This window comes from Bufo gargarizans, chromosome 1 (genome assembly GCF_014858855.1).
Source record: "Bufo gargarizans isolate SCDJY-AF-19 chromosome 1, ASM1485885v1, whole genome shotgun sequence".
NCBI lineage: Eukaryota > Metazoa > Chordata > Amphibia > Anura > Bufonidae > Bufo > Bufo gargarizans.
This window is the reverse complement of record NC_058080.1, coordinates 556,954,199-557,026,287: the sequence shown is the minus strand read 5'-3', so window position 1 is coordinate 557,026,287 and position 72,089 is coordinate 556,954,199.

The following is a 72,089-nucleotide window of genomic DNA, read 5'->3' as shown; positions in this document are numbered from 1 at the left end:
CCCCTGTAGTTAACTCGTTGGTGGCCAGTGTGCCCTCCCCCTCCCTCCCCCTCCTAATTAAAATCTCCCCCCTATCATTGGTGGCAGCGAAGAGTATCGATCGGAGTCCCAGTTTAATCGCTGGGGCTCGGATCGGTAACCATGGCAACCAGGACGCTACTGCAGTCCCGGTTGCCATGGTTACTTAGCAATTTGTAGAAGCATTATACTTACCTGCGAGCTGCGATGTCTGTGTCCGGCCTGGAGCTCCTCCTACTGGTAAGTGACAGATCAGTAAGCAATGCGCCGCACATACCTGTCACTTACCAGTAGGAGGAGCTCCAGGCCGGAAACAGACATCGCAGCTCGCAGGTAAGTATAATACTTTTACAAATTGCTAAGTAACCATGGCAACAGGGACTGCAGTAGAGTCCTGGTTGCCATGGTTACCGATCGGAGCCCCAGCGATTAAACTGGGACTCTGATTGGTACTCTCTGCTGCCACCAATGATAGGGGGGGGGGATTTTAATTAGGAGGGGGAGGGAGGGGGGAGGGCCCACTGGCCACCAACGAGTTAACTACAGGGGAGGGAGGGGGGCTGGTCACCAGCGAGTTAACTACAGGGGAGGGAGGGGGAGCCCACTGGCCACCAATGAGTTAACTACAGGAGAGGGAGGGGGGCCCACTGGCCACCAATGAGTTAACAACAGGGGAGGGAGGGGGGGGGCACTGGCCACCGAAGAGTTAACTACAGGGGAGGGAGGGGGGGCCCACTGGCCACCAATGAGATAACTACAGGAGAGGGAGGGGGGCCCACTGGCCACCAATGAGATAACAACAGGGGAGGGAGGGGGGCCCACTGGCCACCAACAAGTTAATTACAGGGGAGGGAGGGAGTGCTGGTCACCAACAAGTTAACTACAGGGGAGGGAGGGGGGCTGGCCACCAACGAGTTAACTACAGGGGAGGGAGGGGGGCCCACTGGCCACCAATGAGTTAGCTACAGGGGGAGGGGGGGGCAGCCGCACTGGCCACCAATGAGTTAAAAACAGGGGGAGGTCTGACCCCTGCTGCCTGGCAGCACCTGCCAGGTGTAACTCTTTTTCTTACACCATCTGCGACACCTCCAGCTTTCGCACTCAGTCGGTCACCAGCTCCTCCAGGCATTAACTCTATGTGGACTCTAAGGGACGACACTCAGGTCTTCTGTGGGTTAAATCCTTATTGAGGTGGAGTGCACTTGGATGGGGCCTGTAATACAACAGGGAAACACTGCCACTATCTGGTATACAGCCAGGTCACCAGCCCACCTCCTTCACAGCTAATGTCTGCACTCCAAATATATTATAAAACAGTGATCGTATAGTGGATTTTACATTGAACAAGTATATGAAGATAACAGCAACATACCTGTAATACAACAGGGAAACACTGCCACTATCTGGTATACAGCCAGGACACCAGCCCACCTATATCATAACAGGCAGTCATTATATTACATTCCCACATACGTGTTACAGGATATAACAAAACATACAGAGAAATGAACAAGAGAAAATCATTTACAAAGATATTGCAGCAGGGTGACCTGGAATACAGCATGTCTTACAGCCATCTTAGGAAGAGCACATGGCTCTCTAATAGGGATGAGCGAACCCAAACTGTATAGTTCAGGTTCATACCGAATTTTGGGGTGTCCGTGACACGGACCCGAACCCGAACATTTTCATAAAAGTCTGGGTTCGGTGTTCGTCGCTTTCTTGGCGCTTTTTGAAAGGCTGCAAAGCAGCCAGTCAACAAGCGTCATACTACTTGCCCCAAGAGGCCGTCACAGCCATGCCTACTATTGGCATGGCTGTGATTGGCCAGTGCAGCATGTGACCCAGCCTCTATTTAAGCTGGAGTCACGTAGCGCCGCACGTCACTCTGCTCTGATCAGTGTAGGGAGAGGTTGCAGCTGCGACGTTAAGGCGAGATTAGGCAGTGATTAACTCCTCCAAAAGACTTAATTCAGTGATCGATCTACAGCTGTGGATCATTGAACTGCTGCTATTCAATTGCTCACTGTTTTTAGGCTGCCCAGAGCGTTTTTTCAGTCACTTTTTTCTGGGGTGATCGGCAGCCATTTTGTGTCTTGTGGTGCGCCAGCACAAGCTGCCACCAAGTACATTTAACCCTCAATAGTGTGGTTATTTTTTGGCTATATCCTACATCAGGGGCAAGCTGTCACCAAGTGCATTTACCCATCAATAGTGTGGTAATTTTTTGGCTACATCAGGGGCTTGGCTGTGCTTGCTATTTTATTGAGGGGTGAAATACAATTGCCAAAATAGCAGTACCCTAAATCTGGTGTTTCAGCTGTGGCCAGCAAATTGTAATACTGTCTGCTGTCTGGCAAAGGATATATTTTTGTTCAGGGTTGAAATACAATTCCCAACTTGGCAATTTCCTAAATTAGTGGTTTCTGCTGTATCAGGGCTACTTTAAATCTATTCATTAAAAGGGTATATAAGATTCAAGGTGCAGATAGGGTCATTCTCAATAACTTCACACACACGCTACTGTGCAATTCCAAGTCTAATTCTGTGTGTAAACGTATACCTGTCACCCAGCGCCTAAATAATAGGCCTCAAATTTATATTCATCTAAATCTGTGGTTATTGCTGTGGCTGGTCAAGTTATTTAGTGTCCGTCAAAGCACAGTTTTTGTTCTGGGTTGAAATACAATTCCCAATTTAGCAATTCTCTAAATTAGTGGTTTCTGCTGTATCAGACCTACTTTAAATCTATCCCTAAAAGGGTATATTAGATTCAAGGTGCAGATAGGGTCATTCTCAATAACTTCACACACACGCTACTGTGCAATTCCAAGTCTAATTCTGTGTGTAAACGTATACCTGTCACCCAGCGCCTAAATAATAGTCCTCAAATTTATATTCATCTAAATCTGTGGTTATTCCCGTGGCTGGTCAAGTTATTTAGTGTCCGTCAAAGCACAGTTTTTGTTCTGGGTTAAAATACAATTCCCAATTTAGCAATTCTCTAAATTAGTGGTTTCTGCTGTGTCAGGCCTACTTTAAATCTATCCCTAAAAGGGTATATTAGATTCAAGGTGCAGATAGGGTCATTCTCAATAACTTCACACACACGCTACTGTGCAATTCCAATTCTAAGTCTGTAAACGTATACCTGTCACCCAGCGCCTAAATACTAGGCCTCAAATTTATATTCAGCTAAATCTGTCGTTACTGCTGTGCCTTTATTAGTGTAATACGGTACCTAAATAGATAGCCAGATAGTGTTAGGTGTCTGTAAAAAAAGGCCTGAATTTGAATTCAATACATTGGGCCAAATAATATTTTTCTTATTGTGGTGAACGGTAACAATGAGGAAAACATCTAATAAGGGACGCGGACGCGAACATGGTCGTGGTGGTGTAAGCAATATGAAGGGGCACACTCAGAATGGAAACACAAGATAGTAACGAATAATGGACTTTATTAGTCTAAAAGCAAACCCCTAAAAAAAAATATATATATATAAAAACATACATGTAGACACACATATACCTATGCAAATGATATGAAACTACAATAGGGAGGAATTCTCATGGGTGTATTGAAGTCCCAAAATTCTGTGTATACAACAGCGTGCCAGCAATGTCCTATAAATATACGTGGATAAACGTTGATGCTGCTCTTATACCGAAACCACAGTGCACAATGTTTATGCTGCGCTGGATTCCGTAGCGTGTAAGAGACACAACTGGTACCAAGTGTCAGCTAAATCCAAAGTGTTCACTCCACAGTGCAACTGATTAGATATAACTTATGCTTGCTTCATAGATTCTGTAATGCTCGCAAACGAGCGCGGTCTTACCCCTTTTCACTGCTCTCCGCAGCGTTGTATCCAGGCGGCCGTGCACTCACAGCGTGCTACGTGATGTGCTGGCCGTACGTGGCGTCCCACGTAACCTGGTTGTCCGGGGGACCGAGTAGACGCTTTAATGACGTCACTGTTTGGCAACTGCTCTTCCAGCTTTTGAATTCAAACAGGTTTTCTTACTTTATTTCTTATTTCTTTTGGTTCCAGGTTTCCTTTTTCTTTGTCCACGCTCACTCTGTATGCCAGACGCGTTTCAGGGTATAACACCCCTTCCTCAGTGGCCAACTGAGGGAGCGGATCCTCACTCCTTATAAATGGGATATCATTACCCACAATCCCACATTATTTTGTGCATTGGATAATCTCTGGACTGGGTTTCAGTAGTCATACATGTGTCTTATAGGATAAAACCATAAATAGCCCCATACATTTGAATACTCATGTTAAGAACACTTAAAAGTTGTAAAAACTAGATAACCCACAATTATTTTTCATTTGAGCGGGAGTTCTATATGCAGCGCACTGGCACCGCCATGGGTACCAGATTCGCCCCCAGCTATGCCAATTTGTTTTTAGCCAAAGGCTGGGGGTGGATCTGGTCCTATGGCGGCGCTACATAGACGATATCCTGTTTATTTGGCAAGATACTACTGAATCCCTGGATTTATTTTTGAACAGCATTAACATCAATAACAAGAACCTGATTTTCAGCCCGAATGTCAGCAGAGAGAGGGTTGAGTTTTTAGACCTAGAAATACAGGTGAAAGGGAACCAATTGTATTGTAGTAAGTTTTTCAAGCCAGTGGCTAAAAATAGCTTCTTCAGGTTTGCGAGTTGCCATCTTCCACGGTGGCTGCTAAATTTTCCAACGAGTCAGTTCCGTAGATTAAGGCAAAACTGTACAGACGAGGGCAAATTTGATGAGCAAGCCACTGGCCTGAAACAACAGCTATTGGAAAGGGACTACCCAGCCCATGTAATTGACAAATCATTGGAGAATGTAAAGGAAATGGAGAAGGGAGACTTTTTCTTGGCGAGTCATCCCCAACCACGAGATGAGGCGTTGAGGATCATCCTTCCCTTTAATTCCCAATACAGGATGATGGAAAAGAGTATTCGGAAGCACTGGGGACTCCTATTGAATGATAAAGTGATAGGTCCACTGTTAAGTGAAGCCCCTATGATCACGTACACACGGGCAAATAATTTAGCTGGAAAAATAGCCCCAACAGTTAAAGTGAGAAAAGAGAGCCAAAAGAAAGATAATTGGTTGACAGTGAATGGATTTGTCAAATGTGGCAGATGTGCCAACTGTAGAATTACAAATTTTCCGGAAAAAAAAACTACAAAAGTAGTGTCTACAGTGAATTCCTTTACTGTAGAGATACAAGAGTGCTTGACCTGCGACTATACAGATGTCATATTTGCTACAGTGCGACTGCAAAAAACAATATATAGGCAGGACGAAAAGAACGCTGAAAAAGAGAGAGTAGCGGAACATGTGGCAAACATTAAGAAAGGTCTAGAGACCCATTCATTATCTAAACACTTTAAAATCAAACAAAATTGTGACCCAACTGGTCTGAAATTTGTAGCCATTGAGAGGGTAAAAAAGGTGTGGAGAGGGGGAAACCACATCGCACATATGTCAAGGCAGGAGTCCCGTAGAATTTTTGAATACGACACAATTATCCCTTGAGGCCTGAACGCTGAGATGGAGGTCTTTGGGTTCCTGTAAGGGGGCGCTGTCCGTTGGAGATGGGACATCGCCGTGTGGCCGATTATCGGCACCGTGATCTCCCCTCCCTGATGGACGGCTCCCCTAGGCTGCAATACTACATTTCACCTCTTCTTTGAAACATTATATTACACTTCACCTCTGCTTTGAAAAACAAAAATATAGCCTTTTGAGTGAAACAACATACAAACAGAAGGCAGGCATCTACTTCTGAGGACAAATTGGACATTTTTAGGCAGAAAAAAAAATAATAAAAAAAATTGTATGACCTAATTCACATTTATGCTTTTTTGATGCGTTTTTTTCTGAAAACGATTGCTAGACCTTGCAGTCTTCTCCTATATCTAGTTTTTACAACTTTTAAGTGTTCTTAACATGAGTATTCAAATGTATGGGGTTATTTATGGTTTTATCCTATAACACACATGTATGACTACTTAAATCCAGTCCAGAGATTATCCAATGCACAAAATAATGTGGGATTGTGGGTAATGATATCCCATTTATAAGGAGTGAGGATCCGCTCACTCAGTTGGCCACTGAGGAAGGGGTGTTAGACCCTGAAACGCGTCTGGCATACAGAGTGAGCGTGGACAAAGAAAAAGGAAGCCTGGAACCAAAAGAAATAAGAAATAAAGTAAGAAAACCTGCTTGAATCCAAAAGCTGGAAGAGTAATTCAAAAGCTGGAAGAGCAGTTGCCAAACAGTGACGTCATTAAAGCGTCTACTCGGTCCCTGGACAACCAGGTTACGTGGGACGCCACGTACGGGCAGCACATCACGTAGCACGCTGTGAGTGCACGGCCGCCTGGATACAACGCTGCGAAGAGCAGTGAAAAGGGGTAAGACCGCACTCGTTTGCGAGCATTACAGAATCTATGAAGCAAGCATAAGTTATATCTAATCAGTTGCACTGTGGAGTGAACACTTTGGATTTAGCTGACACTTGGTACCAGTTGTGTCTCTTACACGCTACGGAATCCAGCGCAGCATAAACATTGTGCACTGTGGTTTCGGTATACGAGCAGCATCCACGTTTATCCACGTATATTTATAGGACATTGCTGGCACGCTGTTGTATACACAGAATTTTGGGACTTCAATACACCCATGAGAATTCCTCCCTATTGTAGTTTCACATCATTTGCATATGTATATGTGTGTCTACATGTATGTTTTTATATATTTTTTAGGGGTTTGCTTTTAGACTAATAAAGTCCATTATTCGTTACTATCTTGTGTTTCCCTTCTGAGTGTGCCACTTCATATTGCTTACACCTCCTCTTGTTTTCTGAGGTCCTGAGGGTGGGACCTGAGGGTGAGCACCTTATCCATACGGTGAGGGGGTGAGCCGCTGTATTCTTGCATGGTCGTGGTGGTGTTAGTGGACCCTCTGGTGCTGTGAGAGGACGTGGCCGTTCTGCCACAGCCACATGTCCTAGTGTACCAATCACCTCAGGTCCCAGTAGCCGCCAGAATTTACAGCGATATTTGGTGGGGCCCAATGCCGTTCTAAGGATGGTAAGGCCTGAGCAGGTACAGGCATTAGTCAATTGGGTGTCCGACAGTGGATCCAGCACGTTCACATTATCTCCCACCCAGTCTTCTGCAGAAAGCGCACAGATGGCGCCTGCAAACCAAGCCCATCAGTCTGTCACATCACCCCCATGCATACCAGGGAAACTGTCTGAGCCTCAAGTTATGCAGCAGTCTCTTATGCTGTTTGAAGACTCCGCTGGCAGGGTTTCCCAAGGGCATCCACCTAGCCCTTCCCCAGCGGTGGAAGACATAGAATGCACTGAAGCACAACCACTTATGTTTCCTAATGATGAGGACATGGGAATACCACCTCAGCACGTCTCTGATGATGATGAAACACAGGTGCCAACTGCTGCGTCTTTCTGCAGTGTGCAGACTGAACAGGAGGTCAGGGATCAAGACTGGGTGGAAGACGATGCAGGGGACGATGAGGTCCTAGACCCCACATGGAATGAAGGTCGTGCCACTGACTTTTACAATTCGGAGGAAGAGGCAGTGGTGAGACCGAGCCAACAGCGTAGCAAAAGAGGGAGCAGTGGGCAAAAGCAGAACACCCGCCGCCAAGAGACTCCGCCTGCTACTGACCGCCGCCATCTGGGACCGAGCACCCCAAAGGCAGCTTCAAGGAGTTCCCTGGCATGGCACTTCTTCAAACAATGTGCTGACGACAACACCCGAGTGGTTTGCACACTGTGCCTTCAGAGCCTGAAGCGAGGCATTAACGTTCTGAACCTTAGCACAACCTGCATGACCAGGCACCTGCATGCAAAGCATGAACTGCAGTGGAGTAAACACCTTAAAAACAAGGAAGTCACTCAGGCTCCCCCTGCTACCTCTCCTGCTGCTGCCGCCTCGGCCTCTTCTGCTGCTGCCGCATCGGCCTCTTCCTCCGCCTCTGGAGGAACGTTGGCACCTGCCGCCCAGCAAACAGGGGATGTACCACCAACACCACCACCTCCGTCACCAAGCATCTCAACCATGTCACTCGGCAGCGTTCAGCTCTCCATCTCACAAACATTTGAGAGAAAGCATAAATTCCCACCTAGCCACCCTCGATCCCTGGCCCTGAATGCCAGCATTTCTAAACTAATGGCCTATGAAATGCTGTCATTTAGGCTGGTGGACACAGACAGCTTCAAACAGCTCATGTCGCTTGCTGTCCCACAGTATGTTGTTCCCAGCCGGCACTACTTCTCCAAGAGAGCCGTGCCTTCCCTGCACAACCAAGTATCCGATAAAATCAAGTGTGCACTGCGCAATGCCATCTGTGGCAAGGTCCACCTAACCACAGATACGTGGACCAGTAAGCACAGCCAGGGATGCTATATCTCCCTAACTGCACACTGGGTAAATGTAGTGGCGGCTGGGCCCCAGGCGGAGAGCTGTTTGGCGCATGTCCTTCCGCCGCCAAGGATCGCAGGGTAACATTCTTTGCCTCCTGTTGCCTCCTCCTCCTACTTGGCTTCCTCCTCCTCCACCTGCTCATCCAGTCAGCCACACACCTTCACCACCAACTTCAGCACAGCCTGGGGTTCAGAAACTCAAATGTTTGGGGGACAGGCCCCACACCGCACAGGAGTTGTGGCGGGGTATAGAACAACAGACCGACGAGTGGTTGCTGCAGGTGAGCCTCAAGCCCGGCCTGGTGGTGTGTGATAATGGGCGAAATCTCGTTGCAGCTCTGGGACTAGCCAATTTGACGCACATCCCTTGCTTGGCGCATGTGCTGAATTTGGTGGTGCAGAAGTTCATTCACAACTACCCCGACATGTCAGAGCTGCTGCATAAAGTGCGGGCCGTCTGTTCGCGCTTCCGGCGTTCACATCCTGCCGCTGCTCACCTGTCTGCGCTACAGCGTAACTTCGGCCTTCCCGCTCACCGCCTCATATGCGACGTGCCCACCAGGTGGAACTCCACCTTGCACATGCTGGACAGACTGTGCGAGCAGCAGCAGGCCATAGTGGAGTTTCAGCTGCAGCACGCACGGGTCAGTCGCACTGCGGAACAGCACCACTTCACCACCAATGACTGGGCCTCCATGCGAGACCTGTGTGCCCTGTTGCGCTGTTTCGAGTACTCCACCAACATGGCCAGTGGCGATGACGCCGTTATCAGCGTTACAATACCACTTCTGTGTCTCCTTAAGAAAACACTTAGGGCGATGATGAAAGAGGAGGTTGCCCAGGAGGAGGAGGAGGAGGAGGAAGAGGGGTAATTTTTAGCACTTTCAGGCCAGTCTTTTCGAAGTGACTCAGAGGGAGGTTTGTTGCAACAGCAGAGGCCAGGTACAAATGTGGCCAGCCAGGGCCCACTACTGGAGGACGAGGAGGACGAGGATGAGGTGAAGGAGGATGAGGATGAAGCATGGTCACAGCGGGGTGGCACCCAACGCAGCTCGTCATCACTGGTGCGTGGCTGGGGGGAAACGCAGGACGATGACGATACGCCTCCCACAGAGGACAGCTTGTCTTTACCTCTGGGCAACCTGGCACACATAAGCGACTACATGCTGCAGTGCCTGCGCAACGACAGCAGAGTTGCCCACATTTTAACGTGTGCGGACTACTGGGTTGCCACCCTGCTGGATCCACGGTACAAAGACAATGTGCCCACCTTACTTCCTGCACTAGGGCGTGATAGGAAGATGCGCGAGTACAAGCGCACATTGGTAGACGCGCTACTAAGAGCATTCCCAAATGTCACAGGGGAACAAGTGGAAGCCCAAGGCCAAGGCAGAGGAGGAGCAAGAGGTCGCCAAGGCAGCTGTGTCACGGCCAGCTCCACTGAGGGCAGGGTTAGCATGGCAGAGATGTGGAAAAGTTTTGTCAACACGCCACAGCTAACTGCACCACCACCTGATACGCAACGTGTTAGCAGGAGGCAACATTTCACTAACATGGAGGAACAGTACGTGAGCACACCCCTCCACGTACTGACTGATGGTTTGGCCCCATTCAACTTCTGGGTCTCTAAATTGTCCACGTGGCCAGAGCTAGCCTTTTATGCCTTGGAGGTGCTGGCCTGCCCGGCGGCCAGTGTTTTGTCTGAACGTGTATTCAGCACGGCAGGGGGCGTCATTACAGACAAACGCAGCCGCCTGTCTACAGCCAATGTGGACAAGCTGACGTTCATAAAAATGAACCAGGCATGGATCCCACAGGACCTGTCCATCCCTTGTGCAGATTAGACATTAACTACCTCCCCTTAACCATATATTATTGTACTCCAGGGCACTTCCTCATTCAATCCTATTTTTATTTTCATTTTACCATTATATTGCGGGGCAACCCAAAGTTGAATGTACCTCTCCTCTTTCTGGGTGCCGGGGCCTAAATATATGACAATGGACTGTTCCAATGTTGGGTGATGTGAAGCCTGATTCTCTGCTATGACATGAAGACTGATTCTCTGCTGACATGAAGCCAGATTATCTGTTACGGGACCTTTTTCCTCTGCCTGGGTGCCTGGGCCTAAATATCTGACAATGGACTGTTCCAGTGTTGGGTGACGTAAAGCATGATTCTCTGCTATGACATGGACTGATTGTCTGCTGACATGAAGCCAGATTCTCTGTTACGGGACCTTTCTCCTCTGCCTGGGTGCCTGGGCCTAAATATCTGACAATGGACTGTTCCAGTGTTGGGTGACGTAAAGCATGATTCTCTGCTATGACATGGACTGATTCTCTGCTGACATGAAGCCAGATTCTCTGTTACGAGACCTCTCTCCTCTGCCTGGGTGTCTGGGCCTAAATATCTGACAATGGACTGTTCCAGTGTTGGGTGACGTGAAGCATGATTCTCTGCTGACATGAAGCCAGATTCTCTGTTACGGGACCTCTCTCTTCTGCCTGGATGCCGGGGCCTAAATATCTGACAATGGACTGTTCCAGTGGTGGCTGACGTGAAGCCTGATTCTCTGCTATGACATGAAGACTGATTCTCTGCTGACATGAAGCCAGATTCTCTGTTACGGGACCTCTCTCCTCTGCCTGGGTGTCTGGGCCTAAATATCTGACAATGGACTGTTCCAGTGTTGGGTGACGTGAAGCATGATTCTCTGCTATGACATGAAGACTGATTCTCTGCTGACATGAAACCAGATTCTCTGTTACGGGACCTCTCTCCTCTGCCTGGATGCCTGGGCCTAAATATCTGACAATGGACTGTTCTAGTGTTGGGTGACGTAAAGCCTGATTCAGTGCTATGACATGAAGACTGATTCTCTGCTGACATGAAGCCAGATTCTCTGTTACGGGACCTTTCTCCTCTGCCTGGGTGCCTGGGCCTAAATATCTGACAATGGACTGTTCCAGTGTTGGGTGACGTAAAGCATGATTCTCTGCTATGACATGAAGACTGATTCTCTGCTGACCTGAAGCCAGATTATCTGTTACGGGACCTCTCTCCTCTGCCTGGGTGCCTGGGCCTAAATATCTGACAATGGACTGTTTCAGTGTTGGGTGACGTGAAGCCTGATTCTCTTCTATGGGACCTCTCTCCAATTGATATTGGTTAATTTTTATTTATTTTATTTTTATTTCCCTATCCACATTTGTTTGCAGGGGATTTACCTACATGTTGCTGCCTTTTGCAGCCCTCTAGCCCTTTCCTGGGCTGTTTTACAGACTTTTTAGTGCTGAAAAGTTCGGGTCCCCATTGACTTTAATGGGGTTCGGGTTCGGGACGAAGTTCGGGTCGGGTTCGGATACCGAACCTGAACATTTCCGGGAAGTTCGGCCGAATTTCTCAAACCCGAACATCCAGGTGTTCGCTCAACTCTACTCTCTAACTATACATCATCTACTCAGCCCAGCATGTGCTGCAGGGTTTAAAGGCTGCTAAAAAAACATACAGTCACCTCTTTACATTCTACAGAACTATTATGGGTAAATATCATAACTTTTTACAACAGATAAATGAACTTTAGCTTTAGAGAACTTAGACAGAGATCCTACCTCCTTCACAGCTAATGTCTGCACTGAGGAGACTAAACCAAGTAGCAGAATACACAGGGGACTTCCTGGATGAGTCCACTGTAAAGACTCTGTCTGTTAAAACTTTCCTCAGGATATTTGGTGAAACTTTATGTGCTCCATATTGACTGTACTACATTTTACCTCTCCTGAATGTCACCAAATATATGACACTAAACAGTACAATATAACGTGATAGAAAACTCCAATGAGAACAAAATTGTATACTTCAGATTGGACATTCTCGGGTATGTGAGCATATGTCTATACAGGATAACTGTTTCTTGGACTCTCTCTTGAAGGACCACTCAAGGACTACTTGGAGGGTTTGCGCTCCCCTCACGTAGTAAGTATTACAAAGTGCCTCTCTACACAACGCTTAATGCAAGAAATATTACAGAATCCCCTTTGTTAAGACATACAACTTTGTGCTCCTCAACTCAGCACCTACATATCGCAAAACATGTTGTGTTTTGTTTTTCTGTGATATCTACCTTAAATGTCTACATTTATCTATTTAGTTATAAGGAACTACAGTACTACTACTTCTAGTAACTCTCCTTCTTCTAGGCACCTAGATATCCTATTATTCACGGAACAGATCAGTCTGTTTACTGGTCTAACAGTTCTTCCAACTCTTGTTTGAGTTCCCCTGTTTGAATCAGACTGGCTTAGATTGGTCTGCTTCTTCTCATATGATGGTTTAGAATTCCAAGTTCAAGCAGTTTGACCCTCTGACAAAGATAATGTCTTGAATAAGTAACCTTTATGACTGGTTTGTAAGTCTTGCTCATCATGGCAAGGATCAAAGTCTGATGGACCATCTCTTAGAATGTCCTCTGGTAGGGATTTTCCAGTGTCTTTGGCATCTCGCAAAAGCTCTTCATTAGAACCAAATAATACTGAACTACATTCTTCAGTTACTGATATCTGGTCAAGAATTCTCCCTGTATTTCCATTGTGATTATTACTGAAAGAATCTATTTGTTCTTCATCAATCTGTTCTTCTACCTCATAATCCGATAAAGCGGAAGCCACCTCAGAGAATTCTTCTTCTCCCAAATCAATGGGTAAAAAGTTAACTGGTAAGATCAAGTTGCGATGAACTACTCGGACTTCTCCAGTCTTTAAGTTATGTATCTGAAAGATATGCGTCTTTGGGTTGGTGTTAACAACTCTATAGACAGTTGACTCCCAAATATCAGCAAGTTTACGTTTTCCTCTTTCTTTCTTATTCACAAGAAGAACGTGGTCTCCAATACTGATTGGTGAACCCTTGATCCTTTGGTTATATCCTCTGGCCTGTTTGCTTTGCTCTTTGCTCGAATGTTTCTGTGCTATTTCAATTGCTTCCTTCAAGTCTCTTCCTAGAGCAGCAACAAATTCATCATAGTCCTTGACAGTTTCATCTCTTAACACATTCCTGAACATTATGTCAACAGGCAGTCTAGGAGTTCTTCCAAACATAAGGAAAAAAGGTGGATAACCCGTGGTTTCATGTACAGTACAGTTACAGTATATGCAAAGGTTAACGTTTGAATCATCTGTGGTAACTTATTCTTTGATCTTAGCGGTAGAGATCGCAGCATGCTTCCTAGTGTACGGTTGAAACGCTCTACTTGACCGTTTCCCATAGGATGGTATGGTGTTGTGTGCGATTTCTCAATACCGGCAATCTGTAACAGTTCACCAATTAGTTCACTTTCAAAATTAGCTCCTCTATCAGAATGCAATCTTTCTGGAAATCCATAGATGCAGAGGAAATTGTCCCAAAGTTTGCGTGCCACTTGCTTTGCAGTTTGGTTCTGACATTGGAATGCATGAGATAGTTTTGTAAAGTGGTCTGTAACCACTAACACATCAACACTTTCATTTCTGCTGTTCTCTGCGGACCAAAAATCAATGCATACTGTCACGGCTGAGGATGGGGAAAACCCTCAGCCGTGCGGTATCAGCAGATGGAGTCGCTGCAAGGCCAGGACAGAGAATTAGGTAGCTGGTCACCTCTTACACATCCCTAATTCTGACCCTGTCTCCTATCCGTATGAGCCAACCCTGAAGGTAGGAGGGCTCATACTCCGGAACCTGATATTCCTGCTCGCCCTCAGGGTGGCCCTCGACTAGGAGCAGGGTAAGACGACCCGTTCCTCCTAGACACGGAGGAACAGGAGTCTCACTGGCCAAGATACATAGAAAGGGGAAACATAAACAGACATATGGCATTGACAGGTAAGTGAGACTAGTACCACACTTACCTGCCACAGACACACAACCTGGAACCCACGTGCAAGTGCTGTTATCCACAGCAAACACCAGACATCACACGGGAACCCAGTAAACCATATGCTGCAATAACACATAAACCATAAACTAAGATCAGACATAAAGTTTATGACCACCAGGGTGGCCTTCACTGGCAGATGGTAAGTAACCAGGAGGATGTCTCCAGCAAGCATGGCTGAAGCACCCCCTCTGACTACTGCCTTCCACTGAGGCTTTATAGGGCCAAGAAGCCACACCCAACAGTCAGACACACCCAACAGTCAGACACACCCAGTGCACACACACACTAGGAAGGAAGTTAACCCTTCCAACACCAGGGAAGGGAAAACATCAACTAAAAGGGGAAGTGCACACAACACATATAACAGTTATGCCAATCTGTTTATGGCTAATTGGGAGGAGCACGTTGTGGCCCCCAGACTGGGGACGGACCTGGTGCTATGGCACAGATACATCGATGACATCTTTTTTATTTGGAAATCAGGTCAAAATGGATTGGATGCTTTTTTAGAAAATATTAATCGTAATATATTTAATCTTAAATTCACGGGTGTAACTAGCAACGAACCTTTGGAGTTTTTAGATATATTAATTTATGTTAAAAATACGAAATTGAAAAGTTGCACCTTTATTAACCCCTTAAGGACCGAGGACGTACCGGTACGCCCTATTTCCCGAGTCCTTAAGGACCGAGGACGTACCGGTACGTCCTGACTTAAAATCTGAATTCCGGCGCCGCGGGGGTTAATCGAAACGGGATTTCGGCTGAAATCATTCAGCCGGCATCCCGTAACAACGCAGGGGGGGGTCATTGGACCCCCCCGTATCGGCGATCGCAGAAAACCGCAGGTCAATTCAGACCTGCGGTTTTCTGCGTTTCCGGTCCATTCGGGTGTCCTGTGACCCGATGAACCGGAAAAAGACTGCGATCGGTGGCGTAATTTTACACCACCAATCGCAGTCCGAGGATTTGCAGAGGCGGAGCTGGCCCTGGTGCTGAACGCCGCTGTCCAGGGTGCTGATTGGTGCAGGGGAGAGAGGCGCGAGATTCAAACTTCCTGCGCTCCTCTCTCCCCTCCTCTTCCTGTCCAGCACCCTGACCGTGCAGCATCGTCCAGCACCAGCTCCTGTGTCCCCCTAAATCGGCATCCATCACCCTCCTGCACCCATCGCCACCCAGGTAGGTTAGGGTCAGTGAGGGAGAGGCACCTTTAGGCAGGGATAGAAGGGAAAAGTTAGAAAAAAAAAAAAAGCACATTTATTCCAAACTTTTTTTTTTCAACTTTCAGACCCCAGACCCCCCCTGCCACTTGCCCCCCCCGCATCCCCCCCACCACCAGCCCCCCCCACCCACCAACCCCCTCCCCCCACCACCAGACCCTTCCCCCACCACCACTTTTTTTTTTTTTCTGCGTGCGCTGACTGGCCGGCACTTTTTAGCGTCCGTCCACTGTTAGCGTATCGCCCGCCCCACCACCCCACCGACCGCTGATCAGCGTTGAACCGCTGATCAGCAAGTTTGAACTTTTTTTTTTTTTTTCCTAACACTTGCCCATTTTTTTTGCCTGGACTTTTTAGTACGTGAACACCCGTGCCCCCACACACACGCACATAGAATAAAGGTTTACACGCACGCACATACACACGCACACACACACACCCATGGCCCGCCGGGTGTTCTCGGCCGAGGAGGCATATGCCCAGATTGCCTCCGACTCTGAGAGCCCCAGTGAGGATGAGGATGACCCCACGTTCCTTTTGTCATCCGCATCCTCCTCATCATCATCGGATGACGATGAGCCACCAAGGCAGCGGAGACGCCGCCAGGCGGAGCCAGGGGCCACACATGCTAGGGATCCTGTGGCCCACCCTAGTACGAGCCGCCCTGGGGTTCGTACTGGTTTCCCGGCCCACCAAATAAGTTCACCGGAGCCCCCTGCCGATGAACTTAGCTGGTGTCCCCCAGTGGACTTTGAGCCTGAGATTCCGGATTTCGCTGGCAATCCTGGAATCCAGATTCCCACAGTGGGGTTTACTGAAATAGACTTTTTTAGTTTTTTTTTCAGTAACCCACTGGTGAATTTGATGGTGGAGCAGACGAATCTGTACGCCCAACAGTTCGTCGCTCAAAACCCAGGCTCAGTTTTGGCTAGACCCGGTGGCTGGACGCCGGTCAGTGCAGCCGAGATGAGGACATTTTGGGGCCTCGTGCTGCATATGGGTCTAGTCCAAAAACCCAGTGTCAGGCAATACTGGAGTGGGGACGTCCTGTACCAGACCCCACTGTACAGTATGGTCATGACACGTCACCGGTTTGAGGCCATCCGGAAATGTCTGCATTATTCCGATAATGCAGCATGTCCACCCCGAGGTGATCCTGCCTATGACCGGCTGTACAAGATACGGCCGGTCATCGATCACTTTGGGGCCACATTTCAGCAGGCCTACGTACCTGGAAGGGAGGTCGCGGTTGATGAGTCTCTCGTTGCGTTCAAGGGGAGACTCAGTTTCCGCCAATACATTCCCACAAAGCGGGCGAGGTATGGCGTGAAGCTATACAAAATTTGTGAGAGTACCTCAGGGTACACTTACAAATTTCGTGTGTACGAGGGGCGAGATTCCCGGATTCAACCACCAGAATGTCCCCCCACTCTGGGTGTTACCGGGAAACTCGTGTGGGACCTTATGTACCCACTGCTGGATAAGGGTTACCACTTGTACGTGGACAACTTTTATACCAGCATTCCCTTGTTCAGGTCCCTTGCCGCCAGATCCACGTTCGCTTGTGGGACCGTGCGGAAAAATCAACGCGGCCTCCCTGCCTACCCCCTCCAGGTACCTATCCCCAGGGGTGAGACCCGTGCACTTACCAGTGGAAACCTGTTGCTGGTCAGGTATAAGGACAAGAGGGATGTCCTTATGCTGTCCACAATCCACGGTAACAGCACCACCCCAGTCCCTGTGCGAGGTACCGCGGCAACGGTCCTCAAGCCCGATTGTATCGTCGACTACAATCGGTATATGGGAGGAGTTGATCTCTCTGATCAAGTCCTCACGCCATATAACGCCATGCGCAAAACCCGGGCATGGTACAAAAAAGTTGCGGTCTACATGGTGCAGGTTGCCATGTACAACTCTTTTGTACTATCCCGAAGCGCTGGCAGCACAGGGACATTCCTCCAATTCTATGAGGCAGTCCTCAAAGACCTGATCTTTTCGGACCGGGAAAGAGCAGGCCGGAGTACCTCGGGAACTGGAGGCGCCCGGATCGTCCCTGGCCAACACTTTCCAGGTGTGGTCCCCCATACTGGAAAGAAGGGACGAACCCAAAAAAAGTGCAGAGTGTGTCACAAGAGGGGGATACGGAAGGACACCACAACTCAATGTGACACGTGCCCCGATCATCCGGGCCTCTGCATTATCGATTGCTTCAGGGAGTATCACACTTCCATGGAGTACTAAATTTTTATAATCCCCAACAGTTCACTAGAGAACATAAAACACTATGGCTCTCAGACTTTGGAGACACGAAAACAATTTTTCTTTCCCCAAAAAATATTAGTTTTAGTGCAGGCATCCTCAAACTGCGGCCCTCCAGATGTTGTAAAACTATAACTCCCAGCATGCCCAGACAACCTACAGCCATCATCAGGGCATGGTGGGAATTGTAGTTTTACAACATCTGGAGGGCCGCAGTTTTAGGATGCCTGCTTAGTGTCTCCAAAGTCTGAGAGCCATACATATTGGGCATCGTCGCGTGCGTAAAAGTCGTCGCTATAAAAATAACTTTTTACCAAACGCCTCGGATGAACGGTGTTAAAAATATAAAATAAAAACGGTGCCAAAACACCTATTTTTGGGCAAAATTTAAATTTAAATCCATTTTGCCGGTAATAAAGCAAGGGTTAACAGCCAAACAAAACTAAACATTTATTGCCCCAATTCTGTAGTTTGCAGAAACACCCCATATGTGGTCGTAAATGGCTATATAGCCGCACGGCAGGGCATAGAACGAAGGGAACTCCATACGGTTTCTGGAAGGCAGATTTTGATGGACAGTTTTTTTTTTTTACACCATGTCCCATTAGAAGCCCCCCCTGATGTAGCCTAGACTAGAAACTCCAAAAAAGTGACCCCATCTAAGAAACTACACCCCTCAAGGTATTCAAAAATTACTTTACAAACTATGTTAACCCTTTAGGTGTTCCACAAAACTAAATAGCGAATGTAGAAACAATTTTAGAATTAAATTTTTTTGTTACATTGCCTCAAAAAAGAGTAATATAGAGCAACCAAAAATCTAATTTACCCCAAAAATTGTCCCAAAACAACCACCTTATCCCGTAGTTTCCTAGATGGGGTCACTTTTATGGAGTTTCTACTCTAGGGGTGCATCAGGGGGCTTGAAAGGGTACATGGTGTAAATAAACCAGTCCAGCAAAATCTGCCTTCCAAAAACCGTATGGCGTTCCCCTTCTTCTATGTCCTGCCGTTTAGGCCAAACAGTAGTTTACGACCACATTTGGGGTGTTTTTGCAAACTACAGAATCAGGGCAACCCATTTTGAGTTTTGTTTGGCAGTTAACCCTTGTTTTACTCCTGGAAAAAACTGATTATATTGGAAAATTTTCCAAAAAATAGAAATTTCTAAATTGTTTCTCCATCTGCCATTAACTCTTGTGGAACAGCTAAAGGGTTAACAAAGTTTGTAAACCCAGTTTTGAATACCTTGAGGGGTGTACTTTCTTAGATGGAGTCACTTTTTTGAAATTTCTATTCTAGGGGTGCAACAGGGGGCTTCAAATGGGACATGGTATAAACAAAACCAGTCCTGCAAAATCTGCCTTCCAAAACCCATATGGTGTTCCCCTCCTTCTATGTGCTACCGTTCGGCCAAATAGTAGTTTACGACCACATATGGGGTGTTTCTGTAAACTACAGAATCAGGGCAACCCATTTTGAGTGTTGTTTGGCAGTTAACCCTTGTTTTACTCCTGGAAAAAATTGATTATATTGGAAAATTTTCCAAAAAATAGAAATTTCAAAATTGTTTCTCCATCTGCCATTAACTCTTGTGGAACACCTAAAGGGTTAACAAAGTTTGTAAACCCAGTTTTGAATACCTTGAGGGGTGTACTTTCTTAGATGGAGTCACTTTTTTGAAATTTCTATTCTAGGGGTGCAACAGGGGGCTTCAAATGGGACATGGTATAAACAAAACCAGTCCTGCAAAATCTGCCTTCCAAAACCCATATGGTGTTCCCCTCCTTCTATGTGCTACCGTTCGGCCAAACAGTAGTTTACGACCACATATGGGGTGTTTCTGCAAACTACAGAATCAGGGCAACCCATTTTGAGTGTTGTTTGGCAGTTAACCCTTGTTTTACTCCTGGAAAAAATTGATTATATTGGAAAATTTTCCAAAAAATAGAAATTTCAAAATTGTTTCTCCATCTGCCATCAACTCTTGTGGAAGACCTAAAGGGTTAATAAAGTTTGAAAAAACAGTTTTGAATACCTTGAGGGGTGTAGTTTCTAGAATGGGGTCATTTTTGGGAGGTTTCTATTATCTAAGCCTCACAATATGACTGCAAACCTGAACTGGTCCATAAAAAGTGGGATTTTGAAGATTTCTCAAAAATTTCAAAATTTGCTTCTAAACTTCTAAGCCTTGTAACATCCCCAAAAAATAAAATATCATTCCCAAAATGCTACAAACATGAAGTAGACATATGGGGAATGTAAAGTCATCACAATTTTGGGGGGTATTACTATGTATTACAGAAGTAGAGAAACTGAAACTTTGAAATTTGCTAATTTTTCAAAATTTTTGGTAAAAAATGTATTTTTTTATGCAAAAAAATTAACTTTTTTGACCCAATTTTAGCAGTGTCATGAAGTACAATATGTGACGAAAAAACAATCTCAGAACGGCCTGGGTAAGTCGAAGCGTTTTAAAGTTATGAGCACTTAAAGTGACACTGGTCAGGTTTGCAAAAAATGGCCTGGTCCTGAAGGTGAAAATGAGCCTGGTCCTTAAGGGGTTAAGCCATCTACTAGGAATAGCTACATAATTTATAGTAGCTGTCATCTTCCTAGTTGGCTTATCAACCTCCCCCAAGGGCAATTTCGTCAAATAAAACGGAATTGTTCGACAAATGATCAATTTGAATTAGAAGCCACTAAAATGAAGAGTGAGTTTATGAAAAAAAGATTATCCAGTTAAATTATTAGATGGAGCACTCAAAAAAGTGAGGGATATGGAACGAACTAGTTTCTTTGGAGTAAAAAATCGGAAGGAACAAAAAGATGATCTGCCACGAGTAATATTACCTTAGCGTCAAGACCACAAAAAGATCAAAACTATTATACAGAAACATTGGCCTATATTGCAAAAAGATAAAATAATAGTGTCTTCCATTCCTATTACCCCATTGATTACATTTACTAAAGTCGCAAATTTGGGTACTAAAGTAGCACCAACTACTAAACAAGATGTACAAAAGGTTAAAACGATCCAAAGTTGGGCCAACTCATCTGGCTTTTTTAGGTGCGGGCAGTGCAATAATTGCAAAATTACCACCTTTCCTCGAGTTACCAAGGAGGTAATATCTACTACTAATAAATATAAACATATAATTAAACATTTTTTATCCTGTAATTCTGAAAATGTGATATATGTTATTGAATGCCCATGCAAACGGCAATATGTGGGGAGGACCAAAAGGTTATTGAAAAAGCGAATATCAGAGCATATTGCGAATATTTAAAAAGGCCTAGAGACTAGGGATGAGCGAACCCGAACTGTATAGTTCGGGTTCGTAACGAATTTTGGGGTGTCCGTGACACGGACCCGAACCCGGACATTTTCGTAAAAGTCCGGGTTCGGGTTCGGTGTTCGTCGCTTTCTTGGCGCTTTTTGAAAGGCTGCAAAGCAGCCAATCAACAAGCGTCATACTACTTGCCCCAAGAGGCCGTAACAGCCATGCCTACTATTGGCATGGCTGTGATTGGCCAGAGCACCATGTGACCCAGCCTCTATTTAAGCTGGAGTCACATAGCGCCGCCCGTCACTCTGCTCTGATTAGCGTAGGGAGAGGTTGCAGCTGCGACAGTAGGGCAAGATTAGGCTGATTAACTCCTCCAAAAGACTCCATCCAGTGATCGATCTGCATCTGTGGATGATTGAACTGCTGCTATTGAATTGCTCACTGTTTTTAGGCTGCCCAGAGTGTTTTTCAGTCACTTTTTTCTGGGGTGATCGGCGGCCATTTTGTGTCTTGTGTTGCGCCAGCACAAGCTGCCACCAAGTGCATTTAACCCTCAATGGTGTGGTTGTTTTTTGGCTAAAGCCTACATCAGGGTCAAGCTGTCACACCAAGTGCATTTAACCAGCAATAGTCTGTTTATTTTTTGGTCATATACTACATCAGGGGCAAGCTGTCACCAAGTGCATTTAACCCTCAATGGTGTGGTTGTTTTTTGGCTAAATCCTACATCAGGGTGAAGCTGTCACACCAAGTGAATTTAACCAGCAATAGTCTGTTTATTTTTTGGCCATATACTACATCAGGGGCAAGCTGCGCCTGTCACCAAGTGCATTTAACCCTCAGTAGTTTGGTTGGTCAAGCTGTCACACCAAGTGCATTTAACCAGCAATAGTCTGTTTATTTTTTGGCCATATACTACATCAGGGGCAAGCTGCGCCTGTCACCAAGTGCATTTAACCCTCAGTAGTGTGGTTGGTCAAGCTGTCACACCAAGTGCATTTAACCATCAATAGTGTGTTTTTTTTTGGCCATATCCCAGTCTAATTCTGTCAGTAAACGTATACCTGTCACCCAGCGCCTAAATACTAGGCCTCAAGTTTATATCCAGCTAAATCTGTCGTTACTGGTGTGGCTGGTCAAGTTATTTAGTGTCCGTCAAAGCACAGTTTTTGTTCTGGGTTGAAATACAATTCCCAATTTAGCAATCTCCTAATTTACAGCTCTGCTGTATCAGAGCTATTTTAAATCTATCCCTAAAAGGGTATATAATATTCAAGGTGCACATAGGGTCATTCTGAATAACTTCACACACACGCTACTGTGCATTTCCAAGTCTAATTCTGTCAGTAAACCTATACCTGTCACCCAGCGCCTAAATACTAGGCCTCAAATTTATATCCAGCTAAATCTGCTGTACTGTTTTGGCTGGTCAAGTTATTTAGTGTCCGTCAAAGCACAGTTTTTGTTCTGGGTTGAAATACAATTCCCAATTTAGCAATTTCCTAATTTACAGCTCTGCTGTATCAGAGCTATTTTAAATATATCCCTGAAAGAGTATATAATATTCAAGGTGCACATAGGGTCATTCTGAATAACTTCACACACACACGCTACTGTGCATTTCCAAGTCTAATTCTGTCAGTAAACCTATACCTGTCACCCAGCGCCTAAATACTAGGCCTCAAATTTATATTCAGCTAAATCTGTCGTTACTGGTGTGGCTGGTCCAGTTATTTAGTGTCCGTCAAAGCACAGTTTTTGTTCTGGGTTGAAATACAATAACCAATTTAGCAATTTCCTAATTTAGTGGTTTCTGCTGTATCAGAGCTATTTGAAATGAATCACTAAAAGGGTATATAATATTCAAGGTGCACATAGGGTCATTCTGAATAACTTCACACACACGCTACTGTGCATTTCCAAGTCTAATTCTGTCAGTAAATCTATACCTGTCACCCAGCGCCTAAATTCTAGGCCTCAAATTTATATTCAGCTAAATCTGTCGTTACTGTTGTACTGTTGTGGCTGGGCAAGTTATTTAGTGTCCGTTGAAGCACATTTTTTGTTCTGGGTTGAAATACAATTCCCAATTTAGCAATTTCCTAATTTAGTGGTTTCTGCTGTATCAGAGCTATTTGAAATCTATCCCTAAAAGGGTATATCAGATTCAAGGTGCACATAGGGTCATTCTGAATAACTTCACACACACGCTACTGTGCATTTCCAAGTCTAATTCTGTCAGTAAACCTATACCTGTCACCCAGCGCCTAAATACTAGGCCTCAAATTTATATCCAGCTAAATCTGTCGTTACTGCTGTACTGCTGTGGCTGGTCAAGTTATTTTGTGTCCGTCATTGCACATTTTTTGTTCTGGGTTGAAATACAATTCCCAATTTAGCAATTTCCTAATTTAGTGGTTTCTGCTGTATCAGAGCTATTTGAAATCTATCCCTAAAAGGGTATATAATATTCAAGGTGCACATAGGGTCATTCTGAATAACTTCACACACACGCTACTGTGCATTTCCAAGTCTAATTCTGTCAGTAAATCTATACCTGTCACCCAGCGCCTAAATACTAGGCCTCAAATTTATATTCAGCTAAATCTGTCGTTACTGCTGTACTGTTGTGGCTGGGCAAGTTATTTAGTGTCCGTCAAAGCACATTTTTTGTTCTGGGTTGAAATACAATTCCCAATTTAGCAATTTCCTAATTTAGTGGTTTCTGCTGTATCAGGCCTACTTTAACCACTTCAACCCGCTAGCTAAAACCCCCTTCATGACCAGGCCACTTATTACACTTCTGCACTACACTACTTTCACAGTTTATTGCTCGGTCATACAACTTACCACCCAAATGAATTTTACCTCCTTTTCTTCTCACTAATAGAGCTTTCATTTGGTGGTATTTTATTGCTGCTGACATTTTAACTTTTTTGTTATTAATCGAAATTTAAAGATTTTTTTGCAAAAAAATGAAATTTTTCACTTTCAGCTGTAAAATTTTGCAAAAAAAAACGACATCCATATATAAATTTTTCGCTAAATTTATTGTTCTACATGTCTGTGATTAAAAAAAAATGTTTGGGCAAAAAAAAAAAAATGGTTTGGGTAAAAGTTATAGCGTTTACAAACTAAGGTACAAAAATGTGAATTTCCGCTTTTTGAAGCAGCTCTGACTTTCTGAGCACCTGTCATGTTTCCTGAGGTTCTACAATGCCCAAACAGTAGAAAAACCCCACAAATGACCCCATTTCGGAAAGTAGACACTCTAAGGTATTCGCTGATGGGCATAGTGAGCTCATAGAACTTTTTATTTTTTGTCACAAGTTAGCGGAAAATGATGATTTTTATTTTATTTATTTTTTCTTACAAAGTCTCATATTCCACTAACTTGCGACAAAAAATAAAAAATTCTAGGAACTCGCCATGCCCCCCACGGAATACCTTGGGGTGTCTTCTTTCCAAAATGGGGTCACTTGTGGGGTAGTTAGGCTACTTTCACACTAGCGTTCGATCGGATCCGTTGTGAACGGATCCGATCGTAATAATGCAGACGGAGGCTCCGTTCAAAAACGGATCCGTCTGCATTATTTTTAGCATATAACAGCTAAGTGTGAAAATAGCCTCGTACGGATCCGTCCAGACTTTCAATGTAAAGTCAATGGGGGACGGATCCGCCTGAAGATTGAGCCATATTGTGGCATCTTCAAACGGATCCGTCCCCATTGACTTACATTGTAAGTCTGGACGGATCCGCACGGATCCGCACGCCTCCGCACGGCCAGGCGGACACCCGAACGCTGCAAACAGCGTTCAGCTGTCCGCCTGTCCGTGCGGAGGCGAGCGGAGCGGAGGCTGAACGCCGCCAGACTGATGCAGTCTGAGCGGATCCGCTCCATTCAGACTGCATCAGGGCTGGACGGCTGCGTTCGGGTCCGCTCGTGAGCTCCTTCAAACGGAGCTCACGAGCGGACCAGCGAACGCTAGTGTGAAAGGAGCCTTATACTGCCCTGGCAATTTAGGCGCCCAAATGTGTGAGAAGTACCTTGCAATCAAAATGTGTAAAAAATGGCCTGCGAAATACGAAAGGTGCACTTTGGAATGTGTGCCCCTTTGCCCACCTTGGCTGCAAAAAAGTGTCACACATCTGGTATCGCCTTACTCAGGAGAAGTTGGGGAATGTGTTTTGCGGTGTCATTTTACATATACCCATGCTGGGTGAGAGAAATATCTCGGCAAAAGACAACTTTTCCCATTTTTTTATACAAAGTTGGCATTTGACCAAGATATTTTTCTCACCCAGCATGGGTATATGTAAAATGACACCCCAAAACACATTCCCCAACTTCTCCTGAGTACGGCGATACCAGATGTGTGACACTTTTTTGCAGCCTAGATGCGCAAAGGTGCCCAAATTCCTTTTAGGAGGGCATTTTTAGACATTTGGATCCCAGACTTCTTCTCACACTTTCGGGCCCCTAAAAAGCCAGGGCAGTATAAATACCCCACATGTGACCCCACTTTGGAAAGAAGACACCCCAAGGTATTCAATGAGGGGCCTGGCGAGTTCAAAGAATTATTATTTTTTTGCATAAGTTAGCGGAAATTGATTTTTTTTGGTGTTTTTTTCTCACAAAGTCTCACTTTCCGCTAACTTAGGACAAAAATTTCAATCTTTCTTGGACTCAATAGGCCCCTCACGGAATACCTTGGGGTGTCTTCTTTCCGAAATGGGGTCACATGTGGGGTATTTATACTGCCCTGGCTTTTTAGGGGCCCTAAAGCGTGAGAAGAAGTCTGGAATATAAATGTCTAAAAATGTTACGCATTTGGATTCCGTGAGGGGTATGATGAGTTCATGTGAGATTTTATTTTTTGACACAAGTTAGTGGAATATGAGACTTAGTAAGAAAAAACAAACAAAAATATAAAATATATTTCCGCTAACTTGGGCCAAAAAAATGTCTGAATGGAGCCTTACAGTGGGGGTGATCAATGACAGGGGGGTGATCACCCATATAGACTCCCTGATCACCCCCCTGTCATTGCTCACCCCCCTGGTAAGGCTCCATTCAGACGTCCATATGATTTTTACGGATCCATGGATACATGGATCGGATCCGCAAAACACATGCGGACGTCTGAATGGAGCCTTACAGGGGGGTGATCAATGACAGGGGGAGATCAGAGAGTGTATATGGGTGATCACCCCTCTGTCATTGATCACCCCCCTGTAAGGCTCCATTCAGACGTCCGTATGATTTTTACGGATCCATGAATCGGATCCGCAAAACACATGCGGACGTCTGAATGGAGCCTTACAGGGGGGTGATCAATGACAGGGGGGTGATCAATGTCAGGGGGGTGATCAGGGAGTGTATATGGGTGATGACCCCCCTGTAAGGCTCCATTCAGACGTCCGCATGTGTTTTGAGGATCCGATCCATGTATCCATGGATCCGTAAAAATCATACGGACGTCTGAATGGAGCCTTACAGGGGGGTGATCAATGACAGGGGGGTGATCAATGACAGGGGGTGATCAGGGAATCTTTATGGGTGATCACCCGCCTGTCATTGATCACCACACTGTAAGGCTCCATTCAGACGTCCGTATGTGTTTTGCGGATCCGATCCATGTATCCGTGGATCCGTAAAAATCATACGGACGTCTGAATGGAGCCTTACAGGGGGGTGATCAATGACAGGGGGGTGATCAATGACAGGGGGGTGATCAGGGAGTTTATATAGGGTGATCATGGGTGATCAGGGGTTCATAAGGGGTTAATAAGTGACGGGGGGGGGGGGTGTAGTGTAGTGTGGTGTTTGGTGCGACTTTACTGAGCTGCATGTGTCCTCTGGTGGTCGATCCTAACAAAAGGGACCACCAGAGGACCAGGTAGCAGCGTCTAATATACCTGTTAGGGGTTAAAAAAATCACATCTCCAGCCTGCCAGCGAGCGATCGCCGCTGGCAGGCTGGAGATCCACTCGCTTACCTTCTGTTCCTGTGAGCGTGCGCGCCTTTGTGCGCGCGTTCACAGGAAATCTCGGGTATCGCGGGAGGACGCGTATATGCGTCCACCCAGAAGAGCAGGGCCGCCGGCAGGACGCAATTCTGCGTACGGCGGTCCTGTAGCGGTTAAATACATCCCTAAAAGGGTATATCAGAATCAAGGTGCTGATAGGGTCATTCTCAATAACTTCACACACACGCTACTGTGCATATCCCAGTCTAATTCTGTCCGTAAAACGTATACCTGTCACCCAGCGCCTAAATACTAGGCCTCAAATTCATAGTCAGCTAAATCTGTGGTTACTGCGGTGCCTGTATTAGTGTAATACGGTACCTAAATAGATAGCCAGATAGTGTTAGGCGTCTGTAAAAAAAAGGCCTGAATTTGAATTCAATACATTGGGCCAAATAATATTTTTGTTGTTGTGGTGAACAATGAGGAAAACATCTAGTAAGGGACGCGGACGTGGACATGGTCGTGGTGGTGTTAGTGGACCCTCTGGTGCTGGGAGAGGACGTGGCCATTCTGCCATATCCACATGTCCTAGTGTACCAACTACCTCAGGTCCCAGTAGCCGCCAGAATTTACAGCGTTATATGGTGGGGCCCAATGCCGTTCTAAGGATGGTAAGGCCTGAGCAGGTACAGGCATTAGTCAATTGGGTGGCCGACAGTGGATCCAGCACGTTCACATTATCTCCCACCCAGTCTTCTGCAGAAAGCGCACAGATGGCGCCTGAAAACCAACCCCATCAGTCTGTCACATCACCCCCATGAATATCAGGGAAACTGTCTGAGCCTCAAGTTATGCAGCAGTCTCTTATGCTGTTTGAAGACTCTGCTGGCAGGGTTTCCCAAGGGCATCCACCTAGCCCTTCCCCAGCGGTGGAAGACATAGAATGCACTGACGCACAACCACTTATGTTTCCTGATGATGAGGACATGGGAATACCACCTCAGCAAGTCTCTGATGATGACGAAACACAGGTGCCAACTGCTGCGTCTTTCTGCAGTGTGCAGACTGAACAGGAGGTCAGGGATCAAGACTGGGTGGAAGACGATGAGGTCCTAGACCCCACATGGAATGAAGGTCGTGCCACTGAATTTCACAGTTCGGAGAAAGAGGCAGTGGTGAGACCGAGCCAACAGCGTAGCAAAGAGGGAGCAGTGGGCAAAAGCAGAACACCCGCCGCCAAGAGACTCCGCCTGCTACTGACCGCCGCCATCTGGCACCGAGCACCCCAAAGGAAGCTTCAAGGAGTTCCCTGGCATGGCACTTCTTCAAACAATGTGCTGACGACAAGACCCGAGTGGTTTGCACGCTGTGCCATCAGAGCCTGAAGTGAGGCATTAACGTTCTGAACCTTAGCACAACCTGCATGACCAGGCACCTGCATGCAAAGCATGAACTGCAGTGGAGTAAACACCTTAAAAACAAGGAAGTCACTCAGGCTCCCCCTGCTACCTCTTCTGCTGCTGCCACCTCGGCCTCTTCTGCTGCTGCCGCCTCGGCCTCTTCCTCCGCCTCTGGAGGAACGTTGGCACCTGCCGCCCAGCAAACAGGGGATGTACCACCAACACCACCACCTCCCTCACCAAGCATCTCAACCATGTCACACGGCAGCGTTCAGCTCTCCATCTCACAAACATTTGAGAGAAAGCATAAATTCCCACCTAGCCACCCTGGATCCCTGGCCCTGAATGCCAGCATTTCTAAACTACTGGCCTATGAAATGCTGTCATTTAGGCTGGTGGACACAGACAGCTTCAAACAGCTCATGTCGCTTGCTGTCCCACAGTATGTTGTTTCTAGCCGGCACTACTTCTCCAAGAGAGCCGTGCCTTTCCTGCACAACCAAGTATCCGATAAAATCAAGTGTGCACTGCGCAACACCATCTGTGGCAAGGTCCACCTAACCACAGATACGTGGACCAGTAAGCACGGCCAGGGACGCTATATCTCCCTAACTGCACACTGGGTAAATGTAGTGGCAGCTGGGCCCCAGGCGGAGAGCTGCTTGGCTCACGTCATTCCGCCGCCAAGGATCGCAGGGCAACATTCTTTGCCTCCTGTTGCCACCTCCTCCTACTCAGCTTCCTCCTCCTCTTCTTCCACCTGCTCATCCAGTCAGCCACACACCTTCACCACCAACTTCAGCACAGCCCGGGGTAAACGTCAGCAGGCCATTCTGAAACTCATATGTTTGGGGGACAGGCCCCACACCGCACAGGAGTTGTGGCGGGGTATAGAACAACAGACCGACGAGTGGTTGCTGCCGGTGAGCCTCAAGCCCGGCCTGGTGGTGTGCGATAATGGGTGAAATCTCGTTGCAGCTCTGGGACTAGCCGGTTTGATGCACATCCCTTGCTTGGTGCATGTGCTCAATTTGGTGGTGCAGAAGTTCATTCACAACTACCCCGACATGTCAGAGCTGCTGCATAAAGTGCGGGCCGTCTGTTCGCGCTTCCGGCGTTCACATCCTGCCGCTGCTCGCCTGTCTGTGCTACAGCGTAACTTCGGCCTTCCCGCTCACCGCCTCATATGCGACATGCAAACCAGGTGGAACTCCACCTTGCACATGCTGGACAGACTGTGCGAGCAGCAGCAGGCCATAGTGGAGTTTCAGCTGCAGCACGCACGGGTCAGTCGCACTGCGGAACAGCACCACTTCACCACCAATGACTGGGCCTCCATGCGAGACCTGTGTGCCCTGTTGCGCTGTTTCGAGTACTCCACCAACATGGCCAGTGGCGATGACGCCGTTATCAGCGTTACAATACCACTTCTATGTCTCCTTGAGAAAACACTTAGGGCGATGATGGAAGAGGAGGTGGCCCAGGAGGAGGAGGAGGAGGAAGAGGGGTCATTTTTAGCACTTTCAGGCCAGTCTCTTCGAAGTGACTCAGAGGGAGGTTTTTTGCAACAGCAGAGGCCAGGTACAAATGTGGCCAGCCAGGGCCCACTACTGGAGGACGAGGAGGACGAGGATGAGGAGGAGGTGGAGGAGGATGAGGATGAAGCATGGTCACAGCGGGGTGGCACCCAACGCAGCTCGGGCCCATCACTGGTGCGTGGCTGGGGGGAAAGGCAGGACGATGACGATACGCCTCCCACAGAGGACAGCTTGTCCTTACCCCTGGGCAGCCTGGCACACATGAGCGACTAAATGCTGCAGTGCCTGCGCAATGACAGCAGAGTTGCCCACATTTTAACGTGTGCGGACTACTGGGTTGCCACCCTGCTGGATCCACGGTACAAAGACAATGTGCCCACCTTACTTCCTGCACTGGAGCGTGATAGGAAGATGCGCGAGTACAAGCGCACATTGGTAGACACGCTACTGAGAGCATTCCCAAATGTCACAGGGGAACAAGTGGAAGCCCAAGGCCAAGGCAGAGGAGGAGCAAGAGGTCGCCAAGGCAGCTGTGTCACGGCCAGCTCCTCTGAGGGCAGGGTTAGCATGGCAGAGATGTTGAAAACTTTTGTCAACACGCCACAGCTAACTGCACCACCACCTGATACACAACGTGTTAGCAGGAGGCAACATTTCACTAACATGGTGGAACAGTACGTGTGCACACCCCTCCACGTACTGACTGATGGTTCGGCCCCATTCAACTTCTGGGTCTCTAAATTGTCCATGTGGCCAGAGCTAGCCTTTTATGCCTTGGAGGTGCTGGCCTGCCCTGCGTTTTGTCTGAGCGTGTATTCAGCACGGCAGGGGCCGTCATTACAGACAAACGCAGCCGCCTGTCTACAGCCAATGTGGACAAGCTGACGTTCATAAAAATGAACCAGGCATGGATCCCACAGGACCTGTCCATCCCTTGTGCAGATTAGACATTAACTACCTCCCCTTAACCATATATTATTGTACTCCAGGGCACTTCCTCATTTAATCCTATTTTTATTTTCATTTTACCATTATATTGCGAGGCTACCCAAAGTTTAATGAACCTCTCCTCTGTCTGGGTGCCGGGGCCTAAATATATGCCAATGGACTGTTCCAATGTTGGGTGACGTGAAGCCTGATTCTCTGCTATGACATGCAGACTAATTCTCTGCTGACATGAAGCCAGATTCTCTGTTACGGGACCTCTCTCCTCTGCCTGGGTGCCTGGGCTTAAATATATGCCAATGGACTGTTGCAGTGGTGGCTGACGTGAAGCCTGATTCTCTGCTATGACATGCAGACTGATTCTTTGCTGACATGAAGCCAGATCCTCTGTTACGGGACCCCTCTCCTCTGCCTGGGTGCTGGGCCTAAATATATGCCAGTGGACTGTTGCAGTGGTGGCTGACGTGAAGCCTGATTCTCTGCTATGACATGCAGACTGATTCTCTGCTGACATGAAGCCAGATCCTCTGTTACGGGACCTCTCTCCTCTGCCTGGGTGCTGGGCCTAAATATATGCCAATGGACTGTTGCAGTGGTGGCTGACGTGAAGCCTGATTCTCTGCTATGACATGCAGACTGATTCTCTGCTGACATGAAGCCAGATTCTCAGTTACAGGACCTCTCTCCTCTGCCTGGGCGCTGGGCCTAAATATATGACAATGGACTGTTGCAGTGGTGGCTGACGTGAAGCCTGATTCTCTGCTATGACATGCAGACTGATTCTCTGCTGACATGAAGACAGATTCTCTGTTACGGGACATCTCTCCTCTGCTGCCTGTGTGCTGGGCCTAAATATATAACAATGGACTGTTGCAGTGGTGGCTGACGTGAAGCCTGATTCTCTGCTATGACATGCAGACTAATTCTCTGCTGACATGAAGACAGATTCTCTGTTACGGGACCTCTCTCCCTCTGCCTGTGTGCTGGGCCTAAATATATGACAATGGACTGTTGCAGTGGTGGCTGACGTGAAGCCTGATTCTCTGCTATGACATGCTGACTGATTCTCTGCTGACATGAAGCCAGATCCTCTGTTATGGGACCTCTCTCCTCTGCCTGGGTGCTGGGCCTAAATATATGCCAATGGACTGTTGCAGTGGTGGCTGACGTGAAGCCTGATTCTCTGCTATGACATGCAGACTGATTCTCTGCTGACATGAAGCCAGATCCTCTGTTACGGGACCTCTCTCCTCTGCCTGGGTGCTGGGCCTAAATATATGCCAATGGACTGTTGCAGTGGTGGCTGACGTGAAGCCTGATTCTCTGCTATGACATGCAGACTAATTCTCTGCTGACATGAAGACAGATTCTCTGTTACGGGACCTCTCTCCTCTGCGTGGGTGCTGGGCCTAAATATATGCCAATGGACTGTTGCAGTGGTGGCTGACGTGAAGCCTGATTCTCTGCTATGACATGCAGACTGATTCTCTGCTGACATGAAGCCAGATTCTCTGTTACGGGACCTCTCTCCTCTGCCTGGGTGCCGGGGCCTAAATATCTGAGAATGGACTGTTCCAGTGGTGGGTGACGTGAAGCCAGATTCTCTGCTATGGGACCTCTCTCCAATTGATATTGGTTAATTTTTATTTATTTTATTTTTATTTTAATTCATGTCCCTATCCACTTTTGTTTGCATTGGATTTACCTACATGTTGCTGCCTTTTGCAGCCCTCTAGCCCTTTCCTGGGCTGTTTTACAGCTTTTTTAGTGCCGAAAAGTTCGGGTCCCCATTGACTTCAATGGGGTTCGGGACGAAGTTCGGATCGGGTTCGGATCCCTAACCCGAACATTTCCGGGTAGTTCGGCCGAACTTCTCGAACCCGAACATCCAGGTGTCCGCTCAACTCTACTCTGAAGGTTTTCCAGCGAAAATTTGGGGAGTGGGACAATTCCCGTATTCAGCACAGCATTCACATGTTGTCTTAGCAGGACTGTATATGGTCTGGTAACATCTCCTGGTCGCAAATGATTTTCAAACATAGCTTTAACTTTATTGTTCGTAATTGAAACTCCCTGATGGTTCACTGATAGCTTAAATGACTCCTGAATAGAGTCCTTCTCAACAGTTGTACACAACTTCAGTAAATCCTGGTATGGATTGCTTCCTATCTTGCTGTTGATATTTTGTCTGACAAATGGCTCTCGACTTCGAAGATCAGCTGGAATATTCTGTGTTTCTGGCACATATTTTAAATCAAAGTTGTAAGGTGCAAGCTTGGCAACCCATCTTTGTTCACAAGCATCCAACTTTGGCTTGGTCATAATGTAGGTTAGAGGATTGTTGTCTGTCCATGCTGTGAATCTGTGTCCTTTTAAACAGTGGCTAAATTTGTCACAAACTGCCCATTTTAAAGCTAAAAATTCCAATTGATGAGCTGGATATCTTGACTGAGATTTTGTTAAAGTTTTACTGGCAAAAGAAATTGGCTGTACTTTCTTCCCACATTCAGATAGTTGACTGAGTACTTCTCCAAGTCCGCCCATAGAGACATCAGTAGCCAAAATAAAGGGCTTGCTAAAGTCTGGATGCTTAAATGTCACTGTCTTCTGAAAAGCATCCTTCAAATTTTTAAACGCATTCTGACATTCTTCATCCCAACTTTCCGGACTCAGCTTCCCTGTCATCGACTGCTTTCGCTTGAACCGTTTTGACTTCCCTTTTCCTTGGCTCTGATGTTAGGTTGTACAGTGGTTTTGCTATTCTTGAAAATCCTGGTATGAAGTGAGAATAATAATTTGCCAATCCCAGAAATGATCTGATCTTCTTTACCGATGGTGTTTTGCCATCCTCTTCCATCAGGTCTTTTGCAGCAACGCTTGTTATCTCTGAAACCATATCTGGATCTGTGGCAATCCCTTCTGGTCTTATGATATGGCCCAAAAACTTCACAGTGCTTCTTAAAAATGTGCATTTCTTTGGTGCTAACTTTAAATTGTATTTATGTAATCGGCTGAAGACCATCTGGATTCTCTCAAGAGCTTCTTGTTCATTCTTGCCGAACACCAGCAAATCATCTAGATAGCATAACAACCCCAGATAGTTTTGGTCACCAAAAACTGACATCATCATCCGAGCAAAAGTTGCAGGACTGTTGCATAACCCTTGTGCCATACGGTTGTACTCAAATAGCCCAACAGGTGTGATACAAGCTGTGTACGTTTTATCATCCTCATGGATTGGAATGTTGTAAAAACACGATGTTAAGTCCATTGTACTGAACCAACAGTTTCCACTAAGGGATGCCAGAGCATCAGCCTGATTTGGTAAAGGATAGGCATCCTTAATTGTTCTTGCATTCAGCCATCGAAAATCTGTACAGATTCTGGGTTCTCCTGATGGTTTCCATGCCAACACAAGTGGTGATGCCCATTCACTGCTAGATTTACGAATAATTTGCTTTTCTTCCATTTCATTCAAAACTTCACGCATTTTCTGAAAGTGTGCCGGAGGGACTCTTCTATAAGGAAGACGAAAGGGTCTGTCGTCAGTTAGACGTATTCGATGACAAAAGCCCTCGGCTTCTCCACAATCCAGCCTTCCTCTAGAAAAGATCTGTTCATTAGAAACAATCAGCTCACCTAACTTTTGCTTCCAGTACTGCTTCCAGGAGTCTATATTCACTTCCTCTAATCCAAGATTTTTCAGCATTGTTCTTATATTTTTACATTCAGAACCATCTAATGTAGAACGCTCATCTTTCCATTTTGTGCTGTCAAGAGTATCTTCTTGTGCTGAGCATTGCTGGGATAGCAGTTCTTCTTCCTTGCCACCAAGATCAATATCTTCTAAAGCTATACAAGGGTGCACATCAGCTATTTTTGCGTTTCTTCTAATTGTGATTTGCTTGTTGGTTGTATTAATCAATTTTACAGGGATCCATCTGTCGCCCCATAGTGGTGTGACTGTACGCCCTATCAGGACATTTCTTGGACATGTCTTGGATGTAGTGGGCTCCACAATAACTGTACTACCAACTGATAATGTTGCCTTATTTTCAAGCTTTCCCCACACTAAATGCTCTTGAAAAGGTTGCATAGTAATGCAGGAATTAAGCTTTACAGTGCCCACTTTCTCTGGGATCCTATCACTTCTCCATCGGGTCACATTGGCTAGTAAATTCATGAAAGAACTCGGCCTGGCTTCACTGCCCTCCTCAGGAGTAGCTAACATTGCCCAAAAACTCTCATCTTTCTTAAACTGGTGAGTAATATGCCTAATCACATTTGTTCCAATAATTATATCATCTACTTGTCCTGGTACTACTAGCATTGGAACAATCATTTTACAGTCAAACATTTCTAGGTGTATATCATAAATGGACTTTGGCTTTACTTTAATACCACCACAACCCACAAGTACAATATCATTTAGTATGGCAAAGCATGGTTTCAGCAATTTGGACTGTATAAGTTGCTGCTCAGTTTGCTCACTGATGCTACACACCATTGAGCCACTGTCAATCATAGCAGTTAACTTACACTTTTCTTGAACCGTAACCTTAGTATGGAACAAGTTGTCATAGGGAGCAATTTTCTGCAAGTGTTGAAATATCACCTGTGTTCCTTTTGGCCTTTCCTGAACACACTGATTATATAACACTTCCATATCTCCAGATTCATCAGTAGATGGGGTTTGGGAACATGGGCCTACACCATACCCCTCTAAGTGCAGGCTTTTTAGTTTAACTGTTGCGACCTTTCCATTGGACATGCCTGCCTCTGGTGGCCAGATTGCCAGCAGAGGAAGCACAGGTTGTTCATCATACAATGCGCCTTGGTAGAGTGGTTACTGTTTTTGCAGATGTGACAAGCAGCAGGCTTTTTTCCAGAAACTGAAAAACCTGCTGCTGGTGCCCCTGGATGTTGGCAAGTATATTGAACTGGTACAACCTTTTCAAGCAATGCAATCAATTTGTTAATATTTGACTCTTCTTCCCCCTTATTGCATAAGGGGACTGTTAAGATATATGACATTTTCTTTATATGCCCTTATACAGCTTATCTATTGATCTACAGTCAAATGAATATGTTGTCTGTTTGTTAACCAGAAAGTGTTTAAATAAAGTTGCACACACAGAGAAAAAAAAAAAAGAGAAAAGAGGCTGCACAGTAAGAAGCAGTGTGTGTTCCTGAGGAAACAAAAAGCATGGTGCCTGTGTGAGTTTGTCCTCCATCAGAGAGCTGCTGTAATCCACAAGATAAGTTCAGAAGCAACTTAATCCGGTTATCCTGTCTCTTAAGTAAAGAAATGGCAACAGGTTATGGGCCCAGGAGAGAAGGAACAAGCCGATGGAGCAGGCTAATTTTCGATGGAGATGAGAAGAATTATGAGCTGTGGGAGACAAAATTCCTAGGCCATCTACGCTTGATGAACCTTAAAGAAACCATCCTGCGTGAACCAGCAGATGGAGTAGACCCTATGCAAGATAGGAGTAAGAATGAAGAAGCTTATGCTGAACTAATACAATTCCTAGATGATAAAAGTCTATCTCTTATAATGAGAGAAGCAACTGATAATGGAAGAAAAGCGCTGAAAATCCTGAGAGATCATTATGCTGGCCAAGGTAAGCCACGTATCATAAACTTATACACAGAACTAACATCTCTTCAGAAATCTGAATGTGAAAGTGTCACAGACTATATCATACGCACAGAAACAGCTATTACAGCACTGAGAAATGCAGGGGAGACCCTCAGTGATGGACTGTTAGTTGCTATGATTCTTAAAGGCCTGCCTGAATCATTCAAACCATTTGCAATCCATATAACACAAGGTAAAGAAGATATGACTTTTACTGACTTTAAAACCCAGTTAAGGATTTTTGAGGACACTGAAAAATATCGTAGCAGCACAAGCACTGATAATGTTATGAAGGTCGGCACCCCTGTTATACCAATAAAGGGGAAAGACATCATTATCTGCTACAGTTGTAATCAGAAAGGTCACAAAGCCAATGCATGTCCAAGCAGAGTGAATAAAAGGACACAGTGGTGTAATTATTGCAGGAGCTCCACTCACAGCGAGACATTGTGCAGACGAAAAGCACGAGACAATGTAAAGCAAGTGGTGGATGATACAGAACAAACATTTGCTTTTAAAATAAGTGAAGACCAGTTAAGCAATCCCATAACAAAAAGCCTGATGGTAGATACAGGAGCAACATCGCATATTATTACAGACATTAAGAAATTTAAAAGATTTGACACCTCATTTAAGCCAGAGAAACACTACATGGAGTTGGCAGATGGGAAAAGAACTTCCGGTGTAGCACTCAAGAGAGGCGACGCAGAAGTGTACCTAATGGACAGTAGGGGAAAACAAATGAGAACATTGCTACAAAACGCATTATTTATCCCCACATATCCACAAGACATATTCTCAGTTGAAGCAGCAACAAGGAATGGGGCGTCTGTGGAATTCCGACAAGATGACAGTATTCTGGCTCATAAGAATGGTACAAAGTTTATTATAAAGAAATATAACAGGCTTTTCTATTTGGACACCTATAAGGGATGTGAAGACAGTTGTTACGGTTGTTATGATATTCAGATATGGCATAAAATCCTTGGTCATTGTAATTACGATGATATCTTGAAACTACAGAATCTAGTAGATGGAATGAAGATCCAAGGTAAGGTTGATAAGTCCAACCTGAAGTGTGAGATTTGTACCCAAGGGAAATTTGCTCAGAGTAGAAACAGAGAGTCTGACACCCGTGCAAAATACCCACTTGAACTAGTACACACAGATTTAACAGGTCCTATACAGCCAGTTGCAAAGGACGGATTCAAATACATCATAGCGTTCACTGATGATTATTCTGGTGCAGTGTTTGTATACTTTCTGAAGAACAAGAGTGACACAGTTCTAGCCACAGAGAAGTTTATCGCTGACACTGCCCCCTATGGGACCATCAAGAGAATGAGGTCAGACAATGGTACCGAATTCACATCGAATGACTTCCAGTCACTACTCATAAAGAGGAGCATAAGACATGAGACTTCTGCACCTTACTCACCGCATCAAAATGGAACGGCTGAAAGAAACTGGAGAACACTGATAGAGATGGCAAGATGTATGCTAATAGAGAGCAAAGTACCAAAAGAGTTATGGACATATGCAGTGATGACAGCAGCTATGATTCGAAATCGATGCTTTAACAGTCGTTTGAAGCAAACGCCGTACAACATACTGACAGGGAAGAAACCAGACTTTTCAAAAATGAAGATTTTTGGGTCAGAATGTTTTGCATACAAACATGATAAGAAAAAGCTGGATCCAAAATGCACAAAAGGAATTTTTGTAGGATATGACAAAAATAGTCCCTCTTATCTGGTGTATTACCCTGAAACTGGCAAAGTCTTCAGGCACAGACTAGTAAAATTCATTGAAAAGGATGTAATCGAGAAACAAACTCAGACTGAGCTGTTGGACAATAATGATGATGACTATGAGGAAAGGAGTGTAATTCCTGTATCAAGTCCAATAACTAAAGAGACCCCAGATTCTTTAGTGGAGATTGCAGAGGACAAAGATGATGACCAGGGTACAAGATACCCTACAAGAAATAGAAAAACTCCTCAGTATTTAAATGACTATGTACTAGAATCTGTTCGTGATGATCAGGTACTGATGAATATAGATTACTGCTATAGAGCACATGATGTACCCCAGACCTTCAGAGAAGCCATGGAAACACCCCAGTCACAAAGTTGGTTAGATGCAATGAAAGAAGAGATGGAATCACTAAAGGAGAATGATACCTTCACATTGACCACATTACCAGAAGGTAAAAATTCAGTGGGGGTTAGATGGGTATATGTGATAAAAAGCAATGCAAATGGAACTGAAACGTACAAAGCCAGGTTTGTGGCAAAAGGTTATAGTCAAGTAAAGGGAACTGACTACATGGAAACTTTTTCTCCAACTGCAAATTTTACTTCATTACGCATTTTGATGCAAATGGCAGCACAATATGATTTAATTTTACATCAAATGGATGTGAAGACAGCTTACTTGCATGCCCCAATTGATTGTGATATATATATAGACCAACCAGAAGGTTTTGAGATCAAAGATGACACAAATAAAAAGCTAGTTCTCAAACTAAAAAAGTCACTGTATGGTCTTAAGCAATCGGGAAGAAACTGGAACAAGATGCTACATGATTATCTATCTAGGATAAGAAGGTAGCAGGCACACTCATAGATGGGATAAATAAAGTGTTTTTTTATTTTGTTAAAATCTTACATATGTTAAAATTGGGTACTGGTGTTTCAAGAAAAAGGTGGGTGTAATAGTCTGGGCACTTGTTACGGGTGCCAGATGGGAGGTGACTGATATTAGGTGATCTTGGGGTAAATTCGTGGAGAATGGATGGGGGGAAAAATGGACGGTATTTAGTCCGTTGGGGTAGGTGGTGTGTTGTGATAAAAAAGGGGGATGGTCGGGGAGTACAGTCTTTTGAGACTGGCTAGAGTAGGTGGGGTAGCCTTTCCCAGTAGTTTGTGATATATGGTGTAGAATAGAGTGAATTGGGCTAAAAGGGAAAAAAACAATTCATGTAGTAGGTGAAATAAAAATGGATAAAAAATAGAAAAAATATATAAAAATAGAAAAGAGTACAGTCTTATGTATTATAGTTCAGCATCCGGTGGTCCCAAAGATAGCGCTAAAAAGAAAAATTAAAAATAGTAGAGAGATAGTATGTGTTACGTATGTAACATATTGTCCCATAAGTAGCACTTTAAACAAGATTTCAGTAAGTTAAAAAGTGATACTTTTCTGTGTAATAGAAGGCCTTATATTTGTGGGAAGATGTATAGCTCCTGTGGGGGAATTGGTGCTCTGGACCTCGGTGCGGCGTCCCGCACTGTCTTAGGTACAGAGATCGCTTACCCGCCACGTGGAGGTGTCTTCCTTCACTGCTCCGGTCAGTTGTTGCTTGCAGTAGGATTCTCCGGCTGTCGGCGTCCCTCGTGGTCTCCAGGCGCGCGCGCTCGTAGTTAGGTCTGTAATGTTCACGTGACCTAGTGTCGGTCACGTGATCGGGATCTGCCGGGCCGGTTTGCAAGTAGAAATAGAGCTGGGGGAGCGCTTCTACTTCTATATCCACTATCACTGCCCCGTTTGGCAAGATTCCTCCTTTCTCCTTAAACGCGTTTCGGGACTACACTTGGTCCCTTCTTCAGTAAGTGACTGAAGAAGGGACCAAGTGTAGTCCCGAAACGCGACCAAGTGTAGTCCCATTCTACTGACCAGTTGAGCCGCCTTAATCCTATTTTTCATATGATTATCTATCTGCAAATGCATTTATACAAAATTCTGTAGACCATTGTGTATATGTCAAACAGAACGGCAATGAACAAGCAATATTACTAATATGGGTTGATGATCTGATCATTGCTGCAAGCAATGAAAAACTACTCAATGATGTGAAGTTAACACTTGCGACAAAATTCAAAATGAAGGATCTTGGGAAACTGAACTATTTTTTGGGCATTGATTTTAGACAGACTAGTGAAACGGTGAAGATGAATCAGAAGAGATACATTTTGAAAATAATAGAAAGATTTGGTATGTCAGATTGAAAATCGAGATCCACTCCCTGTGAACAAAAATTAGATTTCGACGACAAAAGCGAACTTGCAGATGTAAAAAGCTATCGGGAGATAGTAGGCAGTTTGATTTATGTGGCTACGTGTACAAGACCGGATTTGAGTTGGACTATAAGCAAACTGTCACAACATTTTTCACAACCAAGTGTACAACACATGATCACTGCCAAACATGTACTGAGATACTTGAAAGGAACTGTCAATTTTGAACTATGCTACAGAAAATGTAAAGAGAAATTAAAACTAGAGGCGTATAGTGATGCCAGTTGGGCCTCAGACCAGATTGATAGGAGGAGCACAACAGGATATTGTTTCAGCCTGACTGAAAATGGACCTCTGATTTCTTGGAAGTCAAAGAAACAACCAACAATAGCACTATCTTCCTGTGAAGCTGAATATATGGCATTAGCCGCAACCACACAGGAGAGTCTACAGTATATCTTGCACAATTGCTAAGAGAATTGGACAGTGAATGTCAGTATGAACCAGTAAAGATCTTTGAAGACAATCAGAGTGCGATAGCTCTCGCAAAGAACCCAGTTTACCATCAGAGATGCAAACATATTGACATTAAATTTCATTTCCTTAGATCTGTTCTGAGTGAAGGCAAGATAGATCTTGAGTATTGTTCTACGGATAAAATGGTAGCTGATGTTATGACTAAACCAATAACAAAGTTTAAGCTTGATAGGTTTGTTAGTTATATTTTTGGAATATAGATAGTAAAATGATGTAACTGTACCAAACTATTTCTCATAAGCAGTATAAGAGCAAGTGGGGGTGTTAAGATATATGACATTTTCTTTATATGCCCTTATACAGCTTATCTATTGATCTACAGTCAAATGAATATGTTGTCTGTTTGTTAACCAGAAAGTGTTTAAATAAAGTTGCACACACAGAGAAAAAAAAAAAAGAGAAAAGAGGCTGCACAGTAAGAAGCAGTGTGTGTTCCTGAGGAAACAAAAAGCATGGTGCCTGTGTGAGTTTGTCCTCCATCAGAGAGCTGCTGTAATCCACAAGATAAGTTCAGAAGCAACTTAATCCGGTTATCCTGTCTCTTAAGTAAAGAAATGGCAACAGGGACTATGTTCTTTACCTTAGGTTATGTAGGGGTTAAGTCTTCAGAAATTTCACATTGTTTTGTTACAAGACTCTGGGTCATCTTATTCTCAGCCCTCAACCTTTTGTCTCTGTGGTAACTATCCATCATTTCCTGTACCTCACTGACTGTCCATCTCTCGGCAGGTTTACACCTAAGCATGCTTTGCCATTCTGATTCTGGACAGTAGTGATGAGCGGCAGGGGCAATATTCGAATTCGCGATATTTCGCGAATATTTGGGCGAATATTCGCCATATATTCGCGAATTCGCGAATTCATGATCTCCAGGCATTATTTTCTTGATTGCGAAAATTCGCATAAAATTCGCATTATAATTTTTGCATAAAATTTCGCATGAACTGGTATTTTCCCCAAAATAGAATATTCGCAATTACGAATATATTTTGCGATATTCGAAATATTCGCGAATTCTCGAAGTGCCGATATTCGCGATTAAAATTCGCAATTCGAATATTCGTGAGCAACACTACTGGACAGTGTCGGATAAACATCATTGCTACCTCATGCCCTGGGTCCTCCACACACTTTCCCCGCCCTTTTAGGCATTCATTAGCAAGATCAATGACACGGTTTAAACGAATCCAGTAATCTAGGCTACTCTCACCAGGTTTAGGCAGTGTGGAATAAAAGTCTGCCAAGGGAGTCACGGTGGAGATAACTTCCCCAAAATGTTGTTTCAGTATATTGTAAATAGCACTTGGGTCCTTCTTTATATCAATAGTTGGATTATTCCTCACCCCAATTTTCACTAGTTCTTTTGCACGGCCCATCAATTTATCCATTATCTCTTTACCACACTCAACAGTTTGGTAACCTTTCTTATCAAGAAAAGACTGCATCATCTCCTCCCACTCATACACACTACACTTATCACTCTCATCTCCCCGAAATATTGGCGGTTCTTTTACATTTGCTTTCAGTACAAAATTTAATTGAGCTTAATCCTGAGTTTGCTGGTAACACTCTGGTGGGAAGGAATCCTGTTTGCTATTATGAGCTGACAGACCTTCTATTATAGAGTGGCTAATCTGCTGCCCAACCTCCCTTATTACATCTGACAGAACCTGCGAATTCTGAAATGTGTTCTGCATATCGCTGGATGTACGTCTATTATGGGAGTCAGTGACATGGCTCATGTTTTCTGCATATGTCCTGTTCTGGTCTGACACTTCTGGTACACCAGAATCATTAGATGCAAATAACTTAGACCTTGTGAATAAGCCTCCAGTCTGGTCTACCGTTGTGGAAAAACCTGCATTAACATCATGGCTATCAGATACATTCATATTCTGTGACTGTTTATACCATGGAGAACCCCCTTCATAGTACCAAGGGGGTGGAGTAGTAATGTCCTGGGGGAGGTCTGCAGTGTTCTGATATATTTTTCATTTTAGAAAGTTCCAGAAGAACGCAGTCTCTTAGTCAAACCTTTCAGATGCAGTCCGCTTGTTACACGTGTCCACCTGTCTGGATCGCTGCTGGTGACTTTAGGTATCTTCACTGGTCACTTTGAGCAGAATGATGACATCCAAGTCACGGCACCAAATGTAACCCTCTTTTTCCTACACCATCTGCGACACCTCCAGCTTTCGCACTCACTCGGTCACCAGCTCCTCCAGGCATTAACTCTATGTGGACTCTAAGGGACGACACTCAGGTCTTCTGTGGGTTAAATCTTATTGAGGTGGAGTGCACTTGGCGGGAGCCTGTAATACAACAGGGAAACACTGCCACTATCTGGTATACAGCCAGGTCACCAGCCCACCTCCTTCACAGCTAATGTCTGCACTCCAAATATATTATAAAACAGTGATCGTATAGTGGATTTTACATTGAACAAGTATATGAAGATAACAGCAACATACCTGTAATACAACAGGGAGACACTGCCACTATCTGTTATACAGCCAGGTCACCAGCCCACCTATATCATAACAGGCAGTCATTATATTACATTCCCACATACGTGTTACAGGATATAACAAAGCATACAGAGAAATGAACAAGAGAAAATCATTTACAAAGATATTGCAGCAGGGTGACCTGGAATACAGCATGTCTTACAGCCATCTTAGGAAGAGCACATGGCTCTCTAACCCTACAGCATCTACTCAGCCCAGCATGTGTTGCAGGGTTTAAAGGCTGCTAAAAAAAACATACAGTCACCTCTTTACATTCCACAGAACTATTATGGGTATATATCATAACCTTTTACAACAGATAAATTAACTTTAGCTTTAGAGAACATAGACCGAGATCCTACGCAGGGGCGGATTAAGTGTATGATGGGTCCGGGGCTCTCTACCCAACTTGGGCCCCTCCCTCTATTTTAGTTTAGTTGTTTTTTCTATGTGAAGAGGCTGTGGTGCTTCGTGAGCGCCACAGTCTCTTCCTAGGCCATATGACATCACATTCATTGTTACTTGGCCTAGGTGCAGCTCAGTTCCATCTGAGTGGTTGGGGCTGAGCTGCAATACCAAGCACAGTGCTATCAAATGACATTGCTGAACAGAGGCTGCGGAGCTTACTGGAACATCGCGGTCTCCTCAAACAGCTTATTGGCCAGGGTGCCAGGAGTCGGACCCCCACCAGTCTCATATTGATGACCTATCCTGAGGATAGGCCATCAATATATAAATCCCAGAGAAACCTTTTACCTTATGCTATCTGTAGTGTTACATAGGACTGCAAAAATACCCAGGAGCCATTGGCTCCTAAACTGAAAAATTTAGGAGCAAAATTAATTTTTTTGTTGCCAAATTTAACCTCCTCCCGTCACACTAACGCCGAAAGGCGTCAATGCTGCGGCGCTCCCAGGTCACACTAACGCCAATAGGCGTCATCTCGCGAGACGCGAGATTTCCTGTGAACGCGCGCACACAGGCGCGCGCGCTCACAGGAACGGAAGGTAAGCGAGTGGATCTCCAGCCTGCCAGCGGCGATCGCTCGCTGGCAGGCTGGAGATCCGAATTTTTTAACCCCTAACAGGTATATTAGACGCTGTTTTCATAACAGCGTCTAATATACCTCCTACCTGGTCCTCTGGTGGTCCCTTTTGTTAGGATCGACCACCAGAGGACTCAGGTAGGTCAGTACAGTCGCACCAAACACCACACTACACCCCCCCCCCGTCACTTATTAACCCCTTATAAACCCCTGATCACCCATGATCACCCCATATAAACTCCCTGATCACCCCCCTGTCATTGATCACCCCCCTGTCATTGATCACCCCCCTGTCAGGCTCCGTTCAGACGTCCGTATGATTTTTACGGATCCACGGATACATGGATCGGATCCGCAAAAAGCATACGGACGTCTGAATGGAGCCTTACAGGGGGGTGATCAATGACAGGCGGGTGATCACCCATATACACTCCCTGATCACCCCCTGTCATTGATCACTCCCCTGTAAGGCTCCATTCAGACGTCCGCATGATTTTTACGGATACATGGATCGGATCCGCAAAACACATGCGGACGTCTGAATGGAGCCTTACAGGGGGTGATCAATGACAGGCGGGTGATCACCCATATACACTCTCTGATCACCCCCCTGTCATTGATAACCCCCCTGCAAGGCTCCATTCAGACGTCCGCATGCGTTTTGTGGATCCGATCCATGTATCCATGGATCCGTAAAAAATCATGCGCATGTCTGATTGGAGCCTTACAGGGGGGGTGATCAGTGACAGGGGGGTGATCACCCTGATTACCCTGATCACCCCCTGTCATTGATAACCCCCCTGTAAGGATCCATTCAGACGTCCGCATGCGTTCTGTGGATCCGATCCATGTATCCATGGATCCGTAAAAAATCATGCGGATGTCTCAATGAAGCCTTACAGGGGGGGTGATCAGTGACAGGGGGGTGATTACCCTGATCACCCCCTGTCATTGATAACCCCCCTGTAAGGCTCCATTCAGACGTCCGCATGCGTTTTGTGGATCCGATCCATGTATCCATGGATCCGTAAAAAATCATGCGCATGTCTGATTGGAGCCTTACAGGGGGGGTGATCAGTGACAGGGGGGTGATCACCCTGATTACCCTGATCACCCCCTGTCATTGATAACCCCCCTGTAAGGATCCATTCAGACGTCCGCATGCGTTCTGTGGATCCGATCCATGTATCCATGGATCCGTAAAAAATCATGCGGATGTCTCAATGAAGCCTTACAGGGGGGGTGATCAGTGACAGGGGGGTGATTACCCTGATCACCCCCTGTCATTGATAACCCCCCTGTAAGGCTCCATTCAGACGTCCGCATGCGTTTTGTGGATCCGATACATGTATCCATGGATCCGTAAAAAATCATGCGGATGTCTGAATGGAGCCTTACAGGGGGGGTGATCAGTGACAGGGGGGTGATCACCCTGATTACCCTGATCACCCCCTGTCATTGATAACCCCCCTGTAAGGCTCCATTCAGACGTCCGCATGCGTTCTGTGGATCCGATACATGTATCCATGGATCCGTAAAAAATCATGCGGATGTCTGAATGGAGCCTTACAGGGGGGGTGATCAGTGACAGGGGGGTGATCACCCTGATTACCCTGATCACCCCCTGTCATTGATAACCCCCCTGTAAGGCTCCATTCAGACGTCCGCATGCGTTCTGTGGATCCGATACATGTATCCATGGATCCGTAAAAAATCATGCGGATGTCTGAATGGAGCCTTACAGGGGGGGTGATCAGTGACAGGGGGTGATCACCCTGATTACCCTGATCACCCCCTGTAAGGCTCCATTCAGACGTCCGCATGCGTTTTGTGGATCCGATACATGTATCCATGGATCCGTAAAAAATCATGCGGATGTCTGAATGGAGCCTTACAGGGGGGGTGATCAGTGACAGGGGGGTGATCAGGGAGTCTATATGGGTGATCACCCCCCTGTCATTGATCACCCCCCTGTCATTGATCACCCCCCCCCCCTTGGTAAGGCTCCATTCAGACATTTTTTTTGGCACAAGTTAGCGGAAATTTTTTGTTTGTTTTTGTTTTTGTTTTTCCTTACAAGTCTCATACTCCACTAACTTGTGTCAAAAAATAAAATCTCACATGGACGCACCATACCCCTCACGGAATCCAAATGCGTAAACATTTTTAGACATTTATATTCCAGACTTCTTCTCACGCTTTAGGGCCCCTAAAAAGCCAGGGCAGTATAAATACCCCACATGTGACCCCATTTCGGAAAGAAGACACCCCAAGGTATTCCGTGAGGGGCATATTGAGTCCATGAAAGATTGAAATTTTTGTCCTAAGTTAGCGGAAAGTTAGACTTTGTGAGAAAAAAACAAAAAAAAATCCGCTAACTTATGCAAAAAAAATAAAAAATCTATGAACTCGCCAGGCCCCTCATTGAATACCTTGGGGTGTCTTCTTTCCAAAGTGGGGTCACATGTGGGGTATTTATACTGCCCTGGCTTTTTAGGGGCCCGAAAGTGTGAGAAGAAGTCTGGGATCCAAATGTCTAAAAATGCCCTCCTAAAAGGAATTTGGGCCCCTTTGCGCATCTAGGCTGCAAAAAAGTGTCACACATGTGGTATCGCCGTACTCAGGAGAAGTTGGGCAATGTGTTTTGGGGTGTCATTTTACATATACCCATGCTGGGTGAGAAAAATATCTTGGTCAAATGCCAACTTTGTATAAAAAAATGGGAAAAGTTGTCTTTTGCCAAGATATTTCTCTCACCCAGCATGGGTATATGTAAAATGACACCCCAAAACACATTGCCCAACTTCTCCTGAGTACGGCGATACCAGATGTGTCACACTTTTTTGATGCCAAGGTGGGCAAAGGGGCACATATTCCAAAGTGCACCTTTCGGATTTTACCGGCCATTTTTTACACATTTTGATTGCAAGGTACTTCTTACACATTTGGGCCCCTAAATTGCCAGGGCAGTATAACTACGCCACAAGTGACCCCATTTTGGAAAGAAGACACCCCAAGGTATTCCGTGAGGGGCATGGCGAGTTCCTAGAATTTTTTATTTTTTGTCGCAAGTTAGTGGAATATGAGACTTTGTAAGGAAAAAAGATTAAAAAAAAAAAAATCATCATTTTCCGCTAACTTGTGACAAAAAATAAAAAATTCTAGGAACTCGCCATGCCCCTCACGGAATACCTTGGGGTGTCTTCTTTCCAAAATGGGGTCACTTGTGGGGTAGTTATACTGCCCTGGCAATTTAGGGGCCCAAATGTGTGAGAAGAACTTTGCAATCAAAATGTGTAAAAAATGGCCTGCGAAATCTGAAAGGTGCACTTTGGAATATGTGCCCCTTTGCCCACCTTGGCAGCAAAAAAGTGTCACACATCTGGTATCGCCGTACTCAGGAGAAGTTGGGGAATGTGTTTTGGGGTGTCATTTTACATATACCCATGCTGGGTGAGAGAAATATCTTGGCAAAAGACAACTTTTCCCATTTTTTTATACAAAGTTGGCATTTGACCAAGATATTTTTCTCACCCAGCATGGGTATATGTAAAATGACACCCCAAAACACATTCCCCAACTTCTCCTGAGTACGGCGATACCAGATGTGTCACACTTTTTTGCTGCCAAGGTGGGCAAAGGGGCACATATTCCAAAGTGCACCTTTTGGATTTCACCGGTCATTTTTTACACATTTTGATTGCAAAGTACTTCTCACACATTTGGGCCCCTAAATTGCCAGGGCAGTATAACTACGCCACAAGTGACCCCATTTTGGAAAGAAGACACCCCAAGGTATTCCGTGAGGGGCATGGCAAGTTTTTAGAATTTTTTATTTTTTGTCGCAAGTTAGTGGAATATGAGACTTTGTAAGAAAAAATAAAAAAAATAAAATCATCATCATTTTCCGCTAACTTGTGACAAAAAATAAAAAGTTCTATGAACTCACTAGGCCCATCAGCGAATACCTTAGGGTGTCTACTTTCCGAAATGGGGTCATTTGTGGGGGTTTTCTACTGTTTGGGCATTGTAGAACCTCAGGAATCATGACAGGTGCTCAGAAAGTCAGAGCTGTTTCAAAAAGCGGAAATTCACATTTTTGTACCATAGTTTGCAAATGCTATAACTTTTACCCAAACCATTTTTTTTTTTTGCCCAAACATTTTTTTTTTATCAAAGACATGTAGAACAATAAATTTGGCGAAAAATGTATATATGGATGTCGTTTTTTTTGCAAAATTTTACAGCTGAAAGTGAAAAATGTCATTTTTTTGCAAAAAAAATCGTTAAATTTCGATTAATAACAAAAAAAGTAAAAATGTCAGCGGCAATGAAATACCACCAAATGAAAGCTCTATTAGTGAGAAGAAAAGGAGGTAAAATTCATTTGGGTGGTAAGTTGCATGACCGAGCAATAAACCGCTAAAGTTGTGGAGTGCCGATTTGTAAAAAAGGGCCTGGTCACTAGGGGGGTATAAACCTGTGGTCCTTAAGTGGTTAAAATACATACCATGGGCAATCGAGGGTTACTCACTTTTCTGAGGAGAACCCTGGGCAGGCATGCGACAGTGAAAGAGAGGCAGACACTAGTTCCTCTGGGGCACACTCTGTAGATAGGGACCAGGCCTGATGGTATGTGAGGTGCCCTGGATGTTGTAGGTGTTTTGAGTGCCTTAGGTAAGGTCCCTTTAAGGATCGTGACGCCAGTGCCTGTAACGGTGGCACACCGGTTTGTAGGAGGATTAATAGAGTACGCAGTTGGTAAACCAAACGTTGCTTTACTTTATGGAAACAGTCCAACTTTATACATACAGTTGCAGTAGATGAAAATAATGCAGTCCTTTCTAGTACAAGTGCACAGCAGGTTTACTTCACAATATGGCAGGTATAATCTTGCAAGATACTTGGAGGGCAAACAGTTAATGCTTTGCAGTACAATGCTGCTCTATCCCCTCAGCTATTCTAGCTGGCTGGATCCCAAGGCCCGGATGCCTAAGTGCTGGCTTGAATCCTTGGTATATAATCCTTCCTCCAGTATTGGCACTTGACTAGTTTACAATACCTCCTTTTCCTGGCTGTCTTGTCTGTTGGAAGGGAAAGGTGGCTGCAGGTTTCTCCCAGGAGGTGCTCTCCTACTACTGGGGTATCTCAACTGAGCTATCCTTAGCCTCAGGAGCTTCAGGCTGACTAGGTGACTCCTCTAGTCCCCTGGAATACACTGCCTCTCCCCTGTCTGGGCTGTCCTATATATAACTAGGGCTCTCTAGCTCCCTCTAACGCCTGGGAGGCTAAACTGCACCCTGACAGGCCTGACACCCAGTTAACACAGGGAAATACATGCACATGACATTCAATGCAATAAGACACATTAACCCCTTTTGTGTAGTGCCCACCTTTACCTAGTGGGACACTACACAATTCCTGGACAGTGTTAATATTAAATGTGACTATAAGCCCCTTCATCCATAGAAATTCACTCATGCACTGCTGCACATGGGTGTTTTCCTATGAATGAGGGGGGTTATAGTCACATTTAATGCAAACACTTAGGCCAATAATAGTACAGCTCCTGGACAGTGTTTATATTAAATGTGACTATAGCACCACTCATCCTAAAGGGTGCACCCATGTACCCATGCTGGGCATTTGGGTCGGCGTTGGGCCCCCCAGCGATGTCGGGCCCGGGGCTACAGACCCAAACGCCCCAATTATAATCCGCCACTGATCCTACGTCCTTCACAGTTAATGTCTGCACTGAGGAGACTAAACCAAGTAGCAGAATACACAGGGGACTTCCTGGATGAGTCCACTGTAAAGACTCTGTCTGTTAAAACTTTCCTCAGTTATCTCTGTTAACAGCTTATGAATATATGGAACTACATTTAACAAGTGCTCATTGTTGGAGCTCCTGTGTATTGGTATGACCCTATTGCAAACCTGCAGACTGGATATTTGGTGAAACTTCATATGCTCCATATCGACTGTACTACACAGGCAGCAGGGGGCAGTCATGTACACAGTTCTTTTAGTATATTCTAACCTGAAGCGTCCCCATCACCATGGGAACGCCTCTGTGTTAGAATATACTGTTGGATCTGAGTTTCACGATCTAACTCATATCCGACAGTATATTCTAACATAGAGGCGTTCCCATGGTGATGGGGACGCTTCAAGTTAAAATATACCATCGGATTGGAGAAAACTCGGATCCGATGGTATAAAAGGGACTCCTGACTTTACATTGAAAGTCAATGGGGGACGAATCCGTTTGCAATTGCACCATATTGTGTCAACGTCAAACGGATCCGTCCCCATTGACTTGCATTGTAATTCAGGACGGATCCATTTGGCTCCGCACGGCCAGGCGGACACCAAAACGATTTTTTCTTCATGTCCGTGGATCCTCCAAAAATCAAGGAAGACCCACGGACGAAAAAACGGTCACTGATCACGGACCAATGGAACCCCGTTTTGCGGACAGTGAAAAAATACTGTCGTGTGCATGAGGCCTTACGGTAACGGGGACCACACTGACCACCTCTACACTCTTCTATGGTCATGGTGTCTGCAGGTATATCGGTAATTGTGTCTAACCACTGAAGCACGTTTATATACTATTAGTATATAAATGTGCTTCAGTTTTCAGACATGTGTTCTGTCCTCCTTATGTGTGAAGTTACATAGCTTGACAGACAGCTAAACCTTATCCCGGAAATAAATTGACAATGGAGTAATGTCCAACTTTATCTTTATTGCAAGGATGTAAATGCGCGTGTGCGCATGGTAAAACTGGGGAACAAAGAAAACAATGTGCTTACTAATGGGGTCTGACATATAGTAATGCATGTAAAAACACAGATGCATATCTAAGCAGAGCCTGTTACCTATCTGCATAACAAACATGGTCCCTAGCTGCTAACTATAAGCTGCTATAAACGAAAGGAAAGAGCTATGCAAAATACATATGAAAACAGATGCAAAACAGGCTGTAATGTTGCTATATGACATACTAGTGATGCTACCATGAGCTTAGATGTAGAGAATATCTCAGAGGCTTCCAAGCCATGTGCTATCCTCAGGCAGTGATGACTGTGAATGAAGAAAATGGCTGCTATGTGCAGGGATGATGATGTCACTAAGATAAGGAAGCTGAAGTAGACCAAACTTGTAGTGTGAAATAACTGCAATTGTATGTAAAACAGCCACTAGATGGTGCTGTTACACAATCTACAGAGAATTATACAGAAAACATATTAACTATGTATGAAGGTTATGCATAAATTATCAATAAACTTGCTGAAGGCATGACAATCCCCGCCTGGTATCTGTAGGATACCACATTAAGTCACTTCTGGAGAGAGCAAGTATCCTGAGGGAACTGTCTTTAGGAATATGTCGCGAACATAAAATTTTCCATTCGCGAACGGCGAACGCAAATTTCTACAAATGTTTGTGAACGTGCGAACCGGGCGACCTGCCATTGACTTCTATAGGCAGGTGAATTTTAAAACCCACAGGGACTCTTTCTGGCCACAATAGTGATGGAAAAGTTGTTTCAAGGGGACTAACACCTGGACTGTGGCATGCCGGAGGGGGATCCATGGCAAAACTCCAATGGAAAATTACATAGTTGACGCAGAGTTGGATTTCAATCCATAAAGGGCATAAATCACCTAACAATCCCAATTTTTATTGAACAACGTGGTTAAAAACATCCAGTGTGTGTATACGATCAGGTATGATGTTGCATCGATCAGGTAGTGTAAGGGTTACACCCACTTCAAAGACATTGACAGACCAAACTCCCCTTTTATTGCACCGCAAACAACCGCAAACAGTCCATTTGCCCAACCACAAACTTCCCATTTGCACAAGGTTGTATACCAAGCTAGCCATGTCCCGTTGATGTCATTGAAGGTTTCTTCCTCCACCCAGCCACGTACAACACCAAGGGTCCTGGAAAGGTGAATTGAATTGATTTTTCGAATGGGGAGATGGTTAAAAAAAAACGCTGGCTCCCTCCCCTTTGTTTGAATCCACGGTCACTGCGTCTGCGCCGTGCAATTTACTGTCCCACCCAATATGAGTGCTATTTTCTATAGTTCTCTCTTCTCATCAGTTTAATTCCTGTTACGTCCCCAATCTGGGTCCATTTATTAAATGGATTTTTCGAACGGGGAGATGGTTAAAAAAACGCTAGCTCCCTCGCCTTTGTTTGAATCCATGCCACGGTCACTGCGTCTGCGCCGTGCAATTTACTGTCACACCCGATATGAGTGCTATTTTCTGTAGTACTATTCTCATCAGTTTAATCCCTGTTACGTCCCATATCAGGGTGGGATTGCCTTTTGTGAAAAAAATTTAGGCCGGGTACCTTCGACTGCCTTCACAGTGACAGACCAAACTCTGATACACCAAACTGAATTGATTTTAGGAATCGGGAGATGGAAAAAGCAGCTTGGTCAGTCCTCTTACTCCCAAGTTGGGGCACTGCGCGTGCACGGAGCAATGTGCTGTGACACCCTATATGAGTGGTATCTTAACTAGTACTATACTTATCAGTTTAATCCCGACGTGTGTCGAATTGATTAACCATTGTCGAATTAACGAACCATTACGACATCCTGGAATAATTTTGTTCTGAGCTTTGTACTTGATTTTTTGTATTGGAATTGTTGGGGATTTTTTAAATTGTCTGTATTATTTCTTATAAACTATTAAGAGACTTTATTATGATTTTTTATTTTATTTTATGTATTAAAAACCCACCCATACAACTTAAAAAATAAAAATGTTTTTTTCTATGAAAAAACAACCAGCCGTTCCGTTCGCTTTTTTTTGTTTTGTTTTTGCAGCCACAGTGCAGCACCAGAGGCCAGAAAAATTAGGCATGTACACATGCCTAAAAAACAATGTTATTGTTGCAGCGCTGTTGTAGCAGCGGCCGGAAAAATTGATGTTTTCAAGGCAGAAAGGTGACTAAAACATTGCTGCTTGAACCCTAGTTGGTGGCGGAGAATTCACAAAAGTCATCCGGTATGCAGACATTAAATACAGCAGTGTGGGGACCATATTGAGGCTAAGGCATGTCAGGCCTTTTGTTAGTTAAACGTATCCCCTACTGTCAGTCCCTTCGGGATCCATGCCTCATTCATCTTAATGAAGGTGAGGAAATCAACACTTTTTTGGCGACTTCTTTTGTCAGTGACAATGCCTCCTGCTGCACTGAAGGTCCTTTCTGACAGGACACTTGAAGCGGGGCAGGCCAGAAGTTCTATCGCAAACTGGGATAGCTCAGGCCACAGGTCAAGACTGCACACCCAGTAGTCAAGGGGTTCATCGCTCCTCAGAGTGTCGATATCTGCAGTTATAGCGAGGTAGTCTGCCACCTGTCGGTCGAGTCATTCTCTAAGGCTGGATCCTGAAGGGCTGTGGCGATGTGTAGGACTGAAAAAGCTCTGCATGTCCTCCATCAACAACACATCTGTAAAGCGTCCTGTCCTTGCCGCCGTGGTCATGGTAGGAGGAGGATTACTTTGACCTCTTCCCCAGTTAGATTCCCGTTGTGCTGTGACATCCCCCTTATAAACTGTGTAAAGCATATTTTTTAGTTTGGTTTTGAACTGCTGCATCCTTTCTGACTTCCGGTAATTTGGTAACATTTCAGCCAATTTCTGCTTATACCGGGGGTCTAATAGCGTGGCCACCCAGTACAGGTCGTTCTCCTTCATACTTTTTATACGAGGGTCCGTCCCTCAACAGACATGACAGCATGAAAGACCCCATTTGCACAAGGTTGGATGCCGAGCTACTCATTTCCCGTTCCTCCTCCTCACTGATGTCATTGACGGTCTGTTCTTCCCCCCAGCCACGTACAAGACCACGGGTCCCAGATAGGTGACAACAACGAGCACGCTGGGATGCCTGCTGTGGTTGGTCTTCCTCCTCCTCAAAGCCACATTCTTCCTCTGACTCCTCTTCCTCATACTCCTCTTGCAGCGTTGCCGCAGGTCCGGCAAGCAATGATGACAAGGCTGTTTCTGGTGGGGATGGTGACCACAACTCTTCCTCTTCACGCTCATCTACAGCCTGATCCAGCACTCTTCGCAGGGCATGCTCCAGGAAGAAAACAAATGGAATGAGGTCACTGATGGTGCCTTCGGTGCAACTGACTAGGTTTGTCACCTCCTCAAAAGGACACATGAGCGTCCAGTAACGTGGCAGAGGCTGTCCTAGCACCCCGGTCATACAAATACTCGTTAACGGCCTTTTCTTGTTGGAGCAGGCGGTCGAACATTATGAGTGTTGAATTCCAACGTCTCGGGCTGTCGCAAATCAAACGCCTCACTGGCATGTTGTTTCGGCGCTGAATGTCTGAAAAGTGTGCCATGGCCATGTAGGAACGCCTGAAATGGCCACACACCTTCCTGGCCTGCTTGAGGACGTCCTGTAAGACTGGGTATTTAGACACAAAGCGTTGTACGATGAGATTCAACACATGTGACAGCTTGCCCAAATTCAATGCCGCCAACAAATTGCTTCAATTGTCACACACCACTTTGCCGATCTCCAGTTGTTGCGGGGTCAGCCACTGATCCACCTGTGCGTTCAGGGCGGACAGGAGTGCTGGTCCGGTGTGGCTCTCTGCTTTCAGGCAAGTGAACCCCAAGACAGCGTGATACTGTTGTATCCAGGATGTGGAATAGCCCCTGGGGAGCTGGCGGGGTTCAGTTGATGTGCAGCCAAACGCCGCAGCAGAAGATGACTCAGCCGAGGAGGTTATGGAAGAGGATGGAGTAGGAGGAGTAGAGGAGGTGGCAGTAGGCCTGCCTGCAAGTCGTGGCGGTTAGAGTTGAGCGAACACCTGGATGTTCGGGTTCGAGAAGTTCGGCCGAACATCCCGGAAATGTTCGGGTTCGGGATCCGAACCCGATCCGAACTTCGTCCCGAACCCGAACCCCATTGAAGTCAATGGGGACCCGAACTTTTCGGCACTAAAACGGCTGTAAAACAGCCCAGGAAAGGGCTAGAGGGCTGCAAAAGGCAGCAACATGTAGGTAAATCCCCTGCAAACAAATGTGGATAGGGAAATTAATTAAAATAAAAATTAAATAAATAAAAATTAACCAAAATCAATTGGAGAGAGGTTCCATAGCAGAGAATCTGGCTTCCCGTCACCCACCACTGGAACAGTCCATTCTCAGATATTTAGGCCCCGGCACCCAGGCAGAGGAGAGAGGTCCCGTAACAGACAATCTGGCTTCATGTCAGCAGAGAATCAGTCTTCATGTCATAGCAGAGAATCAGGCTTCACGTCACCCACCACTGTAATAGTCCATTTTCATAAATTTAGGCCCAGCACCCAGGCAGAGGAGAGAGGTCCCGTAACAGACAATCTGGCTTCATGTCAGCAGAGAATCAGTCTTCATATCATAGCAGAGAATCAGGCTTCACGTCAGCCACCACTGCAACAGTCCATTGTCATAAATTCAGGCCCAGCACCCAGGCAGAGGAGAGAGGTCCCGTAACAGACAATCTGGCTTCATGTCAGCAGAGAATCAGTCTGCATGTCATAGCAGAGAATGAGGCTTCACGTCACCCACCACTGCAACAGTCCATTTTCATAAATTTAGGCCCAGCACCCAGGCAGAGGAGAGAGGTCCCGTAACAGAGGATCTGGCTTCATGTCACCAGAGAATCAGTCTGCATGTCATAGCAGAGAATCAGGCTTCACGTCACCCACCACTGCAACAGTCCATTTTCATAAATTTAGGCCCAGCACCCAGGCAGAGGAGAGAGGTCCCGTAACAGAGGATCTGGCTTCATGTCACCAGAGAATCAGTCTGCATGTCATAGCAGAGAATCAGGCTTCACGTCAGCCACCACTGCAACAATCCATTGGCATATATTTAGGCCTAGCACACAGGCAGAGGAGAGAGGTCCCGTAACAGACAATCTGGCTTCATGTCAGCAGAGAATCAGTCTTCATATCATAGCAGAGAATCAGGCTTCACGTCAGCCACCAATGCAACAGTCCATTGTCAGATATTTAGGCCCAGCACCCAGGCAGAGGAGAGAGGTCCCGTAACAGAGGATCTGGCTTCATGTCACCAGAGAATCAGTCTGCATGTCATAGCAGAGAATCAGGCTTCACGTCAGCCACCACTGCAACAATCCATTGGCATATATTTAGGCCTAGCACACAGGCAGAGGAGAGAGGTCCCGTAACAGACAATCTGGCTTCATGTCAGCAGAGAATCAGTCTGCATGTCATAGCAGAGAATGAGGCTTCACGTCACCCACCACTGCAACAGTCCATTTTCATAAATTTAGGCCCAGCACCCAGGCAGAGGAGAGAGGTCCCGTAACAGAGGATCTGGCTTCATGTCACCAGAGAATCAGTCTGCATGTCATAGCAGAGAATCAGGCTTCACGTCACCCACCACTGCAACAGTCCATTTTCATATATTTAGGCCCAGCACCCAGGCAGAGGAGAGAGGTCCCGTAACAGAGGATCTCGCTTCATGTCACCAGAGAATCAGTCTGCATGTCATAGCAGAGAATCAGGCTTCACGTCAGCCACCACTGCAACAATCCATTGGCATATATTTAGGCCTAGCACACAGGCAGAGGAGAGAGGTCCCGTAACAGACAATCTGGCTTCATGTCAGCAGAGAATCAGTCTTCATATCATAGCAGAGAATCAGGCTTCACGTCAGCCACCAATGCAACAGTCCATTGTCAGATATTTAGGCCCAGCACCCAGGCAGAGGAGAGAGGTCCCGTAACAGAGGATCTGGCTTCATGTCAGCAGAGAATCAGTCTTCATGTCATAGCAGAGAATCAGGCTTCACGTCACCCACCACTGCAACAGTCCATTTTCATAAATTTAGGCCCAGCACCCAGGCAGAGGAGAGAGGTCCCGTAACAGAGGATCTGGCTTCATGTCAGCAGAGAATCAGTCTTCATGTCATAGCAGAGAATCAGGCTTCACGTCACCCACCACTGTAAGAGTCCATTTTCATAAATTTAGGCCCAGCACCCAGGCAGAGGAGAGAGGTCCCGTAACAGACAATCTGGCTTCATGTCAGCAGAGAATCAGTCTTTATATCATAGCAGAGAATCAGGCTTCACGTCAGCCACCAATGCAACAGTCCATTGTCAGATATTTAGGCCCAGCACCCAGGCAGAGGAGAGAGGTCCCGTAACAGAGGATCTGGCTTCATGTCAGCAGAGAATCAGTCTTCATGTCATAGCAGAGAATCAGGCTTCACGTCACCCACCACTGTAAGAGTCCATTTTCATAAATTTAGGCCCAGCATCCAGGCAGAGGAGAGAGGTCCCGTAACAGACGATCTGGCTTCATGTCAGCAGAGAATCAGTCTTCATATCATAGCAGAGAATCAGGCTTCACGTCACCCACCACTGTAACAGTCCATTTTCATAAATTTAGGCCCAGCACCCAGGCAGAGGAGAGAGGTCCCGTAACAGACAATCTGGCTTCATGTCAGGAGAGAATCAGTCTTCATGTCATAGCAGAGAATCAGGCTTCACGTCACCCACCACTGCAACAGTCCATTTTCATAAATTTAGGCCCAGCACCCAGGCAGAGGAGAGAGGTCCCGTAACAGACAATCTGGCTTCATGTCAGCAGAGAATCAGTCTGCATGTCATAGCAGAGAATCAGGCTTCACGTCAGCCACCACTGCAACAGTCCATTGTCATATATTTAGGCCCAGCACCCAGGCAGAGGAGAGAGGTCCCGTAACAGAGGATCTGGCTTCATGTCAGCAGAGAATCAGTCTGCATGTCATAGCAGAGAATCAGGCTTCACGTCAGCCACCACTGCAACAGTCCATTGTCATAAATTCAGGCCCAGCACCCAGGCAGAGGAGAGAGGTCCCGTAACAGACAATCTGGCTTCATGTCACCAGAGAATCAGTCTGCATGTCATAGCAGAGAATGAGGCTTCACGTCAGCCACCACTGCAACAATCCATTGGCATATATTTAGGCCTAGCACACAGGCAGAGGAGAGGTTCATTCAACTTTGGGTAGCCTTGCAATATAATGGTAAAATGAAAATAAAAATAGGATTGAATGAGGAAGTGCCCTGGAGTCCAATAATATATGGTTATGGGGAGGTAGTTAATGTCTAATCTGGACAAGGGACGGACAGGTCCTGTGGGATCCATGCCTGGTTCATTTTTATGAACGTCAGCTTGTCCACATTGGCTGTAGACAGGCGGCTGCGTTTGTCTGTAATGACGCCCCCTGCCGTGCTGAATACACGTTCAGACAAAACGCTGGCTGCCGGGCAGGCCAGCACCTCCAAGGCATAAAAGGCTAGCTCTGGCCACGTGGACAATTTAGAGACCCAGAAGTTGAATGGGGCCGAACCATCAGTCAGTACGTGGAGGGGTGTGCACACGTACTGTTCCACCATGTTAGTGAAATGTTGCCTCCTGCTAACACGTTGCGTATCAGGTGGTGGTGCAGTTAGCTGTGGCGTGTTGACAAAAGTTTTCCACATCTCTGCCATGCTAACCCTGCCCTCAGAGGAGCTGGCCGTGACACAGCTGCCTTGGCGACCTCTTGCTCCTCCTCTGCCTTGGCCTTGGGCTTCCACTTGTTCCCCTGTGACATTTGGGAATGCTCTCAGTAGCGCGTCTACCAACGTGCGCTTGTACTCGCGCATCTTCCTATCACGCTCCAGTGCAGGAAGTAAGGTGGGCACATTGTCTTTGTAGCGTGGATCCAGCAGGGTGGCAACCCAGTAGTCCGCACAGGTTAAAATGTGGGCAACTCTGCTGTCGTTGCGCAGGCACTGCAGCATGTAGTCGCTCATGTGTGCCAGGCTGCCCAGGGGTAAGGACAAGCTGTCCTCTGTGGGAGGCGTATCGTCATCGTCCTGCCTTTCCCCCCAGCCACGCACCAGTGATGGACCCGAGCTGCGTTGGGTGCCACCCCGCTGTGACCATGCTTCATCCTCATCCTCCTCCACCTCCTCCTCATCCTCGTCCTCCTCGTCCTCCAGTAGTGGGCCCTGGCTGGCCACATTTGTACCTGGCCTCTGCTGTTGCCAAAAACCTCCCTCTGAGTCACTTCGAAGAGACTGGCCTGAAAGTGCTAAAAATGACCCCTCTTCCTCCTCCTCCTCCTCCTCCTCCTGGGCCACCTCCTCTTCCATCATCGCCCTAAGTGTTTTCTCAAGGAGACATAGAAGTGGTATTGTAACGCTGATAACGGTGTCATCGCCACTGGCCATGTTGGTGGAGTACTCGAAACAGCGCAACAGGGCACACAGGTCTCGCATGGAGGCCCAGTCATTGGTGGTGAAGTGGTGCTGTTCTGTAGTGCGACTGACCCGTGCGTGCTGCAGCTGAAACTCCACTATGGCCTGCTGCTGCTCGCACAGTCTGTCCAGCATGTGCAAGGTGGAGTTCCACCTGGTGGGCACGTCGCATATGAGGCGGTGAGCGGGAAGGCCGAAGTTACGCTGTAGCGCAGACAGGCGAGCAGCAGCAGGATGTGAACGCCGGAAGCGCGAACAGACGGCCCGCACTTTATGCAGCAGCTCTGACATGTCGGGGTAGTTGTGAATGAACTTCTGCACCACCAAATTCAGCACATGCGCCAAGCAAGGGATGTGCGTCAAATTGGCTAGTCCCAGAGCTGCAACGAGATTTCGCCCATTATCACACACCACCAGGCCGGGCTTGAGGCTCACCGGCAGCAACCACTCGTCGGTCTGTTGTTCTATACCCCGCCACAACTCCTGTGCGGTGTGGGGCCTGTCCCCCAAACATATGAGTTTCAGAATGGCCTGCTGACGTTTACCCCGGGCTGTGCTGAAGTTGGTGGTGAAGGTGTGTGGCTGACTGGATGAGCAGGTGGAAGAAGAGGAGGAGGAAGCCGAGAAGGAGGAGGTGGCAACAGGAGGCAAAGAATGTTGCCCTGCGATCCTTGGCGGCGGAAGGACGTGCGCCAAACAGCTCTCCGCCTGGGGCCCAGCTGCCACTACATTTACCCAGTGTGCAGTTAGGGAGATATAGCGTCCCTGGCCGTGCTTACTGGTCCACGTATCTGTGGTTAGGTGGACCTTGCTACAGATGGCGTTGCGCAGTGCACACTTGATTTTATCGGATACTTGGTTGTGCAGGGAAGGCACGGCTCTCTTGGAGAAGTAGTGCCGGCTGGGAACAACATACTGTGGGACAGCAAGCGACATGAGCTGTTTGAAGCTGTCTGTGTCCACCAGCCTAAATGACAGCATTTCATAGGCCAGTAGTTTAGAAATGCTGGCATTCAGGGCCAGGGATCGAGGGTGGCTAGGTGGGAATTTACGCTTTCTATCAAATGTTTGTGAGATGGAGAGCTGAACGCTGGCGTGTGACATGGTTGAGACGCTTGGTGACGGAGGTGGTGGTGGTGGTGTTGGTGGTACATCCCCTGTTTGCTGGGCGGCAGGTGCCAACGTTCCTCCAGAGGCGGAGGAAGAGGCCGAGGCGGCAGCAGCAGAATAGGCCGAGGCGGCAGCAGCAGAAGAGGTAGCAGGGGGAGCCTGAGTGACTTCCTTGGTTTTAAGGTGTTTACTCCACTGCAGTTCATGCTTTGCATGCAGGTGCCTGGTCATGCAGGTTGTGCTCAGGTTCAGAACGTTAATGCCTCGCTTCAGGCTCTGATGGCACAGCGTGCAAACCACTCGGGTCTTGTCGTCAGCACATTGTTTGAAGAAGTGCCATGCCAGGGAACTCCTTGAAGCTGCCTTTGGGGTGCTCGGTCCCAGATGGCGGCGGTCAGTAGCAGGCGGAGTCTCTTGGCGGCGGGTGTTCTGCTTTTGCCCACTGCTCCCTCTTTTGCTACGCTGTTGGCTCGGTCTCACCACTGCCTCTTCCTCCGAACTGTGAAAGTCAGTGGCACGACCTTCATTCCATGTGGGGTCTAGGACCTCATCGTCCCCTGCATCGTCTTCCACCCAGTCTTGATCCCTGACCTCCTGTTCAGTCTGCACACTGCAGAAAGACGCAGCAGTTGGCACCTGTGTTTCGTCATCATCAGAGACATGCTGAGGTGGTATTCCCATGTCCTCATCATCAGGAAACATAAGTGGTTGTGCGTCAGTGCATTCTATGTCTTTCACCGCTGGGGAAGGGCTAGGTGGATGCCCTTGGGAAACCCTGCCAGCGGAGTCTTCAAACAGCATAAGAGACTGCTGCATAACTTGAGGCTGAGACAGTTTCCCTGGTATGCATGGGGGTGATGTGACAGACTGATGGGGTTGGTTTTCAGGCGCCATCTGTGCGCTTTCTGCAGAAGACTGGGTGGGAGATAATGTGAACGTGCTGGATCCACTGTCGGCCACCCAATTGACTAATGCCTGTACCTGCTCAGGCCTTACCATCCTTAGAACGGCATTGGGCCCCACCATATATCGCTGTAAATTCTGGCGGCTACTGGGACCTGAGGTAGTTGGTACACTAGGACGTGTGGATGTGGCAGAACGGCCACGTCCTCTCCCAGCACCAGAGGGTCCACTAACACCACCACGACCATGTCCACGTCCGCGTCCCTTACTAGATGTTTTTCTCATTGTTATGGTTCACCACAACAACAAATATATTATTTGGCCCAATGTATTGTATTCAAATTCAGCGGGATATAAATTTGAGGCCTAGTATTTAGGCGCTGGGTGACCGGTATGGATTTAGTGACAGAATTAGACTTGGAAATGCACAGAAGCGTGTGTGTGAAGTTATTCTGAATGACCCTATGTGCACCTTGAATATTATATACCCTTTTAGGGATAGATTTCAAATAGCTCTGATATAGCAGAAACCACTAAATTATGAAATTGCTAAATTGGGAATTGTATTTCAACCCAGAACAAAAAATGTGCTTTGACGGACACTAAATATCTTGCCCAGCAACAACAGTACAGCGGTAACGAGAGATTTAGCAGGATATAAATTTGAGGCCTAGTATTTAGGCGCTGGGTGACAGGTATGGGTTTAGTGACAGAATTAGACTTGGAAATACACAGTAGCGGGTGTGTGTGAAGTTATTCTGAATGACCCTATGTGCACCTTGAATATTATATACCCTTTTAGGGATAGATTTCAAATAGCTCTGATATAGCAGAAACCACTAAATTATGAAATTGCTAAATTGGGAATTGTATTTCAACCCAGAACAAAAAATGTGCTTTGACGGACACTAAATAACTTTCCCAGCTACAACAGGACAGCGGTAACGAGAGATTTAGCAGGATATAAATTTGAGGCCTAGTATTTAGGCGCTGGGTGACAGGTATGGGTTTAGTGACAGAATTAGACTTGGAAATACACAGTAGCGGGTGTGTGTGAAGTTATTCTGAATGACCCAATGTGCACCTTGAATATTATATACCCTTTTAGGGATAGATTTCAAATAGCTCTGATATAGCAGAAACCACTAAATTATGAAATTGCTAAATTGGGAATTGTACTTCAACCCAGAACAAAAAATGTGCTTTGACGGACACTAAATAATCTTTCCCAGCTACAACAGTACAGCGGTAACGAGAGATTTAGCAGGATATAAATTTGAGGCCTAGTATTTAGGCGCTGGGTGACAGGTATGGGTTTAGTGACAGAATTAGACTTGGAAATACACAGTAGCGGGTGTGTGTGAAGTTATTCTGAATGACCCAATGTGCACCTTGAATATTATATACCCTTTTAGGGATAGATTTCAAATAGCTCTGATATAGCAGAAACCACTAAATTATGAAATTGCTAAATTGGGAATTGTACTTCAACCCAGAACAAAAAATGTGCTTTGACGGACACTAAATAACTTTCCCAGCTACAACAGGACAGCGGTAACGAGAGATTTAGCGGGATATAAATTTGAGGCCTAGTATTTAGGCGCTGGGTGACAGGTATGGGTTTAGTGACAGAATTAGACTTGGAAATACACAGTAGCGGGTGTGTGTGAAGTTATTCTGAATGACCCTATGTGCACCTTCAATATTATATACCCTTTTAGGGATAGATTTCAAATAGCTCTGATATAGCAGAAACCACTAAATTATGAAATTGCTAAATTGGGAATTGTATTTCAACCCAGAACAAAAAATGTGCTTTGACGGACACTAAATAACTTTCCCAGCTACAACAGGACAGCGGTAACGAGAGATTTAGCAGGATATAAATTTGAGGCCTAGTATTTAGGCGCTGGGTGACAGGTATGGGTTTAGTGACAGAATTAGACTTGAAATACACAGTAGCGGGTGTGTGTGAAGTTATTCTGAATGACCCAATGTGCACCTTGAATATTATATACCCTTTTAGGGATAGATTTCAAATAGCTCTGATATAGCAGAAACCACTAAATTATGAAATTGCTAAATTGGGAATTGTACTTCAACCCAGAACAAAAAATGTGCTTTGACGGACACTAAATAACTTTCCCAGCTACAACAGGACAGCGGTAACGAGAGATTTAGCAGGATATAAATTTGAGGCCTAGTATTTAGGCGCTGGGTGACAGGTATGGGTTTAGTGACAGAATTAGACTTGAAAATACACAGTAGCGGGTGTGTGTGAAGTTATTCTGAATGACCCAATGTGCACCTTGAATATTATATACCCTTTTAGGGATAGATTTCAAATAGCTCTGATATAGCAGAAACCACTAAATTATGAAATTGCTAAATTGGGAATTGTACTTCAACCCAGAACAAAAAATGTGCTTTGACGGACACTAAATAACTTTCCCAGCTACAACAGGACAGCGGTAACGAGAGATTTAGCGGGATATAAATTTGAGGCCTAGTATTTAGGCGCTGGGTGACCGGTATGGATTTAGTGACAGAATTAGACTGGGATATGGCCAAAAAATAACCACACTATTGCTGGTTAAATGCACTTGGTGACGGGCGCAGCTTGCCCCTGATGTAGTATATGGCCAAAAAATGAACAGACTATTGCTGGTTAAATGCACTTGGTGTCACAGCTTGACCAACCACACTACTGAGGGTTAAATGCACTTGGTGACGGGCGCATCTTGCCCCTGATGTAGTATATGGCCAAAAAATAAACAGACTATTGCTGGTTAAATGCACTTGGTGTGACAGCTTCACCCTGATGTAGGCTTTAGCCAGAAAACAACCACACCATTGAGGGTTAAATGCACTTGGTGACAGGCGCAGCTTGCCCCTGATTTTGTATATGGCCAAAAAATGAACAGACTATTGCTGGTTAAATGCACTTGGTGTGACAGCTTCACCCTGATGTAGGCTTTAGCCAAAAAACAACCACACCATTGAGGGTTAAATGCACTTGGTGACAGGCGCAGCTTGCCCCTGATTTTGTATATGGCCAAAAAATGAACAGACTATTGCTGGTTAAATGCACTTGGTGTGACAGCTTCACCCTGATGTAGGCTTTAGCCAAAAAACAACCACACCATTGAGGGTTAAATGCACTTGGTGACAGGCGCAGCTTGCCCCTGATTTTGTATATGGCCAAAAAATGAACAGACTATTGCTGGTTAAATGCACTTGGTGTGACAGCTTCACCCTGATGTAGGCTTTAGCCAAAAAACAACCACACCATTGAGGGTTAAATGCACTTGGTGACAGGCGCAGCTTGCCCCTGATTTTGTATATGGCCAAAAAATGAACAGACTATTGCTGGTTAAATGCACTTGGTGTGACAGCTTCACCCTGATGTAGGCTTTAGCCAAAAAACAACCACACCATTGAGGGTTAAATGCACTTGGTGACAGGCGCAGCTTGCCCCTGATTTTGTATATGGCCAAAAAATGAACAGACTATTGCTGGTTAAATGCACTTGGTGTGACAGCTTCACCCTGATGTAGGCTTTAGCCAAAAAACAACCACACCATTGAGGGTTAAATGCACTTGGTCGCAGCTTGTGCTGGCGCACCACAAGACACAAAATGGCCGCCGATCACCCCAGAAAAATGTGACTGACAAACGGTCTGGGCAGCCTAAAAACAGTGAGCAATTGAGGATCAGCAGCTCAATGATCCACAGCTGCAGATCGATCAGTTAATCAAGTCCTTTGGAGGAGTTAATCTGCCTAATCTCGCCCTACTGTCGCAGCCGCAACCTCTCCCTACGCTAATCAGAGCAGAGTGACGGGCGGCGCTATGTGACTCCAGCTTAAATAGAGGCTGGGTCACATGGTGCTCTGGCCAATCACAGCCATGCCAATAGTAGGCATGGCTGTGATGGCCTCTTGGGGCAAGTAGTATGACGCTTGTTGATTGGCTGCTTTGCAGCCTTTCAAAAAGCGCCAAGAAAGCGTCACAAAAGCGCCAAGAAAGCGACGAACACCGAACCCGAACCCGGACTTTTACGAAAATGTCCGGGTTCGGGTCCGTGTCACGGACACCCCAAAATTCGGTACGAACCCGAACTATACAGTTCGAGTTCGCTCATCCCTAGTGGCGGTGTCACCAACTCCGCTACAGAGCCACGCATTCCATGCTTGGCAGCCGTCAGCAGGTTGACCCAATGCGCAGTGTAGGTGATATACCTGTCCTGACCGTGCTTTGCAGACCAGGTATCAGTGGTCAGATGGACCCTTGCCCCAACACTGTATGCCAGAGATGCCATGACTTCCTTTTCAATCACCGAGTAGAGGTTTGGGATTGCCTTATTAGAAAAAATAATTTGTCTGGGTACCTTCCACTGTGGTGTCCCAATAGCGATTTTTTTTTTGAAGGCCTCAAACTCAACCAGCTGGTATGGTAAAAGCTGGCGGGCTAAGAGTTCCGTCAAGCCAGCTGTCAGACGCCAGGCAAGGGGGTGACTCTGTGACATTGGCTTCTTACGCTCAAACATTTCTTTTACAGACACCTGACTGTGGGCAGATGAGAAGGAACTGCTCAAGGTGAGAGGCGCAGTGGCGGGTGGTTGAGAGGGGGCAAGGAGGACAGCAGTGGTTGACGTGGCTGAAGATGCTGGACCAGGAGAAGGATGGTGGCTTTGAGCTTGTGTGCTGCTTCTACTCGTCATTATGTGTTGATCCCATAGGCGTTTGTGATGTGCGATCATGTGCCTTTGCAAAGCAGTTGTACCTAGGTGGGTGTTGGATTTCCCACGACTCAGTTTCTATTGGCACAGGTTGCAAATGGCATCGCTGTTGTCAGAGGCAGACACACAAAAAAATTACTGCTGAGTTTTGCAATGACGGCATTCTGGTGGTGGCAACAGCATGCGTTGATTGGCGTGCTGTCTGGCTGACCCTGAGTGCCGATACATGCTGTCTGACTGGGCCACTAGCTCCTTGCGACAACCTCCCCCTTCTTCCAACTCGTCTCCTCCTTCTCTCTGTCTCCCCTTCTGAACTTTCCCCCTCTTCTTCTTCTCTTCGAGCAGGCACCCACGTGGCATCCACGGACACATCGTCATCATCAACCACTTCACTTGTATCTGACACCTCATCAAAGGAAGCAGCAGCGGGTACAACATCATGATCATCATCACACTGTACGTCCATGTGTGTAATGCTGCCTGACTGAGACATATTCCTGTTATTTACATCCCCTGGCAATAATTGTTGCGCATCACTAATTTCATCCAACTGATGTGTAAATAACTCCTCTGAGGGATAAAGTGAAGCGGCTGTGGTGGCTGTGGTGGTAGTTGTGGTGGTGGCGGCAGGCGGCAGAGTGGTGACCAAAGCTGAGCTGGAGGAGGATGGTGTGTCAAGGTTCTTAGCGGAAGCTGTTGAAGATTGGGTGTCCTGTGTAAGCCAGTCAACTATTTTCACAGAATTTTTTGGGTTCAGGGTACGTGGCCTCTGAACACTGGGCATTATTCCAGGGCCAGTGGAAATCACAGTACCACAAACACGACGGCCCCTGTGGCGTGGCCTACCTCTGCCTGTCATTTTTTATGAGATTAGTGTTACTATGCGTGCAAGGTACTGCGCCACCCTATATAAGTGGTGGGCAGTTGGCACAGTACAGTCTGTGTGGGCCTGACACACACGGGCTTGCAAATGTGATTAGACCACAGTTAAATTTTAAATACAATTTTTTTTATCTGAAAGGTATTTGAGTGAATGACACCCTGTAACGGTATGAGTGCAGGCCTAGCCACTAGCCAGTGGCCACAATACAGTATGTGTGGGCGCCTGACACACACGGGCTTGCAAACGTGATTAGATCACAATTACATTTTAAATATAATTTGTTTTATCTGAATGGTATTTGAGTGAATGACACCCTGTAACGGTATGAGTGCAGGCCTAGCCACTAGCCAGTGGACACAATACAGTATGTGTGGGGGCCTGACACACACACGGGCTTGCAAAAGTGATTAGATCACAGTTAAATTTTGGTATGAGTGCAGGCCTAGCCAGCCACTACCCAGTGGCCACAATACAGTATGTGTGGGGGCCTGACACACACAGGCTTGCAAATGTGATTAGATCACAGATACATTTTAAATATAATTTTTTTATCTGAAAGGTAGTTGAGTAAATGACACCCTGTAACGGTATGAGTGCATGCCTAGCCACTAGCCAGTGGACACAATACAGTATGTGTGGGGGCCTGACACACACGGGCTTGCAAATGTGATTAGATCACAGTTAAATTTTAAATATATTTTTTTTTCCTGCAAGGTATTTGAGTGAATGACACCCTGTAACGGTATGAGTGCAGGCCTAGCCAGCCACTAGCCAGTGGCCACAATACAGTATGTGTGGGGGCCTGACACACACGGGCTTGCAAATGTGATTAGATCACAGTTAAATTTTGGTATGAGTGCAGGCCTAGCCAGCCACTAGCCAGTGGACACAATACAGTATGTGTGAGGGCCTGACACACACGGGCTTGCAAATGTGATTAGATCACAGTTAAATTTTAAATAGAATTTTTTTTTTTGCAAGGTATTTTAGTGAATGACACCCTGTAACGGTATGAGTGCAGGCCTAGCCAGCCACTAGCCAGTGGCCACAATACAGTATGTGTGGGCGCATGACACACACGGGCTTGCAAATATGATTAGATCACAGTTAAATTTTAATTTTTTTTTTTTTCCTGCAAGGTATTTGAGTGAATGACACCCTGTAACGGTATGAGTGCAGGCCTAGCCAGCCACTAGCCAGTGGCCACAATACAGTATGTGTGGGCGTCTGACACACACGGGCTTGCAAATGTGATTAGATCACAGAAAATTTTAAATATAATTTTTTTTTTTATCTGCAAGGTATTTTCTGTCACACCCTGTATGAATGGTGTGCACTGTGCACACAGTGCTGTCTATGACTGAGCCTGCAGCCTCTCACACACGGGCAGCCAGGCAACTGCAATATTTATATATATATATATATATATATATATAGATATATATATATATAAAAAATAAAAAAAAAGCAGACTGATGTACAAGCCCTGAAAAGGGCTTTTTGGGGTGCTGTCAGGACGCTGTCCTTACAGCAGATGAGTCTGTGGACACAGAACAATGCCCTAGCTAACGCTTTCCCTATTGAATCATCAGCAGCAGTACTGTCCCTCCTCTCTCTGTGAATGCAGTTTCCGAATGAATCTAAAATGGATGCTGTCCAGGAGGCGGGAGGGTCTGGGAGGGAGGGTCTGCTGATGATTGGCTGGAATGTGTCTGCTGACTGTGAGGTAGAGGGTCAAAGTTTACTCAATGATTATTTATGGGGGGCGGTCCGAACATCGCATATGTTCGCCTGCAGCGGCGAACGTGAACAAGCTATGTTCGCCGGGAATTATTCGCCGGCGAACTATTCGGGACATCACCATTTAGGAACACCTTTTTGATTTCGGATGAGTCCAAGTTCTTAACCATAAACTTCATGTTGAATACAACGGATGATAGCGTCTCTTGCCTGTGTGAGCTAGACTACTGTATGAGCCTTGTGACACTAATGCCAACCTTTGCAGTGCTCAGATCCTGTGGCTGTGGCTCTGAAAGAATTGGCTATATGGATCAAGCCAGCTATAGCTCTGTTCAGTGATCTCCACATAGAAAACTTGTTAAATCGTTTGGAACCAAACTCTCTGTTAGAAACTTTTATGGTGAGTACAGAAACATGAGGACGAATCTCTGCATCCACATTTGGTTCCAGTAGTTCATATTTGTCTTTCTGAAGAGTGCCAAGGACAGGTTTGTAAAGGAATGGTGGTCCTGTGAGCCATGTGGTATCCTTAAGGTGCGCTGCAGGAACAACTCTTGTAGCATGGTCTACAGGGTTGAGGCTGTGTAGACCTCCTGATTCTTTGAACTCTGTTATGAACATAGACATAAACTCTCCTAGTCTCATAGTAAATGTAGCCCAACACTACTTTGCTGTCCGTATAAAATACTGTACTATCAAGATTTACATCTATTTCAGACACATCAAGATCTGCTAGCTCTACTGCTAGAACAGCAGCACAAAGTTCCAATCTTGGTATGGTAAGCTCAGGACTTGGTGCCAGCTTTGCTTTGCCCATTGTAAAGCTAATTTGGACCTGGCCTTTAATGTTTATAGTTTTAAGGTAAGTGACTGCAGCAATTGATTTTGCTGAGACATCACAAAACACGCACAGCTGCTTGGATTGAACCTCAGCAGGAGAGGTGGGCATATTGCCTATGTATACGCACGTTAGATAATGCCTTTAGAGAGTCTCTCCATGTTACCCATAGTGCCTCTTTTTCTGAGGGAAGCGGCGAATCCCAATCACATATATCTGTGGTTAGCTCCCTGAGCAGAGTCTTACCTTGGATGATCACAGGAGCTGCAAATCCAAGTGGATCATATAGACTGTTGATGGTAGACAGGACTGCACGTTGTGTGAAGAGTTTCCATTCTTGTTCTACCTGAAAGGTAAAGGTGTCAGACTTTAGGTCCCAGCTGAGTCCTAGGCTGCGCTGCATGGGTAATGGGTCTGTTTCCAAGTCTAGATCCTTCAAATCACTTGCATGATCTTGAGTAGGAAAGGCCTCCATAACAACTTTTCTGTTTGAAGCTATCTTGTGCAGCCTGAGGTTTGAACAAGAAAGCATACTTTGAGTCCTTTTGAGTAGACCGATTGCGGCCTCTGGTGAGGGAAGCAACTTTAAGCCATCATCTACATAGAAGTCTCTTTCAACAAACTTCTTTTTTTTTTTTTTACAAATCTTTATTTATTATTTTTTCAGCAATGACAAATTGCACAAGAACATAAAATTTGAACAATACAAACAAGGTACATCCTTGTTCTGATACAGACATGTCGCATAGACCTGAGTGATAATTACATTAAGCAATGACAAATGTAATAATTGAGTAATACAACTCATGTAAGTATATATATATATACAGTGGGATGCGAAAGTTTGGGCAACCTTGTTAATCGTCATGATTTTCCTGTATAAATCGTTGGTTGTTACAATAAAAATGTCAGTTAAATATATCATATAGGAGACACATACAATGATATTTGAGAAGTGAAATGAAGTTTATTGGATTAACAGAAAGTGTGCTATATTTGTTTAAACAAAATTAGGCAGGTGCATAAATTTGGGCACCACAAAAAAGAAATGAAATTAATATTTAGTAGATCCTCCTTTTGCAGAAATTAAAGCCTCTAAACGCTTCCTGTAGGTTCCAATAAGAGTCTGGATTCTGGTTGAAGGTATTTTGGATCATTCCTCTTTACAAAACATCTTTAGTTCATTCAGGTTTGATGGCTTCCGAGTATGGACAGCTCTCTTTAAGTCACACCACAGATTTTCAATTCTATTCAGGTCTGGGGACTGAGATTGCCATTCCAGAACGTTGTACTTGTTCCTCTGCATAAATGCCTTGGATTTTGAGCAGTGTTTAGGGTCGTTGTCTTGTTGAAAGATCCAGCCCCGGTGCAGCATCAGTTTGGTCACTGATTCCTAGACATTGGTCTCCAGAATCTGGTGATACTGCGTGGAATCCATGCGTCCCTCAACTTTGACAAGATTCCCAGTCCCTGCACTGGCCACACAGCCCCACAGCATGATGGAACCACCACCATATTTCACTGTAGGTAGCAGGTGAAATATGGAATGCTGTGTTCTTTTTCCTCCATGCATAACGCCCCTTGTTATGGCCATATAACTCAATTTTAGTTTCATCAGTCCACAGCACCTTATTCCAAAATGAAGCTGGCTTGTCCAAATGTGCTTTAGCCCACCTCAAGCGGCACTTTTTGGGCTGTGGGCAGAGAAAAGGCTTCCTCTGCATCACTCTCGCATACAGCATCTCCTTGTGTAAAGTGCGCTGAATGGTTGAACGATGCACAGTGACTCCATCTGCAGCAAGATGA